At 42.2% G+C, this 60,948-nt stretch overlaps 5 non-coding genes and 4 pseudogenes across 5 annotated transcripts; all 9 read right to left on the reverse strand.

Moving 5' to 3' along the window:
- Positions 1-1,346: 1,346 nt before the first annotated feature.
- Positions 1,347-1,518, reverse strand: LOC142695693 (U2 spliceosomal RNA; annotated as a pseudogene).
- Positions 1,519-8,132: 6,614 nt separating this feature from the next.
- Positions 8,133-8,323, reverse strand: LOC142695630 (U2 spliceosomal RNA). Its single transcript, XR_012863724.1, has one exon. It is a non-coding gene; the product is annotated as a U2 spliceosomal RNA (small nuclear RNA).
- Positions 8,324-14,467: 6,144 nt separating this feature from the next.
- LOC142695649 (U2 spliceosomal RNA) lies at positions 14,468-14,654 on the reverse strand. Its single transcript, XR_012863736.1, has one exon. It is a non-coding gene; the product is annotated as a U2 spliceosomal RNA (small nuclear RNA).
- An 11,902-nt stretch (positions 14,655-26,556) lies between these two features.
- LOC142695659 (U2 spliceosomal RNA) lies at positions 26,557-26,727 on the reverse strand (annotated as a pseudogene).
- Positions 26,728-33,196: 6,469 nt separating this feature from the next.
- Positions 33,197-33,399, reverse strand: LOC142695690 (U2 spliceosomal RNA; annotated as a pseudogene).
- A 6,276-nt stretch (positions 33,400-39,675) lies between these two features.
- On the reverse strand, positions 39,676-39,844 carry LOC142695691 (U2 spliceosomal RNA; annotated as a pseudogene).
- A 6,630-nt stretch (positions 39,845-46,474) lies between these two features.
- LOC142695674 (U2 spliceosomal RNA) lies at positions 46,475-46,665 on the reverse strand. Its single transcript, XR_012863752.1, has one exon. It is a non-coding gene; the product is annotated as a U2 spliceosomal RNA (small nuclear RNA).
- A 6,297-nt stretch (positions 46,666-52,962) lies between these two features.
- Positions 52,963-53,145, reverse strand: LOC142695684 (U2 spliceosomal RNA). The gene has a single exon (XR_012863759.1). It is a non-coding gene; the product is annotated as a U2 spliceosomal RNA (small nuclear RNA).
- A 6,588-nt stretch (positions 53,146-59,733) lies between these two features.
- On the reverse strand, positions 59,734-59,920 carry LOC142695671 (U2 spliceosomal RNA). Its single transcript, XR_012863749.1, has one exon. It is a non-coding gene; the product is annotated as a U2 spliceosomal RNA (small nuclear RNA).
- Between the last annotated feature and the right edge of the window lie 1,028 nt (positions 59,921-60,948).

Consider the following 60,948-nt stretch of genomic DNA (forward strand, 5'->3'; position numbering starts at 1 on the left):
ACTACAAGTAACCAGCACTACACTTGATCTCAGCCAGAAGGCCGAGAAGCGATAACCCGAGCGGCCCTTGCCTTGCCCGAGCCTGTCCCATACTGCTGTTCACCCCTTGCAGCGATTGATTCAGCCTACTCCTAGGCAATTCCATGGGGCCCTGCAGGCTCACACACATTTACAGCTACTAAGCGGGAGGGAGGTGAATAAAGGCCGGAGAGGAAGCTACACAGGATTTGCTTCTTTTGCTTGCACCACAATGCAGTGCTGAAAGAGGAGGAATCTACATAAAAACGCCTTCCTGGCAACGCCCAAATGCCCTCCTGCCATGCAGATAAACACTGGCAGTGGCAGCAAGTGCATGCCCACAGCCACCCCTTGTTCCTTCACACCTTGTATCAGCTTTAATCCAGTCCAGTCCGGTGCTGCCTGCTGAGCAGCACTGACCAACACTGCCTGGGCCCAGGCTTTTATCTCTGAGGCAGGCCCCATTATGATGTCAGAAAGCTGGCTCTGGAATCCTGAGGGCTCCACTATGACACGTGCAAAGTTCCGTCTGAACTTTATATAAGACGGTGCGGCTCAGTCAGTCACTCAGTGTTGCCTGAGAGGGCAACACTGCAACAGCCGGCCGCCAGGCTGTCTTTTTTTTGCACAGCTAGTTGCCTCCAGGAGGCCACAAGAGGGAGACAAGGGACTGCAAAATGGAAAATAGGCATCCACCAACTTTACAGACAACTTCTCTTTGCTCCTACAACCTCCATCCTTGCACAGTTTGTTATTCTTCCAGGTAACATAGTAACAAATCCAAATTGCTGCTCTCTTTGTAGGCAAGCAAGGGTTTGTTGCAACTGCAATTCTTACTTCTTCTTGGAAATGTAGGGACGACAGTACATTCCATCACATCCATCTAGTGTACACAGGTAGGTCCATTGTGGCGGGCGGGCGGGCGGGCGGGCTGCTTTAATGGCTGTTTGCTGTTCCCCCTACTCCACTCCACTATTTGACTGTGGTGCTGCATCAATCAATCAGTGGCTGGCTCAGGTGCAGCTCTTTAACCTACCTAAAAGGGAGGGCGGAGAGAAGACAAGGAAGGTGAATGAGCTGTTCCAATGTGAAATGCCGGAAACACAGAAACACAGAAGACACACACACACACACACACAACAAGAGGTGGCAATGTATTAATTAATTGCATTTAATAAATTAGCTCATTATCACACATGACTGTACAAATGCATTGTCCAACAGGTGTTGAAATAATGGGATTAAAAGGGGAGATCCCATCAGAAAGACAAAAACAATAGCAAACACAAATAGCACTTTTGGAATCTGATTTTAGTCAACACATAAGGGAAGGGTGCACCGGTCCTGGAAATACTGCAATACCAGGTCAATGCGTGGAGTGGACAGAGCAAGCTCTATTTCCATCTCCCTGTTCTAAAAATCCATTTAATATATGGTCCCCAGATAGGGGACGTATCAGATATTAAACTGATAAGAACAGATTTTTTTTTTTTAAGTTGACTACCCCAACTTTGGGGGTAACCGTTTATTTAAATTTTTTCAGGTTTTACAATAAATTAACATTTTTCAACATTTTTACAGGGATTCAAATTTTACAACAATGGTTAAAAAATAAATACAAATTGTCAGATTAAAATCATACAATTTATAAAAGGGCACTTGGTGGCATCATATTATAGAATTCCATTCGCTAAAAAACCATTTTCTACTTAAAACAGGAGAGAATTTTTTGTCTAAAAGATAATACTTGTGCATTTCATAAAAACAAATTCCTAAAATATCATTCACAGATAAAATTTCATGTTTGAATAAAAGAATATTCCTGGCCGCCCACAAAGCTGCTTTAACGCAGTTAGTAATCTTCCATGCCATAATTTTCTGAGTCCTTGTTGGGCACTCCAGACATCCGTAAAAAACGCCTTCACTTGTAATTCTCTTTATTCCGGTTATCTTCTTCATCAAGGGGAGGATTTTTGTCCATATGAGTTGTGAAAAATAACATTGCCAAAAGAGATGTAAGACTGTCTCATCATCGCGGCATCCTCCCCTTGGACACGCAGCCGAGTTGGTCAGTCCCCTTCGATGCTGGAATGCCCGGCATGGAAGACACTCGTGGGCGCAGCTCCAGGCCAGATCCTTCTGTGAATTAAAAATGAATTTAGCATTAACCATGCTCCAGATAATTTTGCATTTGTTTTCATTAAAATTGCTAATGGGGGCTATTAAAACATTTTCTTTTATTTCCTTTAAAACATATTTACTATTTTTTACATCTTCTATTCTTTTGTCTTTTAGGTTAAAAAGGTTCACTATTTTTTCTAAAATCTTATACTGGTCTGGCAGGTTAAAAGCATATGGCGAGCTTAAAACCGTAGAGAACCATCCGTACCTCCTCATAAAATAGCCAGTGTTAAAACGGATAAAATAAGACCAGTAGTGTTCCTTAAAAACAGTATTAAGACACAGTGTAAAAAAATGGATTAAAAGAAATGCTTTTATATTTGGAAAATCTTTACCACCCATTAGCTTTGGTAACATCACTTTTTCTCTCCTGAGCTTCTCCATCCTAGAATTCCATAAAAATGTAAAACATGCCTTGGTAATCTTTTTTAATAAAATATCAGGGGGAGGGAAAACCATACTTAGATATAATAAAATTGGTAAAATCACCATTTTTGTGATTAAAATTTTTCCCTCCATTGTCAGTTTTCTAAGATTCCATAAACAAATTTTCTTATTAACTTTTTGTGCCACCAAGTCCCAACTGATAAAACCATTGTTTGACTCATTGAAGGAGACTCCTAAAATCTGTACAGACTCCGACACAGGGACTGGAATGTCCTGTAAAATCATGTTGCCAATATTTAAAATATTACTTTTATTAAAATTGACTTTAAAACCGGAGGAGCAGCAAAATTGGTATATCTGTTGTAATGCATTTTGCAGTGACGGGGCGTCCCTGCACAGGACCGCGACATCATCCATGTACCCCACTACTTTTGCCTCTAGTCCCCCCCCGCCCGGCAGGGGGACTCCACATATCTGCTTGTCATTCCTCAATCTGCAGAGTAGAGGCTCGATCGCACATATAAAAAGTAGTGGGGACAAGGGACACCCCTGCTTCACTCCGGAGTTTAAAAGGACATCCTGTGTCTTAAAACCCTTTACTAAAATCTTGCTTGTACAATTTTCATAAAAGGCCTTCAGAGACTGTAAAAAGCCTTCTGGTATACCCATCTTTTCTAAAACCTTAAAAAGATAAAAATGTGATACTCTATCAAAGGCTTTCTCGAAATCTATGGATAAAACCGCCAATCTGCCTTTTCTCTCCTTCGTATCACCAATAGCATCTTTTAAAAGGTTTAAATTGTCCCATATGCTCCTCCCAGGTATCCCACAGACTTGGTTGGAGTGGACGATTTTCTCTATAACAGCCTTTAGCCTATTCGCGCAAATCTTGGCCATTATTTTGTAGTCTGTGTTTAGTAAGGTGATAGGCCTCCAGTTTTTAATATCTGTTTTGTCCCCCTTTTTATAAAGCAGGGACACCTCACCTTTCTTCCAGGACCCCGGGAGGGCTTTTGTTCTAAAAACTTGAGTAAAAAGGGAATAGAGATCCTCTTTTAAAACTCCATAAAATGTGACATAAAACTCTATGGGTATACCATCAGGGCCAGGGACTTTACCTGTTTTAAAACTCTTGATGGTATCTAAAATCTCCTGTTCCGTAATATCCTGTAATAAAAAATCTTTGGAGACAGGATTTAAAACAGCGTCAACCTCCTTCAATGAGTCGTTCATCAAATCAACATTAACAAGCTTTATATTAAAAAGATCCGCATAAAATCTGTGTACCTTTTTTAAAATATTGTCAGTGTTTGTATCTCCATCAACATTGTCTAACAGGGTATGCTTATCGTTAATTTTCTTAAAAAAGTACCTGGAGCAGGTCTCATTTTCCTCGAGGTGTTTCATTTTTGAACGAAAGACAATTTCCTTACCTCTCTGCTCCAGGCACTGGGAGATCTCCTTCCTAATCTCCATAATCTCCTCCTCCACCTGCATACCCTGTTCTCTGAACTTGTATGGGGTCTGCAGACGGGTATTCAAATTAGCAAAAAAATCCTGTTTTTCTTTTGCTTTTCTCCTTCCGATTTTTATGAAAAAGTCTCTTATTTTTATTTTTATTTTCTCCCACCATGAGACTACGGACATATTTGGATGTCTTACCCGTCTGCAGCCCTTATAAAAGGTAATAAAATCAGATAAAATTTGCGGATCATCTAAAAGGGAAACGTTCATTTTCCAGGCTTTTTTGACAGTATTTTTCCCAATATCATTTTTAACTTTAAAATACAATAATTTATGATCAGATAAAACATTGGGATTAAGATCACATTTAAAAGGCAGTACTTGATAAGAGCAGAATATAAAATCGATCCTGGAGCTACAGTTCACATTGCTCCAGGTGACGCCGGCCTCTGCAGATAAATTGCTGTTACATTTCTTAAAAACATCAGTAAGTTTAAAATCAGTAACTATATCTTTTAATAATGAGGAGGTTTTGTCATAATTCCTGCTTACTGAGTTAGAGAACCGGCGTTCCCCCTTTAAAATACAATTAAAATCACCCGCTAAAACAAGTGGCTCTGAATCGTTTAAAAAAAGGGGTAAAATCTCTAGCATTCTAGCTCTTTCATTCTTGTCCGAGGACCCATAAAAATTTAAAAACTGCCATCTAATACCGTCTATAAAAGCTTTGACCAATAAAATTCTACCTGGTAAAATTTCATTAAAACTGTCAATTAAAACGTTCCCTTTAAATAAAATGGCGACACCTGCGGCTCTGGAATCGTTAGACCCGGACCACACTGAAGGTCCGAGTCTCCAGTCTTCCTTATATTTGTTGTAGTTCGTGCGATGTGGGATACAGCATTCCTGTAGGAAAAAAACGGTGGCGGAAAAAATAGAAAGATAGTCAAACAGGGCAGCTCTTCTCGTCTTAGAATGCACGCTCCTAACATTTAAGGAAATGCCACCTAACTCTGCCATGAGGAAAAGGGAAAAGAGACAGTCTTATGTAATCTTACCCAAGGTGGCCTCAGCAGTCCTCGGCGTTACCAGAGACCTCACTCGAACTCTCATCGCCCTCCGACTTCAAACCGACTGTATAACTTGAGGAGATTGGAGAGGAACTCATGTCAGACAGCTGACCCCCCGCCATACCTGAGGCACTTATCGCAAATGGGTCCCAGATGGACTCCACGGGCAAGGTTTCTGGAGCATATTGTATGGCAGCCTCCTCCCCTACGATAGGGGCAGGAAACGCACTCGCGGCCGTTTCCGGGACTTCTGTCACCTCAGAGGTAGCTATGCTTGTCTCCCCCAACTGGCGAGAAGGGGGGAGACCTTCAGCTGGTGCTTCCGGGGGCGCGTCAACTGGTTTCCCTGCTTTCGCTCTAGCAGGTACTCCCATCGGCACCCCCGCTGCCACCTCTGAGTACGCCCTACGCCTCTTAGACCTAGCTGCCGCTCCACCCGGGTCCTCTGCCTCAGGTACAGGCTGACCCAGCATCTCCTGCGGCCCAGGCGGATCAGCTTCATCCGAACTACCCATCTCCTCCGTTTCCTGAGGGGGCTTTTTCGTCCGCTGATCACTGGCTCTTCTCTTAAACCGCCTTTGCTCCTTTGGGTCACCTGTTTGGGGGGGTCTGCTGGAGGTGTCCATGTTATCTGCCTCTTCACCTCTTGGTTCCTCTCCTTGTGCGGGGGCGATCTGGCCTGCTGGCTGCTCTGGACGCCTCGGCCGGACCTCGGGTTGTTCCGATCTGTGGGGACAAGTAGCATATAGATGACCAACTCGGCTGCAAAAACGACACCTTTTCCCCAGAGGGCAAGTTTTGGCCTCGTGCTCAGAGCTGCCACAGTTCCTACAGGTGCTTTCGCAGAACTCTTTGGTGTGACCGTACTTTTGACACTTTCTACAGAATGGAGGCATTCCTGTATAAAAAAGATCTCCTGCCATATCACCTAATTTAAAGCGTGCTGGCGGCAACATTATCCCCCCTGCTGTATTGGCATCTCTATAACAAGTTACTAAAAATCTCCACTTTGACGTCCAAACTCCAACTTCGTTCATTATTTTGCCAATACATTTAACACTTTTGAAATAGGGGGATAAAAAGGACATCACATCTTTTAAATCAGCAAACGGGCAGTACATTTTTATCACAATCATCTTAGTGATGTCCAACACATGTTCGTAAAATTCAATACCGTCCAGTCTCGGATCGTTTTTTACCATGTATGCCGCCAGCAGATCTTGGAACACTCCATTCTGTACAAACGTTATGTCATATGTTCTTCTCCTTGGATAGTCTTGCACCGCCAATATCTCCCGCTTCTGAATGTTGAAAATGCCAACAAGCACGGTCTCCACCAAGAACTTCAGGCCGCAGGTTGTCGCCTTCTCTTCTGATACAATAACACGGATTGTATTTTTTATCCGGGCATACGCCGGTATCTCACCAGGACTTTCGTCCATGGTGAGGGGATTTCGGGAAAGTTACGCCACCCGTTGGTGACGCAACGTCTACGCAGCTTTCCCCTTTTCGGCCGAAGCCTACACGGGGGATATGTGGATCGCAACTCGTTGCTCAGGACTAAGCCTCTCTCCCAAATAGCAGCACGGGGGTGAAGTCCAGGCGAACCTGGACGATCCCCCGAGGCCGAGAGAGAGGGTACCTGAGCACCTCCTAACCAAGACCAGGCAGCACTGACTACAAGTAATCAGAACTACACTTGATCTCAGCCAGAAGGCCGAGAAGCGATAACCCGAGCGGCCCTTGCCTTGCCCGAGCCTGTCCCATACTGCTGTTCACCCCTTGCAGCGATTGATTCAGCCTACTCCTAGGCAATTCCATGGGGCCCTGCAGGCTCACACACATTTACAGCTACTAAGCGGGAGGGAGGTGAATAAAGGCCGGAGAGGAAGCTACACAGGATTTGCTTCTTTTGCTTGCACCACAATGCAGTGCTGAAAGAGGAGGAATCTACATAAAAACGCCTTCCTGGCAACGCCCAAATGCCCTCCTGCCATGCAGATAAACACTGGCAGCGGCAGCAAGTGCATGCCCACAGCCACCCCTTGTTCCTTCACACCTTGTATCAGCTTTAATCCAGTCCAGTCCGGTGCTGCCTGCTGAGCAGCACTGACCAACACTGCCTGGGCCCAGGCTTTTATCTCTGAGGCAGGCCCCATTATGATGTCAGAAAGCTGGCTCTGGAATCCTGAGGGCTCCACTATGACACGTGCAAAGTTCCGTCTGAACTTTATATAAGACGGTGCGGCTCAGTCAGTCACTCAGTGTTGCCTGAGAGGGCAACACTGCAACAGCCGGCCGCCAGGCTGTCTTTTTTTTGCACAGCTAGTTGCCTCCAGGAGGCCACAAGAGGGAGACAAGGGACTGCAAAATGGAAAATAGGCATCCACCAACTTTACAGACAACTTCTCTTTGCTCCTACAACCTCCATCCTTGCACAGTTTGTTATTCTTCCAGGTAACATAGTAACAAATCCAAATTGCTGCTCTCTTTGTAGGCAAGCAAGGGTTTGTTGCAACTGCAATTCTTACTTCTTCTTGGAAATGTAGGGACGACAGTACATTCCATCACATCCATCTAGTGTACACAGGTAGGTCCATTGTGGCGGGCGGGCGGGCTGCTTTAATGGCTGTTTGCTGTTCCCCCTACTCCACTCCACTATTTGACTGTGGTGCTGCATCAATCAATCAGTGGCTGGCTCAGGTGCAGCTCTTTAACCTACCTAAAAGGGAGGGCGGAGAGAAGACAAGGAAGGTGAATGAGCTGTTCCAATGTGAAATGCCGGAAACACAGAAACACAGAAGACACACACACACACACACAACAAGAGGTGGCAATGTATTAATTAATTGCATTTAATAAATTAGCTCATTATCACACATGACTGTACAAATGCATTGTCCAACAGGTGTTGAAATAATGGGATTAAAAGGGGAGATCCCATCAGAAAGACAAAAACAATAGCAAACACAAATAGCACTTTTGGAATCTGATTTTAGTCAACACATAAGGGAAGGGTGCACCGGTCCTGGAAATACTGCAATACCAGGTCAATGCGTGGAGTGGACAGAGCAAGCTCTATTTCCATCTCCCTGTTCTAAAAATCCATTTAATATATGGTCCCCAGATAGGGGACGTATCAGATATTAAACTGATAAGAACAGATTTTTTACTTTTTTATTGAATTATTCAGAAAATACAATACATTATATCAGAAGAATTTTGCAAAACATGAACAACAGATAAGAACAAAGAACATCAAAGTCCTGACATCAGAAAGGCAACTTAATCTTGCAGAAACATATTCCATAGATGAATATTCCAAAGGCTCTTTGCTTTCCTCAGTCCCAACCTTTTTTTGTCCAGGAGATAAAAAACGTACATCTCACTAAGAGCCAACTTAATACAGTCCTTCTCTGTAATGGAATCACGTTTAAAAAGCAAGATGTTTCTAACTTTCCACAATGCCATCTTTATACAATTTACAGTAATCCATAGAACTCGACTCTTTTCACTTGTCGGGACATTAAAAACACCATATAGTATTACTTCATGATTCAAAACATTAAGATCAGATACAAATTTCAACAGAGAACCAATATAACGCCAAACATTTTGAGCATAAAAACAATTCCAAAATAAATGTAGAACTGTCTCATCATTAAAACATCCTGCTCTCGTACATTTTGCAGTTCTAACTAGCCTTCTCTTATGTTGAAAATCTCGGGTAGGTAAACATTGGTGTACAATTTGCCATGCTAAGTCCTTGAGTTCATTTGATAGGAAAGCCATATTGGTCATTCTCCATATTTTTTGAGTCTTTTCAACAGAATAATTTAAAACCATTGATAGTTGTTCGTTCTTCCTAACTTCCAAATTTAATTTTCTTGTATTACTTAAAACATTTGCATCAAAACCACTAATATCATACATACGAATAATTCTTTCTAAAATATCATAATGAATTTGGGGAACATATAGAACAGGGGATGTTAAAGACAAGGTTATCCATTTTCTTTTCCTAAAAATATGACCAGCAGCATATCTTAGAAAATACGACCAATAACTATGACCGTGTAGGCCATTAAAACACATAGAAAAGAATTTCACATATAAAAACCTCTTAATGTTTGGTACATCTTTACCTCCCAATTTCTTTGCTGTAAACATAACCTCTCTTTTAATTTTATCCATTTTTGAACTCCATATAAAATGAAAACAAATCTTATTTAAAAACTTTAAAGTGCATTCTTTCGGTGGGAAAACCATGCTTAGATATAACATTATAGGTAAAAGCAGAGATTTCATAATAAGTATCTTCCCCTCAATAGTTAATTTTCTCATTTTCCAAAAACTAATCTTCTTTTGTACTTTGTCTTTCACTATAGACCAACTTTCTTCTCCATTATTTCCACTATCAAAGATAATCCCTAAAATCTTGATCTTATTATATTGCACTTGTACTTCCGTATTGCACCATTCCCCTATTGCAAAGCAATCACATTTCTCTTTGTTTAATCTAAAGGCAGAACCCTCACAAAAGTATTCAGTTTGCCTTATTGCACGTTTCAAGGATGATTCATTTGTGCAAAAAATGTTAACATCGTCCATATAGGCTATAGTTTTGACACTTTGTCCTCCACTCCCAGGAATTGGCACACCTTTAATAATCTTATCTTTCCTTAAAAGGGTTAAAAGTGGCTCTATTGTACATATAAAAAGTATCGGGGACAGCGGGCATCCTTGTTTAACTCCCGATTGCAAAAACACTTCTTGAGACAGAAAACCATTTACTAAAATACGACTAACACAATTTTTATATAAAAGCGCAATTCTTTCAATAATAAAATCAGGAAAGCACATTCTTTTTAAGACCATCAATAAAAATTCATGCGAGACCCTATCATAGGCCTTTTGAAAATCTAAAGATAAAATCGCCACTCTCTGTTTGCATTGTTTCTGATACCATAAAACGTCTCTGATAAGATTAAGATGATCACTTACTTTCCTCCCTGGCACTCCACATACCTGGTCACTGTGAATTACTTTGGAGATCACTTTTTTCATCCTATTTACTAAGACCTTTGCTAACACTTTGTAATCCACATTTAATAAGGTTATAGGTCTCCAGTTCTCCAATTTTGTCCTATCACCTTTCTTAAAAATCAGAGTAACTACTCCATCACGCCAGGAGGCCGGCAAAATTTTACATGAAAAAGCGTTTTTAAAAACACTTATAAGATCATCTTTTAAAATAGACCAGAAGCATAAGTAAAACTCCACGGGTAATCCGTCAGAGCCTGGTGTTTTCCCCTTAGAGAAACTTTTAAACACACTCAACAGTTCTGGTAAACTCACACTCTCACATAGACTTTCCTGATCAGAATTCTCGAGTTTTAAATCCATAGCATTTAAAAGGTCTTCAGTAAAAGAATGGTCAATTGTTTTTTTATTAAAAAGATCCTGATAAAACTTCTGCGCTTCTACTAAAATCTCGTCATTTGTCTTCTTACCTTCCATCTCGACAATCATTCCTTTATTTTCCACCACTTTTTTAAAGAAAAACCTTGAACATTTCTCATCATTTTCTAAACATTGCACTTTTGCATTAAAAATCACCTCCTTACCTTTTGCACTTATCGCATTCTTGATATCAGCTTTTGTCATTGCAATAACATCATCCATTTCTAGCCCCTCTTGTTTTAACCTGTAATACGTCTGCATTTTTGTGTTCAATACTTTAAACCACTGTTTTTTTTCCCTGGCCTTTTGCATCCCTTTCCTAATAAAAAACAGTTTTATCCATTTCTTTACCTCCTCCCACCATGCCAGAATACTCTCGTATCTAGACTGACCCAACCTCCATTTTTTATATACAAGGATAAACTCATTTTTAATTTGCATATCTTCCAGCAATGTAGTATTGAGTTTCCAGACTCCTCTTCCTTTCTCCAGGCCAGGTAAAGTGACATGTGCATACAAACATTTATGATCTGAGAATATATTAGATAAAAGAGAGATATTATTCAATTTAACACTATCTGATATTAAAACAAAATCTATTCTAGATTTACAGACATTATTCTCCCAAGTATATCCAGGGTCATTGGGATGTAAACTCTTCCACATATCAGAGAGATTAAAATCTATTGTAAAATTTTTAAGTTGTTTCTCTGTTTTATCCGTTCTCACATGTACACTTCTACTCTCACGCTGTTCACCACTCATATTACAATTAAAATCACCAGCCATTAGAATCGGTGTTGGGCCTGGGATAAAAACTTGCATATCATTAAGCAAATCAGCCCTTTCTTGTTTCTCAGGTGAAGCATACACATTTATCAACTTGATCTCTAACCCATTATACTTGACATTCACCTGTAGGGCTCTCCCAGGAACAATCTCAAAATATGACAATATTTGTATATCTGAACCTCTAAATAAAACCCCAACACCCGAATTTTTATTTATGTTATCTCCAGACCAGACTGATGGCCCAATAGTCCAGTCCTTCCGGATGTCACTGTAGTTTGGGCTGTGATCAATTGCACATTCCTGTAAAAAATAAATAGAACAGTCCACAGACTCCAAATACTTAAACAAAGCAGCCCTCCGAGTGGGGCTCTTCAAACTTCTCACATTAAGTGAGGCATATTTTAAAGATGCCATCTAATAGATGATTTTATCAGCTGGAGCTCGAACTTTCGGATATAAAACCCAATAGTGACTCTGGACTTACAAAATCCTCAATATTGAAAGGATCAGATGCTGACATTAGTGGTATTAGAGGCCTTGACATTAACTGACATGTATCAATTTCTTCTGCACTCATCTTTGAGGGTCTTTTAACTCCCAGGGGTTGCTCCTCCCCGTCTTTTTTGCCTTTCTTGCGTTTTATTTCCCTTGAGGCGACTTCCATGGCTTCCTCACTTGATCTGGGCTTTCCACCAGCTACAGCCTCAGCAGGGAGTGCCCTCCCCACCTCAGCTGCAGCAGCAGAGTGCCCCACAAGCTCCACCCCGGTCTTGATTTTTACTGTTGGCTTCTCAGCAAGTAGTTTTGGCTGCTCAGGTTGATTACTCCCCCCTGGGTCCGCAGCAGGAAGCCCAACCTGGACAGCGCCACTCCTTCCAACCACTCGATCAGCCCAAGATCTGGATGTACGCATACTGCAGTCCTTAAAAGCATGACCTTCTTCTCCACAAACATTGCAGACCATTGTGCTGCAGTCCTTAGACAGATGACCTTCTTTATTACAGCGACCACAAAAGACAGCCGGACTTTCACAACCATCTGCAGTGTGGCCAAATTTCTTGCACTTCCTGCAAAACAGAGGCATCTCTGGGTAAAAGAGATATCCCTTGTCACGCCCAATGGAAAAGTTTGATGGTGGATGACACAGTCCCCCAACACCACCTGGATCTCCAGCCAATTTAACAAAAAACTTGTGTTTGCCAGTCCACAAATCTTCCGAGTTCATGACCTTATGCGAATATTTTATGCTACTGCAGTATTTTCTCAGAAACAAAGCAATGTCCTCCACAGGCACAAAAGGGTTATACATACATACCACCAAAGGCACATCCCCACCAGAATAAAGGATGGTTACGGTCAGTCCATCGAGCTCCGGGTTCTCTTTGCAGGTCTTGAGTACCTCAAATAAATTTTGGCAGGCAGAAATAGAATCCAAGGTCAAAATGTAGGCTCTTTTCCTGGAATCCCTCAGGCAAACGATGGTCTCCTTCTTCACCAACAAGATCTTGTAAAGGATTTCTCTCACGAAGTAAGGTAACTGGAACCGATCCACCTTGCTCTCCTCCACTTCAAATCGAAAGGAAAAACGAATCCGCGCTTCGCCGGCTGAAATATAACGGATGATCACACCCATGATGATCGATCGCCTTTTCGGTCTTGTTCGTAGTCTTCCCCCTATAGCAGCAGGTGGCTTAAGACAGCAAGCTGCCGATGCCACAAGGCCGAAGGAAGAGCGTACTCCCAAGGTCCCCCTAGCTAAACCACTTGAGCTTAGCCAGAAGGCCGAGAAGCGATAACCCGAGCGGCCCTTGCCTTGCCCGAGCCTGTCCCATACTGCTGTTCACCCCTTGCAGCGATTCAGCCTACTCCTAGGCAATTCCATGGGGCCCTGCAGGCTCACACACATTTACAGCTACTAAGCGGGAGGTGAATAAAGGCCGGAGAGGAAGCTACACAGGATTTGCTTCTTTTGCTTGCACCACAATGCAGTGCTGAAAGAGGAGGAATCTACATAAAAACGCCTTCTTGGCAACGCCCAAATGCCCTCTTGCCGTGCAAATACTGGCGGCAGCAGCAGCAGCAGTAAGTGCATGCCCACAGCCACCCCTTGTTCCTTCACAACTTGTATTAGCTTTAATCCAGTCGGGTGCTGCCTGCTGAGCAGCACTGACCAACACTGCCTGGGCCCAGGCTTTTATCTCTGAGGCCCCATTATGATGTCAGAAAGCTGGCTCTGGAATCCTGAGGGCTCCACTATGACACGTGCAAAGTTCCATCTGAACTTTATATAAGACGGTGAGGCTCAGTCAGTCACTCAGTGTTGCCTGAGAGGGCAACACTGCAACAGCCGGCCGCCAGGCTGTCTTTTTTTTGCACATTTATTTGCCTCCAGGAGGCCACAAGAGGGAGACAAGGGACTGCAAAATGGAAAATAAGCATCCACCAACTTTACAGACAACTTCTCCTTGCTCCTACAACCTCCATCCTTGCACAGTTTGTTATTCTTCCAGGTAACATAGTAACAAATCCAAATTGCTGCTGTCTTTGTAGGCAAGCAAGGGTTTGTTGCAACTGCAATTCTTACTTCTTCTTGAAATGTAGGGACGACAGTACATTCCATCACATCCATCCAGTGTACACAGGTAGGTCCATTGTGGCGGGCAGGCGAGCGGGCGGGCTGCTTTATTGGCTGTTTGCTGTTCCCCTACTCCACTCCACTATTTGACTGTTGTGCTGCATCAATCAATCAATCAATCAATCAATCAATCAATCAATCAATCAATCAATCAATCAGTGGCTGGCTCAGGTGCAGCTCTTTAACTTACCTAAAAGGGAGGGCGGAGAGAAGACAAGGAAGGTGAATGAGCTGTTCCAATGTGAAATGCCGGAAACACAGAAAACACAGACGACACACAACAAGAGGTGGCAATCTATTCATTAATTGCATTTAATCAATGAGCTCATTATCACTCATGCATTGTCCAACAGGTGTTGAAATAATGGGATTAAAAGGGGAGATCCCTTCAGAAAGACAGAAACAATGGCAAAGAGAAAAAACACTTTTGGAATCTGATTTTAGTCAACACATAAGGAAAGGGTGCACCGGTCCTGGAAATACTGCAATACCAGGTCAATGCGTGGAGTGGACAGAGCAAGCTCTATTTCCATCTCCCTGTTCTAAAAATCCATTTAATATATGGTCCCCAGATAGGGGACGTATCAGATATTAAACTGATAAGAACAGATTTTTTAAGTTGACTACCCCAACTTTGGGGGTAACCGTTTATTTAAAATTTTTCAGGTTTTACAATAAATTAACATTTTTCAACATTTTTACAGGGATTCACATTTTACAACAATGGTTAAAAAATAAATACAAATTGTCAGATTAAAATCATACAATTTATAAAAGGGCACTTGGTGGCATCATATTATAGAATTCCATTCGCTAAAAAACCATTTTCTACTTAAAACAGGAGAGAATTTTTTGTCTAAAAGATAATATTTGTGCATTTCATAAAAACAAATTCCTAAAATATCGTTCACAGATAAAATTTCATGTTTGAATAAAAGAATATTCCTGGCCGCCCACAGAGCTGCTTTAACGCAGTTAGTAATCTTCCATGCCATAATTTTCTGAGTCCTTGTTGGGCACTCCAGACATCCGTAAAATACGCCTTCACTTGTAATTCTTTTTATTCCGGTTATCTTCTTCATCAAGGGGAGGATTTTTGTCCATATTAGTTGTGAAAAATAACATTGCCAAAAGAGATGTAAGACTGTCTCGTCATCGCGGCATCCTCCCCTTGGACACGCAGCCGAGTTGGTCAGTCCCCTTCGATGCTGGAATGCCCGGCATGGAAGACACTCGTGGGCGCAGCTCCAGGCCAGATCCTTCTGTGAATTAAAAATGAATTTAGCATTAACCATGCTCCAGATAATTTTGCATTTGTTTTCATTAAAATTGCTAATGGGGGCTATTAAAACATTTTCTTTTATTTCCTTTAAAACATATTTACTATTTTTTACATCTTCTATTCTTTTGTCTTTTAGGTTAAAAAGGTTCACTATTTTTTCTAAAATCTTATACTGGTCTGGCAGGTTAAAAGCATATGGCGAGCTTAAAACCGTAGAGAACCATCCGTACCTCCTCATAAAATAGCCAGTGTTAAAACGGATAAAATAAGACCAGTAGTGTTCCTTAAAAACAGTATTAAGACACAGTGTAAAAAAATGGATTAAAAGAAATGCTTTTATATTTGGAAAATCTTTACCACCCATTAGCTTTGGTAACATCACTTTTTCTCTCCTGAGCTTCTCCATCCTAGAATTCCATAAAAATGTAAAACATGCCTTGGTAATCTTTTTTAATAAAATATCAGGGGGAGGGAAAACCATACTTAGATATAATAAAATTGGTAAAATCACCATTTTTGTGATTAAAATTTTTCCCTCCATTGTCAGTTTTCTAAGATTCCATAAACAAATTTTCTTATTAACTTTTTGTGCCACCAAGTCCCAACTGATAAAACCATTGTTTGACTCATTGAAGGAGACCCCTAAAATCTGTACAGACTCCGACACAGGGACTGGAATGTCCTGTAAAATCATATTGCCAATATTTAAAATATTACTTTTATTAAAATTGACTTTAAAACCGGAGGAGCAGCAAAATTGGTATATCTGTTGTAATGCTTTTTGCAGTGACGGGGCGTCCCTGCACAGGACCGCGACATCATCCATGTACCCCACCACTTTTGCCTCTAGTCCCCCCCCGCCCGGCAGGGGGACTCCACATATCTGCCTGTCATTCCTCAATCTGCAGAGTAGAGGCTCGATCGCACATATAAAAAGTAGTGGGGACAAGGGACACCCCTGCTTCACTCCGGAGTTTAAAAGGACATCCTGTGTCTTAAAACCCTTTACTAAAATCTTGCTCGTACAATTTTCATAAAAGGCCTTCAGAGACTGTAAAAAACCTTCTGGTATACCCATCTTTTCTAAAACCTTAAAAAGATAAAAATGTGATACTCTATCAAAGGCTTTCTCGAAATCTATGGATAAAACCGCCAATCTGCCTTTTCTCTCCTTCGTATCACCAATAGCATCTTTTAAAAGGTTTAAATTGTCCCATATGCTCCTCCCAGGTATCCCACAGACTTGGTTGGAGTGGACGATTTTCTCTATAACAGCCTTTAGTCTATTCGCGCAAATCTTGGCCATTATTTTATAGTCTGCGTTTAGTAAGGTGATAGGCCTCCAGTTTTTAATATCTGTTTTGTCCCCCTTTTTATAAAGCAGGGACACCTCACCTTTCTTCCAGGACCCCGGGAGGGCTTTTGTTCTAAAAACTTGAGTAAAAAGGGAATAGAGATCCTCTTTTAAAACTCCATAAAATGTGACATAAAACTCTATGGGTATACCATCAGGGCCAGGGACTTTACCTGTTTTAAAACTCTTGATGGTATCTAAAATCTCCTGTTCCGTAATATCCTGTAATAAAAAATCTTTGGAGACAGGATTTAAAACAGCGTCAACCTCCTTCAATGAGTCGTTCATCAAATCAACATTAACAAGCTTTATATTAAAAAGATCCGCATAAAATCTGTGTACCTTTTTTAAAATATTGTCAGTGTTTGTATCTCCATCAACATTGTCTAACAGGGTATGCTTATCGTTAATTTTCTTAAAAAAGTACCTGGAGCAGGTCTCATTTTCCTCGAGGTGTTTCATTTTTGAGCGAAAGACAATTTCCTTACCTCTCTGCTCCAGGCACTGGGAGATCTCCTTCCTAATCTCCATAATCTCCTCCTCCACCTGCATACCCTGTTCTCTGAACTTGTATTGGGTCTGCAGCCGGGTATTCAAATTAGCAAAAAAATCCTGTTTTTCTTTTGCTTTTCTCCTTCCGATTTTTATGAAAAAATCTCTTATTTTTATTTTTATTTTCTCCCACCATGAGACTATGGACATATTTGGATGTCTTACCCGTCTGCAGCCCTTATAAAAGGTAATAAAATCAGATAAAATTTGCGGATCATCTAAAAGGGAAACGTTCATTTTCCAGGCTTTTTTGACAGTATTTTTCCCAATATCATTTTTAACTTTAAAATACAATAATTTATGATCAGATAAAACATTGGGATTAAGATCACATTTAAAAGGCAGTACTTGATAAGAGCAGAATATAAAATCGATCCTGGAGCTACAGTTCACATTGCTCCAGGTGACGCCGGCCTCTGCAGATAAATTGCTGTTACATTTCTTAAAAACATCAGTAAGTTTAAAATCAGTAACTATATCTTTTAATAATGAGGAGGTTTTGTCATAATTCCTGCTTACTGAGTTAGAGAACCGGCGTTCCCCCTTTAAAATACAATTAAAATCACCCGCTAAAACAAGTGGCTCTGAATCGTTTAAAAAAAGGGGTAAAATCTCTAGCATTCTAGCTCTTTCATTCTTGTCCGAGGACCCATAAAAATTTAAAAACTGCCATCTAATACCGTCTATAAAAGCTTTGACCAATAAAATTCTACCTGGTAAAATTTCATTAAAACTGTCAATTAAAACGTTCCCTTTAAATAAAATGGCGACACCTGCGGCTCTGGAATCGTTAGACCCGGACCACACTGAAGGTCCGAGTCTCCAGTCTTCCTTATATTTGTTGTAGTTCGTGCGATGTGGGATACAGCATTCCTGTAGGAAAAAAACGGTGGCGGAAAAAATAGAAAGATAATCAAACAGGGCAGCTCTTCTCGTCTTGGAATGCACGCTCCTAACATTTAAGGAAATGCCACCTAACTCTGCCATGAGGAAAAGGGAAAAGAGACAGTCTTATGTAATCTTACCCGAGGTGGCCTCAGCAGTCCTCGGCGTTACCAGAGACCTCACTCGAACTCTCATCGCCCTCCGACTTCAAACCGACTGTATAACTTGAGGAGATTGGAGAGGAACTCATGTCAGACAGCTGACCCCCCGCCATACCTGAGGCACTGATCGAAAATGGGTCCCATATGGACTCCACGGGCAAGGTTTCTGGAGCATCTCGTATGGCAGCCTCCTCCCCTACGATAGGGGCAGGAAACGCACTCGCGGCCGTTTCAGGGACTTCTGTCACCTCAGAGGTGGCTATGCTTGTCTCCCCCAACTGGCGAGAAGGGGGGAGACCTTCAGCTGGTGCTTCCGGGGGTGCGTCAACTGGTTTCCCTGCTTTCGCTCTAGCAGGTACTCCCATCGGCACCCCGGCTGCCACCTCCGAGTACGCCCTACGCCTCTTAGACCTTGCTGCCGCTCCGCCCGGGTCCTCTGCCTCAGGTACAGGCTGACCCAGCACCTCCTGCGGCCCAGGCGGATCAGCTTCATCCGAACTACCCATCTCCTCCGTTTCCTGAGGGGGCTTTTTCGTCCGCTGATCACTGGCTCTTCTCTTAAACCGCCTTTGCTCCTTTGGGTCACCTGTTTGGGGGGGTCTGCTGGAGGTGTCCATGTCATCAGCCTCTTCACCTCTTGGTTCCTCTCCTTGTGCGGGGGCGATCTGGCCTGCTGGCTGCTCTGGACGCCTCGGCCGGACCTCGGGTTGTTCCGATCTGTGGGGACAAGTAGCATATAGATGACCAACTCGGCTGCAAAAACGACACCTTTTCCCCAGAGGGCAAGTTTTGGCCTCGTGCTCAGAGCTGCCACAGTTCCTACAGGTGCTTTCGCAGAACTCTTTGGTGTGACCGTACTTTTGACATTTTCTACAGAATGGAGGCATTCCTGTGTAAAAAAGATCTCCTGCCATATCACCTAATTTAAAGCGTGCTGGCGGCAACATTATCCCCCCTGCTGTATTGGCATCTCTATAACAAGTTACTAAAAATCTCCACTTTGACGTCCAAACTCCAACTTCGTTCATTATTTTGCCAATACATTTTACACTTTTGAAATAGGGGGATAAAAAGGACATCACATCTTTTAAATCAGCAAACGGGCAGTACATTTTTATCACAATCATCTTAGTGATGTCCAACACATGTTCGTAAAATTCAATACCGTCCAGTCTCGGATCGTTTTTTACCATGTATGCCGCCAGCAGATCTTGGAACACTCCATTCTGTACAAAAGTTATGTCGTATGTTCTTCTCCTAGGATAGTCTTGTACCGCCAATATCTCCCGCTTCTGAATGTTGAAAATGCCAACAAGCACGGTCTCCACCAAGAACTTCAGGCCGCAGGTCGTCGCCTTCTCTTCTGATACAATAACACGGATTGTATTCTTTATCCGGGCATACGCCGGTATCTCACCAGGACTTTCGTCCATGGTGAGGGGTTTTCAGGGAAAGTTACGCCACCCGTTGGTGACGTAACGTCTACGCAGCTTTCCCCTTTTCGGCCGAAGCCTACACGGGGGATATGTGGATCGCAACTCGTTGCTCAGGACTAAGCCTCTCTCCCAAATAGCAGCACGGGGGTGAAGTCCAGGCGAACCTGGACGATCCCCCGAGGCCGAGAGAGAGGGTACCTGAGCACCTCCCAACTAAGACCAGGCAGCACTGACTACAAGTAACCAGCTAAGTTGACTACCCCAACAAAGGAGGTAATCGTTTTATTTAAAAATTATTTCAACGTTTTACAATAAATAAATACTTTTTACAATAGGATGACACAAATTTTACAATAGTTCATACAAAAATACAAATTGTCAGATAAAACCAAAACAATTTATAAAAGGGCACTTGGTGGCATCAAATTATGGAACTCCATTCACTTAAAAACCATTTCCTACATAAAACAGGAGAGAGTTTCCTGTCTAAAAGATAATATTTATGCATTTCGCTAAAACAAATTCCTAAAACATCATTCACAGATAAGACTTCATGTTTCAGTAATAAAATATTTCTGGCCGCCCACAGAGCTAATTTAACGCAGTTAGTGATCTTCCATGCCATCATTTTCTGCGTCCTTGTTGGGCATTCCAGACATCCATAAAAAACGCCGTCACTTGTGAGTCTCTTTAGTCCAGTTATCTTCTTCATTAAGGGGAGGATTTTTGTCCAAACTTGTTGTGTAAAAAAACAGTTCCAGAAAAGATGATAGACTGTCTCATCGTCATGACATCCTCCCCTTGGACACGCAGCCGAGTTGGTCAGTCCCCTCCGATGCTGGAATGCCCGGCATGGAAGACACTCGTGGGCGCAGCTCCAGGCCAGATCTTTCTGTGAATTAAAAATAAAATTAGCATTGACCATGCTCCAGATGTTCTTACATTTGTTTTCGCTAAAATGTCTAATAGGGGCAACTAAAACATTCTCTTTAATAGTTTTTAAAATATATTTATCATTTTTCACGTCTGCTAAAACTTTTCCTTTCAGGTTAAAAAGGTTCACAATTTTTTCTAAAATCTTGTACTGGTCAGGAAGGTTAAAAGCATATGGCGAGCTTAAAACTGTGGAAAACCATTTATTCCGTCTCATAAAAAATCCAGTGTAAAAACGAATAAAATATGACCAGTAGTGATCCTTAAAAACAGCGTTAAGACATGAGGTAAAAAACTTGATTAAGAGAAAGGCCTTAATATCTGGAAAATCCTTACCACCCATTAACTTTGGTAAAATCACCTTCTCTCTCCTGAGCTTTTCCATTTTGGAGTTCCATAAAAACGTAAAACATGCTTTGTTAATCTTTTTTAGTAAAATATCAGGGGGAGGGAATACCATGCTTAAATACAATAAAATCGGTAAAATCACCATTTTGGTAATTAAAACTTTTCCCTCCATTGTTAATTTCCTTACATTCCACATGCAAATTTTCTTATTTACCTTTTGTGCCACCAAGTCCCAACTGATAAAACCATTGTTTAACTCATTGAAGGAGACACCTAAAATCTGTACAGACTCCGACACAGGGACTGGAATGTCCTGTAAAATCATATTGCCAATATTTAAAATATTACTTTTATTAAAATTGACTTTAAAACCGGAGGAGCAACAAAATTGATAAATTTGTCTAAAGGACTTCTGTAGTGATAGGGTGTCCCTACATAGTACCGCCACATCATCCATGTACCCCACTACTTTCGCCTCTAGTCCCCCCCCGCCCGGCAGGGGGACTCCGCATATCTGCTTGTCTTTTCTTAGTCTGCAGAGTAGAGGCTCGATCGCACATATAAAAAGTAGTGGGGACAAGGGACACCCCTGCTTCACTCCGGAGTTTAAAAGGACATCCTGTGTCTTAAAACCCTTTACTAAAATCTTGCTCGTGCAATTCTCATAAAAGGCCTTCAGAGACTGTATAAAACCTTCTGGTATACCCATCTTTTCTAAAACCTTAAAAAGATAAAAATGTGACACTCTATCAAAGGCTTTTTCAAAGTCAATGGATAAAATCGCCAATTTTCCTTTTCTCTCTTTTGTGTCATTGATCACATCCTTTAAAAGGTTCAAGTTGTCCCATATTCTCCTCCCGGGTATCCCGCACACCTGGTTTGAATGTATAATTTGGCCTATCACTGCTTTCAATCTGTTTGCGCTTATTTTCGCCATGATTTTATAATCGCAATTCAGCAAAGTGATAGGCCTCCAGTTTTTTATATCAGTTTTGTCCCCCTTTTTATGTATTAGGGACACTTCGCCTTTCTTCCAGGACCCCGGGAGGGATTTTGATCTAAAAACTTGTGTAAAAAGGGAATAGAGATCCTCCTTTAAAACACCGTAAAATGTGACATAAAACTCTATGGGTATACCATCAGGACCAGGGACTTTACCTGTTTTAAAACTTTTGATGGTATCTAAAATCTCCTGTTCTGAGATCTCCTGCAATAAAAAATCTTGTGAAACAGGATCTAAAACAGTGTCAACCTCCTTCAATGAGTCATTCATAAAATCAATATTAATATTTTTTATATTAAAAAGATCCGCATAAAAACCATGCACCTTTTTTAAAATATTTTGTGTGTCTGTCTCACCATCAATATTTTCTAACCGGGTATGCTTATCGTTGATTTTCTTAAAAAAGTACCTGGAGCAGGTCTCATTTTCCTCGAGGTGTTTTATTTTGGAACGGAAGACAATTTCCTTACCTCTCTGCTCCAGGCACTGGGAGATCTCCTTCCTAATTTCCATAATCTCCTTCTCCACCTGCATACCCTGTTCTCTGAATTTGTATTGGGTCTGCAGACGGGTATTCAAATTAGCATAAAATTCATGTTTTTCTCTTGCTTTCATCCTCCCAATTTTAATAAAATAGTCTCTAATTTTTATTTTCATCTTCTCCCACCAAGAGACTATGGGCATGTTAGGATGTCTTACCCGTCTGCAGCCTTTATAAAAGGTGATAAAATCAGATAAAATTTGCGGATCTTCTAAAAGGGAAACGTTCATTTTCCAGGTCTTTTTACCGGTATTTTTGTGATTATTAACTTTAAAATACAATAATTTATGATCTGAAAACACATTAGAATTTATATCACATTTAAAAGGCAGTACTTGATAAGAGCAGAATATAAAATCGATCCTGGAGCTACAATTCACGCTGCTCCAGGTGACGCCGGCCTCTTCAGATAAGCCACTATTGCATTTTTTAAAAACATCAGTAAGTCTAAAATCGGCAACAATATTTTTTAATAATGTAGAGGTTTTATCGTAGTTTCTACTTACTGAGTTAGAGAACCGGCGTTCCCCCTTTAAAATACAATTAAAATCACCTGCTAAAACTAGTGGCTCTGAATCGTTAATAAAAAGGGGTAAAATTCCTAGCATTCTAGCTCTTTCGTTTTTGTCCGTAGACCCATAGAAATTTAAAAACTGCCATCTAATACCGTTTATAAAAGCTTTAACCATTAAAAGTCTGCCTGGTAAAATTTCATAAAAACTGTCAATTAAAACGTTCCCTTTGAATAAAATAGCGACACCTGCGGCTCTAGATTCGTTAGACCCGGACCACACTGAAGGTCCGAGTCTCCAGTCTTCCTTGTATTTTTTATAGTTCATGCGATGTGGGATGCAGCATTCCTGTAGGAAAAAAACAGTGGCGGTAAAAGCAGATAGATAATTAAAAAGGGCAGCTCTTCTCGTTTGTGAATGCACGCTTCTCACGTTCAAAGAAAGACCAGATAACTCAGCCATGAGGAAAAGGGAGAGACAGTCTTTATAATCTTACCCGAGGTGGCCTTAGCAGTCCTCAGCGTCGCCAGAAACCCCACTGGGACTCTCATATCCTTCTGCTTTTGAGTCCACCGAAAATATGGAGAAGGTAGGAGAGGAACTCCCATCACTCAGCTGACCCCCCGCCATACCTGAGGCACTTATTGTAAAGGGGTCCCATATGGACCCTACGGGCATAATCTCGTATTCTGGAGCATTTTGAGCAGCGTCCTCCCCTACGATAGGGGCAGGAAACGCACTCGCGGCCGTTTCAGGGACTTCTGTCACCTCAGAGGTGGCTATGCTTGTCTCCCCCAACTGGCGAGAAGGGGGGAGACCTTCAGCTGGTGCTTCCGGGGGTGCGTCAACTGGTTTCCCTGCTTTCGCTCTAGCAGGTACTCCCATCGGCACCCCGGCTGCCACCTCCGAGTACGCCCTACGCCTCTTAGACCTTGCTGCCGCTCCGCCCGGGTCCTCTGCCTCAGGTACAGGCTGACCCAGCACCTCCTGCGGCCCAGGCGGATCAGCTTCATCCGAACTACCCATCTCCTCCGTTTCCTGAGGGGGCTTTTTCGTCCGCTGATCACTGGCTCTTCTCTTAAACCGCCTTTGCTCCTTTGGGTCACCTGTTTGGGGGGGTCTGCTGGAGGTGTCCATGTCATCAGCCTCTTCACCTCTTGGTTCCTCTCCTTGTGCGGGGGCGATCTGGCCTGCTGGCTGCTCTGGACGCCTCGGCCGGACCTCGGGTTGTTCCGATCTGTGGGGACAAGTAGCATATAGATGACCAACTCGGCTGCAAAAACGACACCTTTTCCCCAGAGGGCAAGTTTTGGCCTCGTGCTCAGAGCTGCCACAGTTCCTACAGGTGCTTTCGCAGAACTCTTTGGTGTGACCGTACTTTTGACATTTTCTACAGAATGGAGGCATTCCTGTGTAAAAAAGATCTCCTGCCATATCACCTAATTTAAAGCGTGCTGGCGGCAACATTATCCCCCCTGCTGTATTGGCATCTCTATAACAAGTTACTAAAAATCTCCACTTTGACGTCCAAACTCCAACTTCGTTCATTATTTTGCCAATACATTTTACACTTTTGAAATAGGGGGATAAAAAGGACATCACATCTTTTAAATCAGCAAACGGGCAGTACATTTTTATCACAATCATCTTAGTGATGTCCAACACATGTTCGTAAAATTCAATACCGTCCAGTCTCGGATCGTTTTTTACCATGTATGCCGCCAGCAGATCTTGGAACACTCCATTCTGTACAAAAGTTATGTCGTATGTTCTTCTCCTAGGATAGTCTTGTACCGCCAATATCTCCCGCTTCTGAATGTTGAAAATGCCAACAAGCACGGTCTCCACCAAGAACTTCAGGCCGCAGGTCGTCGCCTTCTCTTCTGATACAATAACACGGATTGTATTCTTTATCCGGGCATACGCCGGTATCTCACCAGGACTTTCGTCCATGGTGAGGGGTTTTCAGGGAAAGTTACGCCACCCGTTGGTGACGTAACGTCTACGCAGCTTTCCCCTTTTCGGCCGAAGCCTACACGGGGGATATGTGGATCGCAACTCGTTGCTCAGGACTAAGCCTCTCTCCCAAATAGCAGCACGGGGGTGAAGTCCAGGCGAACCTGGACGATCCCCCGAGGCCGAGAGAGAGGGTACCTGAGCACCTCCCAACTAAGACCAGGCAGCACTGACTACAAGTAACCAGCACTACACTTGATCTCAGCCAGAAGGCCGAGAAGCGATAACCCGAGCGGCCCTTGCCTTGCCCGAGCCTGTCCCATACTGCTGTTCACCCCTTGCAGCGATTCAGCCTACTCCTAGGCAATTCCATGGGGCCCTGCAGGCTCACACACATTTACAGCTACTAAGCGGGAGGTGAATAAAGGCCGGAGAGGAAGCTACACAGGATTTGCTTCTTTTGCTTGCACCACAATGCAGTGCTGAAAGAGGAGGAATCTACATAAAAACGCCTTCTTGGCAACGCCCAAATGCCCTCTTGCCGTGCAAATACTGGCGGCAGCAGCAGCAGCAGTAAGTGCATGCCCACAGCCACCCCTTGTTCCTTCACAACTTGTATTAGCTTTAATCCAGTCGGGTGCTGCCTGCTGAGCAGCACTGACCAACACTGCCTGGGCCCAGGCTTTTATCTCTGAGGCCCCATTATGATGTCAGAAAGCTGGCTCTGGAATCCTGAGGGCTCCACTATGACACGTGCAAAGTTCCATCTGAACTTTATATAAGACGGTGAGGCTCAGTCAGTCACTCAGTGTTGCCTGAGAGGGCAACACTGCAACAGCCGGCCGCCAGGCTGTCTTTTTTTTGCACATTTATTTGCCTCCAGGAGGCCACAAGAGGGAGACAAGGGACTGCAAAATGGAAAATAAGCATCCACCAACTTTACAGACAACTTCTCCTTGCTCCTACAACCTCCATCCTTGCACAGTTTGTTATTCTTCCAGGTAACATAGTAACAAATCCAAATTGCTGCTGTCTTTGTAGGCAAGCAAGGGTTTGTTGCAACTGCAATTCTTACTTCTTCTTGAAATGTAGGGACGACAGTACATTCCATCACATCCATCCAGTGTACACAGGTAGGTCCATTGTGGCGGGCAGGCGAGCGGGCGGGCTGCTTTATTGGCTGTTTGCTGTTCCCCTACTCCACTCCACTATTTGACTGTTGTGCTGCATCAATCAATCAATCAATCAATCAATCAATCAATCAATCAATCAATCAATCAATCAGTGGCTGGCTCAGGTGCAGCTCTTTAACTTACCTAAAAGGGAGGGCGGAGAGAAGACAAGGAAGGTGAATGAGCTGTTCCAATGTGAAATGCCGGAAACACAGAAAACACAGACGACACACAACAAGAGGTGGCAATCTATTCATTAATTGCATTTAATCAATGAGCTCATTATCACTCATGCATTGTCCAACAGGTGTTGAAATAATGGGATTAAAAGGGGAGATCCCTTCAGAAAGACAGAAACAATGGCAAAGAGAAAAAACACTTTTGGAATCTGATTTTAGTCAACACATAAGGAAAGGGTGCACCGGTCCTGGAAATACTGCAATACCAGGTCAATGCGTGGAGTGGACAGAGCAAGCTCTATTTCCATCTCCCTGTTCTAAAAATCCATTTAATATATGGTCCCCAGATAGGGGACGTATCAGATATTAAACTGATAAGAACAGATAAGGTTTCAACAAAGATTTTATTGATTCACAAGTTCGTCATACAATAAAATACAATATGTACATTAATATAAAACTGTTTTCCATAATTGTACATTCCAAGCACTATTTGCATCTCTTGTACCATAGTTTTTCCTGTCCCTTAAAAAATATATGTACATTTCACTAAAAGCAAGTTTAATACATTCGTCCACAGAAATAAAATCACGTTTAAAAAGTAAAATATTTCTGACTTTCCAAATGGCGTTTTTAAGACAATTTATCATACTCCAACAAACCATGTACTGTTTAAAAGTTGGGCAATTAAATAGTCCGTAAATTATATATTCGTATGATAGATATTTTAATCCACAAGTCCATTTTAAAAGCACGCCGACTTTCCTCCAGACTTCTTGTGCGTAAGGACAGTTCCAAAATAAATGTAGCACAGATTCATCATTCACACAAGAGTCTCTTGGGCATTTTGCCCTTGCCACCAGGCCTCTCCTGTGCTGAAAGTCTCTTGTTGGGAGGCACTGGTGGACCATCATCCAGGCAAGGTCTATATGTCCATTTGCGAGAAATTTCCCAAAGACGTTCCGCCATACTTGTCTAGACCTCGTCTGGGAATAGTTTGCCACAGGGATAACCTCCTCATTCCCCCTTAGAATTGCAGACAGTTTCCTCTGGTCCTTTAAAACGTCGCTTTCTTGGTCCTTTAAATGAAATGTTCGTATAGTCTTTTCTAAAATCACATAATGCTTTGGGGGGCATAAAAGAACAGGGGAATTCAACGGAGGCATACACCATTTTTTAAAAACCATACCGGCAGCGTACTTTAAAAAACAACTAAAAACGCCATTGGAATTAAAACATTTAAAACAGAAGCAGAAAAATTTTACATAAAAGAAAATATGCAAATTAGGGACATCTTTTCCACCATTCAACTTGCTTTTGTACATATGATCTCTTTTTAATCTTTCCATCTTTGAACCCCATAAAAACATAAATATAATTCTGGTTAGTTTTTTTATCAAAACATCCGATGGAGGGAAAACCATTCCCACATATAACATTAGCGGCAGTAAGATCATTTTTATTATTAGTACCTTGCCCTCCATCGTCAATTCTCTAAGGTTCCAGAAAGAGATCTTTTTTTCCATTTTGCATAAAATCTCATCCCAATTGTCAATCCCATCATTTGTTTCTTTGAAAATGATACCAAGAATTTTTATTTTATCTTGTTTTATGCTAATTTCCGGAGTCTGGGAGGCGTCCCAAGCTCCAACGCTCAGACATTCACTTTTTGCAACGTTTAATTTAAAACCTGAAGCCTGGCTAAAAAACTCTGTGCACCTTAAGGTTCTTTTGAGCGAAGCAGGGTCTGTACATGCTACTGTCACATCATCCATATAGCTCAACACTTTTACCTGGTTGCCACCTCCTCCAGGGATAGGAACCCCTCTGATGACTTTGTCCTTGCGTATCTGACACAATAGGGGCTCCATTGCACATATAAATAAAATCGGGGAGAGCGGACACCCCTGCTTCACTCCAGATTTTAAAACCACATTTTCGGTTAAAAACCCATTAATAGAAATTTGGCTAAAACAAGACTTATATAGAACCTTAATACGACTTAAAATCATCTCAGGGATTGACATTTTCTTTAAAACATTAAAAAGGTACAAATGTGAAACTCTGTCAAAAGCCTTCTCAAAATCTAGCGCTAGGAGGGCTAAACCTTGACTCCGGTCTCTTGAATACCATATGACATCACGGATTATATTTAAAGTCTCAGTAATACTTCTCCCAGGAACCCCACAAACCTGGTCCGGATGTATAATTTTGCTGATCACTATTTTTAACCGGTTTGCAATTATCTTGGCCATTACTTTGTATTCCATATTTAGGAGGGTGATAGGTCTACAGTTCCCCAGCAGAGTCCGATCTCCTTTTTTAAAAATCAAAGACACTACCCCCCTCCTCCATGAAACCGGCAACATATTTACAGTAAAAGCATCTTTAAATAACACAAAAAGGTCGTCCTTTAAAATGTCCCAAAACGTTAGATAAAATTCGATGGGAAGTCCATCTGAACCAGGAGCTTTCCCATAAGAAAAACTTTTAAAAACAGTAAAAAGTTCTTCTAAGTTGATATCACGTGATAAAACCTCCTGGTCTAAAACATCTAACTTAAGATCAAGGACATTAAGAGCATCTGTTAAAAAGGACATATCAATACACTTTTCATTAAAAAGGAGCTGGTAAAAATCATGAGCAGACTTTAAAATACCTTCCCTAGAGGTTTGACCCTCCAAGTTTAAAATCACATCTCTTTTATCCATAACTTTTTTGAAGAAAAATCTGGAACATTTTTCTCCTTCCTCCAGATGTTGAACTCGGGATCTGAAAATAATTTGTTTACCTCTTTGCTCTAAACATTTCTTAATTTCTGCTTTCATACTTTCAATATCTTCTTTCACATCTATCCCCAGCTCCTTGAATTTAAAAAGTGTTTGCAACCTTGTGTTAAAATTATAAAACCATTGCTTCTTTTCTTTTGCTTTCCTCTTACCTGCTTTAATAAAAAATAACTTAATTTTTGTTTTTATTTCTTCCCACCAGGTCAGCATTGGTATGTCGGGGTTTTTCTGCTGCTGCCAACACTGGTAGGATTGGCCAAATTCCAGCTGAGTCAGAGGATCCTCCAGCAGGTGCGTGCTCAACCTCCAGAGGCCCTTATTTACCTTCAGTTCACCACTAAACTCTATCTTAGCCTGCAAGAGTTTGTGGTCAGAAAATATATTAGATATTAAAACAAATTTCACTGGGTTAAAATCCTCTGATAAAAATATAAAATCGATCCTAGAAGCCACTCTCCCATTGGACCATGTGTGGCCTAGGTCTGCCGGCAAGAGCAACTTCCAGGCATCCCTCAGCTTAAAATCGCATAAAAAATTCTTAAGCAGGTAAGAGGTCTTATCTAGTTTGCGGAGAGGGTCACCCCCCTGCCGGCATTCTCCTTCACATATACAATTGAAATCTCCTCCTACTAATAAGGGGGATGACCCAACACAAAACAATGGTAAAATTTGCATTAACTCCGCCCTCTCCTGCTTATCAGGAGAGGCATATACATTTAAAATACGAAACATAAAACCATTAAAATTCAGGTGGACTACTATTGCTCTGCCAGGTAAAATCTCAGTCACAGAATGTATAATAGTAGAAAAGCCACGGCAGAGCAGTCCTACCCCAGCAGATCTATTTTCATTGGAGCCGGACCACACGGAAGGACCCAGCTTCCAATCTTTTTTAATGTCCGAATAGTCTATTGCGTGTTGAAATCCACACTCCTGTAACAAGCAGAAATCAAAGTCCTCAGTCTCTAGGAAGGAAAACAAAGCAGCCCTACGAGCGGGGCTCTTTAATAGTCTCACGTTCAGTGAGACGACATTGACGAGAGGCATTACACATATTATGGTGGCGGATCGTCCATGCTCGAGCCACAACTAAACTCCTGGATGTCTAGCCCACCAAAGATCTCCTGCTCAGGAGACCCAGGCGACTGGATGTTCTGGGGGTTGGAAGCAGACAACTGATAGGTCATCGGCCAAGCAGATATCCGGGGAGTCAAGTTCCACTCCCCTCCGCCACTTCCTTACTGGTTCATTCTCCCTCTCATCGCTGTCATCTCCTCCCCGCTCACTGGAGGCTGCTCTCTTCTCACCCTCTGGAATGCTTGACTCCATCTCCTCCACGATGTTTTGGTGGTCCTCAGAGCGGTCGTCAAGGGTCTTCAGCGAAGTCTCCTTCCTAGGCTGGCTCTTCTCACGTTGGGACTTTGAGGTCATTTGCATAGCTCCTCCCTCTGGTGTTGAAAGGGATTTCTGCTCGGACTTGCGGCTGGTATTTGGGGTCGTCATTGCAGGGCTCTCCACTGAAGTTATGGAGACCCTCTGCTCTGACCCACTGATGGCAACACCACGGGACTTACAAGCAGAGGCCTGACCAGGAACTGTGTCAGGCTCCTGCTCTGTCCCAACCGCACTCCTGCTACAGGAGGCGCCCTTGACCTTCATCGCCTTGTCTACTGATAGAGATTCAGCAGACATTGGCTCCGGTCTTGAAATCACAGTCTCTTGTCTGGCGCCCTGGGTCATCATCACCCGATCCTCAGCAGACGCTACTGAAGATCGCTTTGGCTCTGACCCAGGTGTGGATTTCACAAAACTCTTCACCGTGTCAGCGTAGGTACGATTCCTGGCTCTGCTGGGGCAATCCCTGAACATGTGGCCCTTGCCCCCACATAAATTGCACAGTCTCTCTTTGGGGCAACTCTTCATTTGATGTCCGTATTGGCCACAATTATTGCACCTATCCAACTTCTCATCTTTGCAGGAAACCTGGGTATGTCCAAAGCGTCCACACTGCCGGCAATATGTGGGCATACCCGGGTAAAATATATAACCTCTGCTTTTCCCAATAACTACGGTAGAGGGTGGGTGCTGCATGCCTCCGATTCCCTCTGGGTCTTTTTTTAAGCGGACCAAAAATTTTCGCTTGCCTCCCCAAAATCCAACAGCATTATTAATTTTGTTCATAAATTTTACGTCATCACAATATCTCTGAAGGTAAGTGGTTATATCATCAGTCTCTACATGGGGATTGTAGAGATAGACTACCAGAGGGATCTCATCATAGGCAAAAAGTAATACGAACTCTAGTCCATCAAACTTTTCATCATACATTAGTTCGTTTACCTTCTTTACGACGTTCTGGCAGCACCCGAGATCCTGGAAGGTGATGGTGTGGGTTCCTTTGGCTTCGTTGTCCTGGAAGCAAAAAATATCCCTGTGATGTAGTCCAAGCGAACCCAAAAGCACTTCTCTGGCGATAAATTCCAAGTTCTTCTTTGGTCTGTGTCTTTCCTCCACTTCAATACGAATAGTATTCTTCATCCGGGCCTCACCCGATGCGTACGAAATCCTGGCTGGCATCTCTCCCGTCTGGCAGGAAACAGGCCGATTGCCTGGGGATCCCTTCCCGTTGCTCCCGGACTAGGCCCTTCTCCCAATAGCGACAGGGGGGTGAAGTCTGGGCTATGAACCCAGACGATCCCCCCAGGCCGAGAGAAAGGGTACCGGAAGCACCTCCTGACAAGTCTCCTGGATAAATCCAATTGATCTTAGCCAGAAGGCCGAGAAGCGATAACCCGAGCGGCCCTTGCCTTGCCCGAGCCTGTCCCATACTGCTGTTCACCCCTTGCAGCGATTCAGCCTACTCCTAGGCAATTCCATGGGGCCCTGCAGGCTCACACACATTTACAGCTACTAAGCGGGAGGTGAATAAAGGCCGGAGAGGAAGCTACACAGGATTTGCTTCTTTTGCTTGCACCACAATGCAGTGCTGAAAGAGGAGGAATCTACATAAAAACGCCTTCTTGGCAACGCCCAAATGCCCTCTTGCCGTGCAAATACTGGCGGCAGCAGCAGCAGCAGTAAGTGCATGCCCACAGCCACCCCTTGTTCCTTCACAACTTGTATTAGCTTTAATCCAGTCGGGTGCTGCCTGCTGAGCAGCACTGACCAACACTGCCTGGGCCCAGGCTTTTATCTCTGAGGCCCCATTATGATGTCAGAAAGCTGGCTCTGGAATCCTGAGGGCTCCACTATGACACGTGCAAAGTTCCATCTGAACTTTATATAAGACGGTGAGGCTCAGTCAGTCACTCAGTGTTGCCTGAGAGGGCAACACTGCAACAGCCGGCCGCCAGGCTGTCTTTTTTTTGCACATTTATTTGCCTCCAGGAGGCCACAAGAGGGAGACAAGGGACTGCAAAATGGAAAATAAGCATCCACCAACTTTACAGACAACTTCTCCTTGCTCCTACAACCTCCATCCTTGCACAGTTTGTTATTCTTCCAGGTAACATAGTAACAAATCCAAATTGCTGCTGTCTTTGTAGGCAAGCAAGGGTTTGTTGCAACTGCAATTCTTACTTCTTCTTGAAATGTAGGGACGACAGTACATTCCATCACATCCATCCAGTGTACACAGGTAGGTCCATTGTGGCGGGCAGGCGAGCGGGCGGGCTGCTTTATTGGCTGTTTGCTGTTCCCCTACTCCACTCCACTATTTGACTGTTGTGCTGCATCAATCAATCAATCAATCAATCAATCAATCAATCAATCAATCAATCAATCAGTGGCTGGCTCAGGTGCAGCTCTTTAACTTACCTAAAAGGGAGGGCGGAGAGAAGACAAGGAAGGTGAATGAGCTGTTCCAATGTGAAATGCCGGAAACACAGAAAACACAGACGACACACAACAAGAGGTGGCAATCTATTCATTAATTGCATTTAATCAATGAGCTCATTATCACTCATGCATTGTCCAACAGGTGTTGAAATAATGGGATTAAAAGGGGAGATCCCTTCAGAAAGACAGAAACAATGGCAAAGAGAAAAAACACTTTTGGAATCTGATTTTAGTCAACACATAAGGAAAGGGTGCACCGGTCCTGGAAATACTGCAATACCAGGTCAATGCGTGGAGTGGACAGAGCAAGCTCTATTTCCATCTCCCTGTTCTAAAAATCCATTTAATATATGGTCCCCAGATAGGGGACGTATCAGATATTAAACTGATAAGAACAGATTTTTTTTTTTTTTTTTTTTTTTACTCAGATCACAAGTCTCAAAACTTAAAATCACCATCTTTTTCTCTTCACAGATCTCAAGACTCACATCATCATCGTAAAAGGTAAGTATATTTATACATTATTTCCCCCTAAATATCTATTCTACACTCCCATTACAGAATTCCATTTCTTTTGCTTCCATTTTTCTTCTGCTTTCTCTATTCCTAGTTCTTTCTTTTCTTTCCAAAAATAGATAAATAAATAATTTAGGCTTAGACGTATGCAATCATCAACAGTTAAAGCATCCCTTTTAAATAGTAAAATATTCCTGGACCTCCATAGCGCCATTTTAACTGATGCTAAGATCAGCCAAACTATTTGAAACTCATTTTCCCCGATTCCAATTCCATAAAATATCAAGTTAAAATTAAAATAGTTAACTTTACTCACCATGCTCACCAACTTACTTATCTTTTTCCACACTTTTTGTGCAAAATCACAATTCCAGAAAACATGCATTGTGGTTTCATCATCAATACAACCACTTCTAGGACATTGGCTATTCCGATTCAGTCGTCTTTTATATTGGAAATCCTTTGTTGGTAAACAATCCTTTATCATACACCATAATAGATCTTTGTGATCATTAGACAAACAAAGATGGTTAACACATTTCCAAATGTTTTTAACTACCTGGGGAGTAAACCGTTCAATCGGGCTGCAAATGGTTCTACCCTCTAAGACTTTTAATATTTTTTTATGATTAATAAGAACCTCTTTTCCTTCTTCTGCCAGATTGAACTCTCTTATAATTTTCTCTAAGATTAAATAGTTCTCTGGAGGCAACCACCTATATGGTCTCTTTAGATCTATATTGATCCATTTATACTTCCTTATGAAAAAACCAAAATTATATATTACAAAGGCTCTCAACTTTGATTCAGGTCCACATAGGATACTAATACACTGTGATAAATACTTACAAAATAAAAACTGTCTAAGATCAGGGAAACCCTTACCACCATTTCCTTTTGATTTATATAACTCTACTCTCCTTACTCTCTCCATTTTTGAACCCCAAAAGAAGTTAAAACATACCTTAATAATTCTTTTCATCATAATGTTTGAGGGCATAAAAACAGCAGATACATATAAAATCAGAGGCAATAGAACTTGTTTAATCACTAAGATTTTCCCTTCCATTGATAGGCACCTTAGTTTCCAAAAATCCACCTTCTTTTTAACCCTTTCCAAGAGAGATTCCCAATTTTTTATACTTCCACAGTTTTGTGAGAAATGAATACCTAGAATTTTCATATCTACTACACTTAATAATTTACATTCCCTTTCCAACTTAAGATTCCCTATCAATAAAACCCCTGATTTTTCCCAGTTTATTTTAAAACCAGATGCACCATTAAACCATTCAACTACTCGTAATACCCTATTAAACCCTCTCAAACTTCTAACTAAAACCGTAATGTCATCCATATATGCCACAATTTTAACTCGCTCATTTTTATTCCCTGGTATAAAAACACCATCAATAACTTTATCCCTTCTTATTGCACATAAAAGTGGTTCCACGGCACAAATAAAGAGTATTGGCGACAAAGGACACCCTTGCTTCACTCCACAATTCCTTTTAACCTTTTCCGATAAAAAGCCATTCACTGAAATTTTACTGAAACAACTAGAATATAAACTCTTAATACACTTAATAAACATATCAGGACAACCAAGCTTTTTTAAAACCTGAAATAAAGACAAATGGGAAATTCTATCATATGCTTTTTCGAAATCTAATGAGATCAATGCCAAATCCTGATCACGATCTTTAAAATCCCATAATACATCTCTAATCAAGAGTAATGAATCTGTAATTTTTCTCCCTGGCACAGCACATGTCTGATCCTCCTCAATTACCGATGAGATTACTTTTTTCAAACGATTAGCAAATAATTTTGCATAAATTTTATAATCCATGTTTAGTAACGTTATAGGCCTCCAATTCTTTATCATTTCTTTATCCCCTTTCTTAAAAAGTAAAACAATTAACCCTTCAGACCATGATATTGGCATTTTAAAAGAGGATAGCACCCTAAAAATGATATCACAAAAATCCACACCCACCAACTTCCAAAAGACCCTATAGAACTCTATCGGTAAACCATCCAAACCAGGTGTTTTCCCATTTGAAAAGCTATTAACAGTATTATAAATTTCATTTTCAGTAAAATCTTCAGATAAAAGACCTATTTCTTCTTTATTAAAATGTTTATCTAGTTGACTGATAAAGTGGTCCCTTAAAGAACCATCACTTTTTTTTTCAGAAAATAAGTTATCATAAAACTCATGTGCCTTTTTCAATTTACCTTCCAAAACCACCTCTCCCTCCAACTTGTCAATATAATCTCTCTTATTGATGATTTTTTTAAAGAAGAACTTTGAGCATTTTTCATCACATTCCAAAATTTTTACTCTCGAATTAAATATGATTTCCCTTCCTTTTTCATACAAACTTCTATTAATTTGGCTTTTAATGCCTTCAATCTCATCATCCATCATTACACCACTCTTTTTCAAGACATAAAAACACTGGAGTTTCGTATTTAGAGATTCATATAATTCCACTCTCTCTCTCGCCTTTCTTTTACTAATACGAATGAAAAATGTTTTGATCTGAGATTTTACGAACTCCCACCATTCAAAAACATCCTTAAAACTGCTTTTCCTACACTGCAACTTTTTATAGAATGAACCAAATTCCGATTTTACGTTCTCATCTTCTAATAGTTTTGTATTCAATTTCCAATGTGAAGATTTTTTGCTTTCCATTCTCTCACATTCTAACGTACATTTGATCAATCTATGATCGGAAAAACAGTTAAAATCAGTTTTAAAAGATGACCCTTTAAAATGCTCTGATACAAAAAAATAGTCTATTCTAGACCTAGAGTTTTTCCTACTCCATGTAAATTCATCTTCTTTCTTTTTGCCACATATTTCCCACATATCTTTTAAATTACTTGATGAGAGAATTCCTTTTAGGCATGATACTGAACCATCTTTCTTATTTTCCAGATGGCAGTTAAAGTCTCCTCCAATTATAATAGGGTCCGAACCTGTAAGGAACAACTGCAGAATTTCAAAGAGCTGGATTCTCTTACTCTTCTCTGTGTATCCATACACACAGAAACATTTGATTTTTTTATTAGTCTTCTTCACTTCTATCATCATTATCCTCCCCGGATAAATCTCTTGAATTTTCTCCACTTTCCACTCCTTACTACATAAAAAACCTACTCCATCGCTCTTTTGCTCATTACCTCCTGAAAAAAAGGCTTTTCCTTTCCAATATTTTTTATAGAACTCATAACACATACTTTTCTCTATATTACATTCTTGTAAAAAAATGAAATCATAAGCTTCATTATTAAAAAAGTCATATAAAGCAACTCTCTTTTTTGAATTTTTTAACCCCTGAACATTCAGGGAAGCTATACTGATCATCTTTTAATGACAATTCCAGGGCTATCTCCCCCGCCCTCATCAGTGGTAGAAGGATACTCGTTTATCCTCAAAGCCTCCGAACTAACAGAGCTTAAGGGTGACACGACTTCCAAAATTTCTATCACTCTTCTTTTTTCACCACTAATATTTCCACGTTTCGCCTCTGCTTCATCATCTAAAGATCTTTTCAAATTACCTAATGTCGTTTCCATTACCTCTTCAGTAAGGCCCTCCTTTTCCACAGGACTATCTGAAGGGGTTTCCCTCACTACAGTGATACCTTCTGTTTGTCCAGATCCCCCAGCTTCAGATCCCTGGGTTACCACTACTGCAGGTATTTTTTCCACTTTTTCTTTTACTTTTTTCTTTTCCTCTTTTTCCTTCCTAGTTTCTTTTTTCTCTTGCCTCTTTTCTTTTCCCTCTCGTCTCTTCTCCTTTCTCTCCTTCTCCTTCCTCTCTTTCTCCGTACACTCTCTTTCCTCCTCCTGAACCTCCTCCTGAACCTCCTCCTGAACCTCCTCCATTACCTCTTCAACTTGCTGTGGTTCAGGTATTTCTTCCATACGTTTTGGACAATCTGCCTCTTGATGAATACTCATCGGGCAGTCCATACAGCGTTTACAGTTATCATCACTGTGGCCGTATTTCTTGCAACTTCTGCAATAGGGAGGCATCCCTGAAAAAAATAAATATCCTCTACTACGATTTATAAACACCACAGGCGGGGGCCTACAGACTCCTCCTTCTTCCTGTGGATCTTTTTTAAACGTAGCATAATATACTCGCTTTCCATTCCACACTCCGAAATCCGTCATCCCATGTTGCTTTAGGGAGAGTTTTTCACAAAAATTCCAGAGGTATGATTCCACCTCTTGGTCCGTTATAAATGGACTATACATTTGTATGGTTAACAATTTTGCCTGAAATTGAAACAATGGGGCAATTTTTATCCCCTTAAAAACATCTCGCCCCTTATTAGCTTCATAAAGGGTGTATGCCTTTTCGCATAATGCATTTGTTTCCAAAGTCACATCATAAATTCCCCTAGAGAAGAAGGTTTGTATACAAAAGAAGTTCTTCTTCTCCAATTCCATAACCGGTATTAGTATTTTGTCATAAAGGTACCTTAGATTTTTTTCTTGTCGGACTTCTGGGGACACGAAGAACCGAATAGTATCCTTTAAGCCATACTTATCATCAAAGAAGTCAGGCCGATTATCCTGAAATCCTCGCCATTCTCCTGGTGTTCTCCTTCCATAAGCCATATTCCAACGAATTTTTTCTTCCTCCACAGCACGAAAAAAAGCCCTTGAAAAGAGCTCGATCGCCTCCTGATTCCAATGGAAAACACGAAATCCACACGTCCAGCGAAAGAATCCCTCCACGAATAGGTTCCAGATCCTCCAAAGAAAAAGGCACACCAGCTTTCAGCCACCCCTCAATAGCAGCAGTTCGGTCCGAAAACCGAAAAGGCCGAGCAGGTAGGTTTCCACCAGTGCACCTTGCCCTCTGACTTCAACCCACTACAGATCGAAGCCAAAAGGCCGAGAAGCGATAACCCGAGCGGCCCTTGCCTTGCCCGAGCCTGTCCCATACTGCTGTTCACCCCTTGCAGCGATTCAGCCTACTCCTAGGCAATTCCATGGGGCCCTGCAGGCTCACACACATTTACAGCTACTAAGCGGGAGGTGAATAAAGGCCGGAGAGGAAGCTACACAGGATTTGCTTCTTTTGCTTGCACCACAATGCAGTGCTGAAAGAGGAGGAATCTACATAAAAACGCCTTCTTGGCAACGCCCAAATGCCCTCTTGCCGTGCAAATACTGGCGGCAGCAGCAGCAGCAGTAAGTGCATGCCCACAGCCACCCCTTGTTCCTTCACAACTTGTATTAGCTTTAATCCAGTCGGGTGCTGCCTGCTGAGCAGCACTGACCAACACTGCCTGGGCCCAGGCTTTTATCTCTGAGGCCCCATTATGATGTCAGAAAGCTGGCTCTGGAATCCTGAGGGCTCCACTATGACACGTGCAAAGTTCCATCTGAACTTTATATAAGACGGTGAGGCTCAGTCAGTCACTCAGTGTTGCCTGAGAGGGCAACACTGCAACAGCCGGCCGCCAGGCTGTCTTTTTTTTGCACATTTATTTGCCTCCAGGAGGCCACAAGAGGGAGACAAGGGACTGCAAAATGGAAAATAAGCATCCACCAACTTTACAGACAACTTCTCCTTGCTCCTACAACCTCCATCCTTGCACAGTTTGTTATTCTTCCAGGTAACATAGTAACAAATCCAAATTGCTGCTGTCTTTGTAGGCAAGCAAGGGTTTGTTGCAACTGCAATTCTTACTTCTTCTTGAAATGTAGGGACGACAGTACATTCCATCACATCCATCCAGTGTACACAGGTAGGTCCATTGTGGCGGGCAGGCGAGCGGGCGGGCTGCTTTATTGGCTGTTTGCTGTTCCCCTACTCCACTCCACTATTTGACTGTTGTGCTGCATCAATCAATCAATCAATCAATCAATCAATCAGTGGCTGGCTCAGGTGCAGCTCTTTAACTTACCTAAAAGGGAGGGCGGAGAGAAGACAAGGAAGGTGAATGAGCTGTTCCAATGTGAAATGCCGGAAACACAGAAAACACAGACGACACACAACAAGAGGTGGCAATCTATTCATTAATTGCATTTAATCAATGAGCTCATTATCACTCATGCATTGTCCAACAGGTGTTGAAATAATGGGATTAAAAGGGGAGATCCCTTCAGAAAGACAGAAACAATGGCAAAGAGAAAAAACACTTTTGGAATCTGATTTTAGTCAACACATAAGGAAAGGGTGCACCGGTCCTGGAAATACTGCAATACCAGGTCAATGCGTGGAGTGGACAGAGCAAGCTCTATTTCCATCTCCCTGTTCTAAAAATCCATTTAATATATGGTCCCCAGATAGGGGACGTATCAGATATTAAACTGATAAGAACAGATTTTTTTTTAAGTTGACTACCCCAACTTTGGGGGTAACCGTTTATTTAAAATTTTTCAGGTTTTACAATAAATTAACATTTTTCAACATTTTTACAAGGATTCACATTTTACAACAATGGTTAAAAAATAAATACAAATTGTCAGATTAAAATCATACAATTTATAAAAGGGCACTTGGTGGCATCATATTATAGAATTCCATTCGCTAAAAAACCATTTTCTACTTAAAACAGGAGAGAATTTTTTGTCTAAAAGATAATATTTGTGCATTTCATAAAAACAAATTCCTAAAATATCATTCACAGATAAAATTTCATGTTTGAATAAAAGAATATTCCTGGCCGCCCACAGAGCTGCTTTAACGCAGTTAGTAATCTTCCATGCCATAATTTTCTGAGTCCTTGTTGGGCACTCCAGACATCCGTAAAATACGCCTTCACTTGTAATTCTTTTTATTCCGGTTATCTTCTTCATCAAGGGGAGGATTTTTGTCCATATTAGTTGTGAAAAATAACATTGCCAAAAGAGATGTAAGACTGTCTCGTCATCGCGGCATCCTCCCCTTGGACACGCAGCCGAGTTGGTCAGTCCCCTTCGATGCTGGAATGCCCGGCATGGAAGACACTCGTGGGCGCAGCTCCAGGCCAGATCCTTCTGTGAATTAAAAATGAATTTAGCATTAACCATGCTCCAGATAATTTTGCATTTGTTTTCATTAAAATTGCTAATGGGGGCTATTAAAACATTTTCTTTTATTTCCTTTAAAACATATTTACTATTTTTTACATCTTCTATTCTTTTGTCTTTTAGGTTAAAAAGGTTCACTATTTTTTCTAAAATCTTATACTGGTCTGGCAGGTTAAAAGCATATGGCGAGCTTAAAACCGTAGAGAACCATCCGTACCTCCTCATAAAATAGCCAGTGTTAAAACGGATAAAATAAGACCAGTAGTGTTCCTTAAAAACAGTATTAAGACACAGTGTAAAAAAATGGATTAAAAGAAATGCTTTTATATTTGGAAAATCTTTACCACCCATTAGCTTTGGTAACATCACTTTTTCTCTCCTGAGCTTCTCCATCCTAGAATTCCATAAAAATGTAAAACATGCCTTGGTAATCTTTTTTAATAAAATATCAGGGGGAGGGAAAACCATACTTAGATATAATAAAATTGGTAAAATCACCATTTTTGTGATTAAAATTTTTCCCTCCATTGTCAGTTTTCTAAGATTCCATAAACAAATTTTCTTATTAACTTTTTGTGCCACCAAGTCCCAACTGATAAAACCATTGTTTGACTCATTGAAGGAGACCCCTAAAATCTGTACAGACTCCGACACAGGGACTGGAATGTCCTGTAAAATCATATTGCCAATATTTAAAATATTACTTTTATTAAAATTGACTTTAAAACCGGAGGAGCAGCAAAATTGGTATATCTGTTGTAATGCTTTTTGCAGTGACGGGGCGTCCCTGCACAGGACCGCGACATCATCCATGTACCCCACCACTTTTGCCTCTAGTCCCCCCCCGCCCGGCAGGGGGACTCCACATATCTGTCTGTCATTCCTCAATCTGCAGAGTAGAGGCTCGATCGCACATATAAAAAGTAGTGGGGACAAGGGACACCCCTGCTTCACTCCGGAGTTTAAAAGGACATCCTGTGTCTTAAAACCCTTTACTAAAATCTTGCTCGTACAATTTTCATAAAAGGCCTTCAGAGACTGTAAAAAACCTTCTGGTATACCCATCTTTTCTAAAACCTTAAAAAGATAAAAATGTGATACTCTATCAAAGGCTTTCTCGAAATCTATGGATAAAACCGCCAATCTGCCTTTTCTCTCCTTCGTATCACCAATAGCATCTTTTAAAAGGTTTAAATTGTCCCATATGCTCCTCCCAGGTATCCCACAGACTTGGTTGGAGTGGACGATTTTCTCTATAACAGCCTTTAGCCTATTCGCGCAAATCTTGGCCATTATTTTGTAGTCTGTGTTCAGTAAGGTGATAGGCCTCCAGTTTTTAATATCTGTTTTGTCCCCCTTTTTATAAAGCAGGGACACCTCACCTTTCTTCCAGGACCCCGGGAGGGCTTTTGTTCTAAAAACTTGAGTAAAAAGGGAATAGAGATCCTCTTTTAAAACTCCATAAAATGTGACATAAAACTCTATGGGTATACCATCAGGGCCAGGGACTTTACCTGTTTTAAAACTCTTGATGGTATCTAAAATCTCCTGTTCCGTAATATCCTGTAATAAAAAATCTTTGGAGACAGGATTTAAAACAGCGTCAACCTCCTTCAATGAGTCGTTCATCAAATCAACATTAACAAGCTTTATATTAAAAAGATCCGCATAAAATCTGTGTACCTTTTTTAAAATATTGTCAGTGTTTGTATCTCCATCAACATTGTCTAACAGGGTATGCTTATCGTTAATTTTCTTAAAAAAGTACCTGGAGCAGGTCTCATTTTCCTCGAGGTGTTTCATTTTTGAACGAAAGACAATTTCCTTACCTCTCTGCTCCAGGCACTGGGAGATCTCCTTCCTAATCTCCATAATCTCCTCCTCCACCTGCATACCCTGTTCTCTGAACTTGTATTGGGTCTGCAGACGGGTATTCAAATTAGCAAAAAAATCCTGTTTTTCTTTTGCTTTTCTCCTTCCGATTTTTATGAAAAAGTCTCTTATTTTTATTTTTATTTTCTCCCACCATGAGACTATGGACATATTTGGATGTCTTACCCGTCTGCAGCCCTTATAAAAGGTAATAAAATCAGATAAAATTTGCGGATCATCTAAAAGGGAAACGTTCATTTTCCAGGCTTTTTTGACAGTATTTTTCCCAATATCATTTTTAACTTTAAAATACAATAATTTATGATCAGATAAAACATTGGGATTAAGATCACATTTAAAAGGCAGTACTTGATAAGAGCAGAATATAAAATCGATCCTGGAGCTACAGTTCACATTGCTCCAGGTGACGCCGGCCTCTGCAGATAAATTGCTGTTACATTTCTTAAAAACATCAGTAAGTTTAAAATCAGTAACTATATCTTTTAATAATGAGGAGGTTTTGTCATAATTCCTGCTTACTGAGTTAGAGAACCGGCGTTCCCCCTTTAAAATACAATTAAAATCACCCGCTAAAACAAGTGGCTCTGAATCGTTTAAAAAAAGGGGTAAAATCTCTAGCATTCTAGCTCTTTCATTCTTGTCCGAGGACCCATAAAAATTAAAAAACTGCCATCTAATACCGTCTATAAAAGCTTTGACCAATAAAATTCTACCTGGTAAAATTTCATTAAAACTGTCAATTAAAACGTTCCCTTTAAATAAAATGGCGACACCTGCGGCTCTGGAATCGTTAGACCCGGACCACACTGAAGGTCCGAGTCTCCAGTCTTCCTTATATTTGTTGTAGTTCGTGCGATGTGGGATACAGCATTCCTGTAGGAAAAAAACGGTGGCGGAAAAAATAGAAAGATAATCAAACAGGGCAGCTCTTCTCGTCTTGGAATGCACGCTCCTAACATTTAAGGAAATGCCACCTAACTCTGCCATGAGGAAAAGGGAAAAGAGACAGTCTTATGTAATCTTACCCGAGGTGGCCTCAGCAGTCCTCGGCGTTACCAGAGACCTCACTCGAACTCTCATCGCCCTCCGACTTCAAACCGACTGTATAACTTGAGGAGATTGGAGAGGAACTCATGTCAGACAGCTGACCCCCCGCCATACCTGAGGCACTGATCGAAAATGGGTCCCATATGGACTCCACGGGCAAGGTTTCTGGAGCATCTCGTATGGCAGCCTCCTCCCCTACGATAGGGGCAGGAAACGCACTCGCGGCCGTTTCAGGGACTTCTGTCACCTCAGAGGTGGCTATGCTTGTCTCCCCCAACTGGCGAGAAGGGGGGAGACCTTCAGCTGGTGCTTCCGGGGGTGCGTCAACTGGTTTCCCTGCTTTCGCTCTAGCAGGTACTCCCATCGGCACCCCCGCTGCCACCTCCGAGTACGCCCTACGCCTCTTAGACCTTGCTGCCGCTCCGCCCGGGTCCTCTGCCTCAGGTACAGGCTGACCCAGCACCTCCTGCGGCCCAGGCGGATCAGCTTCATCCGAACTACCCATCTCCTCCGTTTCCTGAGGGGGCTTTTTCGTCCGCTGATCACTGGCTCTTCTCTTAAACCGCCTTTGCTCCTTTGGGTCACCTGTTTGGGGGGGTCTGCTGGAGGTGTCCATGTCATCAGCCTCTTCACCTCTTGGTTCCTCTCCTTGTGCGGGGGCGATCTGGCCTGCTGGCTGCTCTGGACGCCTCGGCCGGACCTCGGGTTGTTCCGATCTGTGGGGACAAGTAGCATATAGATGACCAACTCGGCTGCAAAAACGACACCTTTTCCCCAGAGGGCAAGTTTTGGCCTCGTGCTCAGAGCTGCCACAGTTCCTACAGGTGCTTTCGCAGAACTCTTTGGTGTGACCGTACTTTTGACATTTTCTACAGAATGGAGGCATTCCTGTGTAAAAAAGATCTCCTGCCATATCACCTAATTTAAAGCGTGCTGGCGGCAACATTATCCCCCCTGCTGTATTGGCATCTCTATAACAAGTTACTAAAAATCTCCACTTTGACGTCCAAACTCCAACTTCGTTCATTATTTTGCCAATACATTTTACACTTTTGAAATAGGGGGATAAAAAGGACATCACATCTTTTAAATCAGCAAACGGGCAGTACATTTTTATCACAATCATCTTAGTGATGTCCAACACATGTTCGTAAAATTCAATACCGTCCAGTCTCGGATCGTTTTTTACCATGTATGCCGCCAGCAGATCTTGGAACACTCCATTCTGTACAAAAGTTATGTCGTATGTTCTTCTCCTAGGATAGTCTTGTACCGCCAATATCTCCCGCTTCTGAATGTTGAAAATGCCAACAAGCACGGTCTCCACCAAGAACTTCAGGCCGCAGGTCGTCGCCTTCTCTTCTGATACAATAACACGGATTGTATTCTTTATCCGGGCATACGCCGGTATCTCACCAGGACTTTCGTCCATGGTGAGGGGTTTTCAGGGAAAGTTACGCCACCCGTTGGTGACGTAACGTCTACGCAGCTTTCCCCTTTTCGGCCGAAGCCTACACGGGGGATATGTGGATCGCAACTCGTTGCTCAGGACTAAGCCTCTCTCCCAAATAGCAGCACGGGGGTGAAGTCCAGGCGAACCTGGACGATCCCCCGAGGCCGAGAGAGAGGGTACCTGAGCACCTCCCAACTAAGACCAGGCAGCACTGACTACAAGTAATCAGAACTACACTTGATCTCAGCCAAAAGGCCGAGAAGCGATAACCCGAGCGGCCCTTGCCTTGCCCGAGCCTGTCCCATACTGCTGTTCACCCCTTGCAGCGATTCAGCCTACTCCTAGGCAATTCCATGGGGCCCTGCAGGCTCACACACATTTACAGCTACTAAGCGGGAGGTGAATAAAGGCCGGAGAGGAAGCTACACAGGATTTGCTTCTTTTGCTTGCACCACAATGCAGTGCTGAAAGAGGAGGAATCTACATAAAAACGCCTTCTTGGCAACGCCCAAATGCCCTCTTGCCGTGCAAATACTGGCGGCAGCAGCAGCAGCAGTAAGTGCATGCCCACAGCCACCCCTTGTTCCTTCACAACTTGTATTAGCTTTAATCCAGTCGGGTGCTGCCTGCTGAGCAGCACTGACCAACACTGCCTGGGCCCAGGCTTTTATCTCTGAGGCCCCATTATGATGTCAGAAAGCTGGCTCTGGAATCCTGAGGGCTCCACTATGACACGTGCAAAGTTCCATCTGAACTTTATATAAGACGGTGAGGCTCAGTCAGTCACTCAGTGTTGCCTGAGAGGGCAACACTGCAACAGCCGGCCGCCAGGCTGTCTTTTTTTTGCACATTTATTTGCCTCCAGGAGGCCACAAGAGGGAGACAAGGGACTGCAAAATGGAAAATAAGCATCCACCAACTTTACAGACAACTTCTCCTTGCTCCTACAACCTCCATCCTTGCACAGTTTGTTATTCTTCCAGGTAACATAGTAACAAATCCAAATTGCTGCTGTCTTTGTAGGCAAGCAAGGGTTTGTTGCAACTGCAATTCTTACTTCTTCTTGAAATGTAGGGACGACAGTACATTCCATCACATCCATCCAGTGTACACAGGTAGGTCCATTGTGGCGAGCGGGCGGGCTGCTTTATTGGCTGTTTGCTGTTCCCCTACTCCACTCCACTATTTGACTGTTGTGCTGCATCAATCAATCAATCAATCAATCAATCAATCAATCAATCAATCAATCAATCAATCAATCAATCAGTGGCTGGCTCAGGTGCAGCTCTTTAACTTACCTAAAAGGGAGGGCGGAGAGAAGACAAGGAAGGTGAATGAGCTGTTCCAATGTGAAATGCCGGAAACACAGAAAACACAGACGACACACAACAAGAGGTGGCAATCTATTCATTAATTGCATTTAATCAATGAGCTCATTATCACTCATGCATTGTCCAACAGGTGTTGAAATAATGGGATTAAAAGGGGAGATCCCTTCAGAAAGACAGAAACAATGGCAAAGAGAAAAAACACTTTTGGAATCTGATTTTAGTCAACACATAAGGAAAGGGTGCACCGGTCCTGGAAATACTGCAATACCAGGTCAATGCGTGGAGTGGACAGAGCAAGCTCTATTTCCATCTCCCTGTTCTAAAAATCCATTTAATATATGGTCCCCAGATAGGGGACGTATCAGATATTAAACTGATAAGAACAGATTTTTTTTTTTTTTTTTTTTTTTTTTTTTTAAAACCATTCAGTTTAACTTAAAGCAACAGTACACAAACCATTTTGCATTTTAAGGCATAAGTTGCCTTAGTCGTACATCATCATGGCTATTTTATTCCAAACAATAATAATCAAGACACAGAAAGGATTGTGAAGAACAAAAATAAAACAGGAATAAATCTTATCAATTAGCTATATTTCACCAACCTTCTCCACTTCTTAAATTTCCATATCCCCTCTGCGTCTATACCACCACCGCACTGACTATCCCAACGATAGACTACGTATAGTCTTGACAAAACCATCCTCACACACTCACCAATGGGTACCCACTTATGTTTGAAAACACCTAAATTACGTACATCCCATAAGCTTTCCATTATACACACCATAATCAACCATAAGATCCTATCACTTACTCTGTTACAAGCCCCTATAGCAAACATCGCAACCTTCCAATCCACAAACTTCACCCCAGCTAACTCCTTACAGACGCCACCCATCCTCCTCCATACCTCATACGAATAATTGCAGTCCCAAAAAAGATGCCTAACAGTCTCCCGTGAATTACACCCAACCCTTGGACACACCTCAAATCTAACTAGCATTCTCCTCCTCTGCACATCTCTAACAGGCAATATATCATGCAACGCCATCCACACTATGTCCTTTTGTCTATTGGACATACCTCTCACGCCTAACTTCTTCCAAGTATCCACAACATCCTCTCCTCGCAAACCCACAATGTTACACACAACCTCATTCACACACAATCTTTTTAGCACAGCCTTCTTATCCAGAAACCCACCCATAGGCACTGCAATCAAATCATATTTCCTAATGAACCTTTCAATCACAACATACCATACCGGACATACATAAGCAACAGGCACAGTAGCGTCTCTCTTAAACCAATTTAACCCATAAAGCATCCAACCGGCCATATACCTTACCATATACGCACTCTTATTTCCTTTCCCCAAGAGCCCCACCACTGTTTTAATATAATTTAACCCAAGAAAGACCTCCACATTCGGAAAATCCAAACCTCCATTCTCACAAGACTTATAAACATACTCACGCTTCAACTTTTCCATTTGACTTCCCCACAGAAAGGTAAACACCATTTTCTCTGACTTTTTGATTTTCCTACTAGCGGAGGGAAAAATACTAGCCACAAAAACCAAAATAGGCAAAATCACTGTCTTAATTATCAACACCTTCCCTGATAAAGTCAGGTCTCTAAGTCTCCAAAAATTCAATTTCTTCTCAATCCTCTTGCCACATTCATCCCAACTCTCATTCCCTCTCAAGTCCTCATTAAACTGTATCCCCAACACTTTTACTGCACCCACTTCATTCCTCACTCCCTCCATACTTACCCTCCTATCCCCAAAGCACTTAAAGACACACTTATCCCAATTCACCTTAAAAGCTGATGCCCCACAAAAAAAATCCAACCATAATTTTGCTCTATTCAACCCAGCCATACAATCACTCATAACCACAACATCATCCATATAACCCAGAATTTTAACGTATTTACCTCCACTCCCTGGGATCAAAAAACCTTTCACCACTTTATCTTTTCTTACCAAACACATCAAACTTTCGATCACACAAATAAACAAAACTGGGGACATAGGGCACCCCTGTCTTACCCCAGATCTCACACATACTTTTGAACTTAAATTACCATTCACCAACACTTCACTTGACACATCCCTATACAAACACTTCACACCTTCCAAAAACCTCACTGGGAAGCCCATCCTAACAAGTACAGCAAACATAAACACATGCGACACTCTATCAAACGCCTTTTCGAAATCTAACGCAAGCATCATACACTTCTGTTTCCTACTCATACAGTCCCCAATCAAATCTCTCAGCAAAACCAAATTATCAGACATACTCCTACCTGGCACAGCACAGACTTGGTCTTCACCCACAACCTTTCCTACCACCTCACGCATACGATTAGCCAAAATTTTACTAAAACATTTATAATCCACATTCAGCAGTGAAATCGGTCTCCAATTACCCAAACACTTCTTATCCCCTTTCTTATAAATCAAAACAATCACACCCTCTTTCATAGACTCACACAAAACCCCCTTATCCCATATAAACTTACATACTTCCACCAAATCCAACCCTATTATCTCCCAGGCCTTCACATAAAATTCCACAGGAATGCCATCTTTACCAGGTGTTTTATTTTTCCCCGCACTCATTATCACTTTCTTTACTTCTTCAGACGTTACATCCTCATTCAACCCCACACAATCCTCCTCTCTAAGAACATTTTCCAAACCATTCAAAACTTCATCCATCAACCCGATATCAATCCACTTTTTGCCATAAAGTTCTGAATAAAACGATTCCACCACTTTTAACACATCCATACCCACTATACGCTCCCCCTTCGCATTAACAATTTCATCCATATCATCTTTCTTACCACACATTTTCTTGAAAAAAAACCTTGTGCATTTTTCATTTTTATCTAAGAACTCCACTTTAGACCTAAAAATAATCTCCTTTCCCTTTCTTTCCAAAACTTGCTTTAACTCGTTCCTTGCCTCCTCTAGCAAATCACTCAAATCAATTCCCTTCTCACCCATCTTCCGCAACCATTCTATCCTAATATTCAATTCCTTATACTGGTTACGTTTCCTAGCAGCCTGCTTGTATCCCCATCTCACAAAAAAATTTTTAATCTGCCCTTTCATCCAATCCCACCATTTAAGCACATCCACAAAACTATCTTTTTCTCCCTTCCACACATCATACTTTCGTTTGAACTCATCCATCACTTCAACATCCTCCAATAATCTAGTATTCAACTTCCACACCCCTTTCCCAAAACAAAATTTACTACTTACCTCCACCCATACCCGTAAACATACATGGTCTGAAAAAGGTACCTCATTCTGAACCATCTTATTACACACTAAACCCTTAGATATGCAAATACGATCAATTCTTGACTCAATACCCCCTCTATCTGATTTATATGTTGGCGGTGGTGGTTTACCCAATGACAATTCGGCTGCATCTATAAAAGAAAAATCAGATATAAGTTGGTTAAGCTTTTTCCCAGTTACATCCAGACCATCCCCATCAAAAGAACAATTAAAGTCTCCCAAAAAAAAGGTAGGAATCCTTCCAGGTAAGAACAAACTTAGCTTTTCCAACAACGCCAGCCTTTTTGCTCTATCTATAGGACAATAAGTATTCACCACCCTAACCCTAACTCCCCTGCAACATACCACTGCAATTACACATCTACCTGTTTCCACCACTGTATAACTCTCCAGATCCATACCCATATTTCCTAATAGGATCCCCACCCCATCATTCTTATTGGAAGTAGATCCTGACCAGACATACTGCCCATATGGCCAATCCCCCTCCCCCAGTGACTCAGATATACCACACTCTTGCAGGCATATGATCTCTGCCCCAAGATTCCTAACATAGTCCAGCACAACAGCACGTCTAGGCTTTGATGTAATTTGCCTGACATTCAAGGATAAGACATTAAGTGTAATTTTGGGGTCCATATTTTGATCTTTTTCCGTAGATATCCACCAATACCCCACTGTTTAATCAGCCTACACCTCCTGGTGGCTGACAACCGGACACAAAGATAGCTTTGTCCACGTCTTCTCCTAAAAAAGGAAAGTCCTCAGGAAAGTGAGAAATGGGGTAGACTCCCTATCCGGGCTCACTCCATCTTCACTCAGAGGAGACAACATGGTGCGAAGTCTCTTAGAAGATGAACCTCCTTCCTCCTCCTCAGAAGGCCTCACAAGTGCAGTTGAAAAGTCCCCTTGACCACCTTCACCTTGTTGTTCCACCAGAATTCCTTCCCAGGAAAAGACAGGCGATTTGGATATAGAACCATCCACTTCCCCATCACCTCTCAACCCAGTCAGGTCATCAGAGGGGTGAGGCAGGTCTTTCTCAACAGGTGCTACCTCCATTTCATCAGCCAGCGTATTTCCAGACCGATTTAACTCAAGGAGAGTCCCATCAGACACCAGGGCAGGCACCGACTCCTCAGTTCCCTGGGCAGCTGGGCCCTGAATCACATTAGACCTCATACTGCCAGGTTCACCTGCAACTACTTCCGCCAGAGTCCTAACCCTTCTGTTTTTAGCACGCTCTGGACAGTCTTTAAAGGCATGACCCACAATGCTGCACATGTTACACACAATTGGGTTTTTGCAATCCTTGGCCAGGTGACCGTCCTGATTACATTTGTTACAGGTAACACCTTCTTGCGTACAATCTTCGTGAACATGGCCATACCTTTTACATTTCCTGCAAAACACAGGAGGCTGGGGAAAAAATAAGTAGCCTTTGTCCCGGCCGATGGCAAAATTCCTAGGAGGGTATTTCACACCCAGAGGCCCTGAAGGATCCTCCTCAAATCTCACAAAAAATTTATGCTTCCCTGTCCAGAGGGACTCAGCATTTAACACCTGGTGAGAATAGCTGACGTAAGAGCAGTACTTCTTTAAGAAGGAAGTAATATCATCCACCATCACATAAGGATTGTACATCAAAACAACCAGTGGAACATCGTTGTTATATAAAACGGTGAAGATAAGTCCATCCAACCCAGGGTTTTGCAAGTTAGCATTAATCGCGGCATACAAGTTGTAACAAGCATTCAAACTTTTAAGAACCAAAGTGAAGCGATTACCTCTGGGATCTTGAAGACAAAGGATGTCGTTCCTACTCACGTTGAGGGTCTTGAAAATGACTTCATTCACCAGGTGTTTCAATGAAAAAAGGTCCTTCTTGTTCAAGGGTACGTCAATGCCAAATCCATTCTTGATCCGGGTTTCCCCGATCCCAGCGTATCGAAGCCTAGCTCCCATGATCGCTCGACAGTTGATCACCCAGCCTACCCCCTTATAGCAGCAGTTGGCTTAAGCCACCGAAGTGGCGATGCCAAAAGGCCAAGGGCATGACATGCTGACCTCCTCTTGACACGGGATCGTGCCAAAAGGCCGAGAAGCGATAACCCGAGCGGCCCTTGCCTTGCCCGAGCCTGTCCCATACTGCTGTTCACCCCTTGCAGCGATTCAGCCTACTCCTAGGCAATTCCATGGGGCCCTGCAGGCTCACACACATTTACAGCTACTAAGCGGGAGGTGAATAAAGGCCGGAGAGGAAGCTACACAGGATTTGCTTCTTTTGCTTGCACCACAATGCAGTGCTGAAAGAGGAGGAATCTACATAAAAACGCCTTCTTGGCAACGCCCAAATGCCCTCTTGCCGTGCAAATACTGGCGGCAGCAGCAGCAGCAGTAAGTGCATGCCCACAGCCACCCCTTGTTCCTTCACAACTTGTATTAGCTTTAATCCAGTCGGGTGCTGCCTGCTGAGCAGCACTGACCAACACTGCCTGGGCCCAGGCTTTTATCTCTGAGGCCCCATTATGATGTCAGAAAGCTGGCTCTGGAATCCTGAGGGCTCCACTATGACACGTGCAAAGTTCCATCTGAACTTTATATAAGACGGTGAGGCTCAGTCAGTCACTCAGTGTTGCCTGAGAGGGCAACACTGCAACAGCCGGCCGCCAGGCTGTCTTTTTTTTGCACATTTATTTGCCTCCAGGAGGCCACAAGAGGGAGACAAGGGACTGCAAAATGGAAAATAAGCATCCACCAACTTTACAGACAACTTCTCCTTGCTCCTACAACCTCCATCCTTGCACAGTTTGTTATTCTTCCAGGTAACATAGTAACAAATCCAAATTGCTGCTGTCTTTGTAGGCAAGCAAGGGTTTGTTGCAACTGCAATTCTTACTTCTTCTTGAAATGTAGGGACGACAGTACATTCCATCACATCCATCCAGTGTACACAGGTAGGTCCATTGTGGCGGGCAGGCGAGCGGGCGGGCTGCTTTATTGGCTGTTTGCTGTTCCCCTACTCCACTCCACTATTTGACTGTTGTGCTGCATCAATCAATCAATCAATCAATCAATCAATCAATCAATCAATCAGTGGCTGGCTCAGGTGCAGCTCTTTAACTTACCTAAAAGGGAGGGCGGAGAGAAGACAAGGAAGGTGAATGAGCTGTTCCAATGTGAAATGCCGGAAACACAGAAAACACAGACGACACACAACAAGAGGTGGCAATCTATTCATTAATTGCATTTAATCAATGAGCTCATTATCACTCATGCATTGTCCAACAGGTGTTGAAATAATGGGATTAAAAGGGGAGATCCCTTCAGAAAGACAGAAACAATGGCAAAGAGAAAAAACACTTTTGGAATCTGATTTTAGTCAACACATAAGGAAAGGGTGCACCGGTCCTGGAAATACTGCAATACCAGGTCAATGCGTGGAGTGGACAGAGCAAGCTCTATTTCCATCTCCCTGTTCTAAAAATCCATTTAATATATGGTCCCCAGATAGGGGACGTATCAGATATTAAACTGATAAGAACAGATTTTTTTTTTAAGTTGACTACCCCAACTTTGGGGGTAACCGTTTATTTAAAATTTTTCAGGTTTTACAATAAATTAACATTTTTCAACATTTTTACAGGGATTCACATTTTACAACAATGGTTAAAAAATAAATACAAATTGTCAGATTAAAATCATACAATTTATAAAAGGGCACTTGGTGGCATCATATTATAGAATTCCATTCGCTAAAAAACCATTTTCTACTTAAAACAGGAGAGAATTTTTTGTCTAAAAGATAATATTTGTGCATTTCATAAAAACAAATTCCTAAAATATCATTCACAGATAAAATTTCATGTTTGAATAAAAGAATATTCCTGGCCGCCCACAGAGCTGCTTTAACGCAGTTAGTAATCTTCCATGCCATAATTTTCTGAGTCCTTGTTGGGCACTCCAGACATCCGTAAAATACGCCTTCACTTGTAATTCTTTTTATTCCGGTTATCTTCTTCATCAAGGGGAGGATTTTTGTCCATATTAGTTGTGAAAAATAACATTGCCAAAAGAGATGTAAGACTGTCTCGTCATCGCGGCATCCTCCCCTTGGACACGCAGCCGAGTTGGTCAGTCCCCTTCGATGCTGGAATGCCCGGCATGGAAGACACTCGTGGGCGCAGCTCCAGGCCAGATCCTTCTGTGAATTAAAAATTAATTTAGCATTAACCATGCTCCAGATAATTTTGCATTTGTTTTCATTAAAATTGCTAATGGGGGCTATTAAAACATTTTCTTTTATTTCCTTTAAAACATATTTACTATTTTTTACATCTTCTATTCTTTTGTCTTTTAGGTTAAAAAGGTTCACTATTTTTTCTAAAATCTTATACTGGTCTGGCAGGTTAAAAGCATATGGCGAGCTTAAAACCGTAGAGAACCATCCGTACCTCCTCATAAAATAGCCAGTGTTAAAACGGATAAAATAAGACCAGTAGTGTTCCTTAAAAACAGTATTAAGACACAGTGTAAAAAAATGGATTAAAAGAAATGCTTTTATATTTGGAAAATCTTTACCACCCATTAGCTTTGGTAACATCACTTTTTCTCTCCTGAGCTTCTCCATCCTAGAATTCCATAAAAATGTAAAACATGCCTTGGTAATCTTTTTTAATAAAATATCAGGGGGAGGGAAAACCATACTTAGATATAATAAAATTGGTAAAATCACCATTTTTGTGATTAAAATTTTTCCCTCCATTGTCAGTTTTCTAAGATTCCATAAACAAATTTTCTTATTAACTTTTTGTGCCACCAAGTCCCAACTGATAAAACCATTGTTTGACTCATTGAAGGAGACCCCTAAAATCTGTACAGACTCCGACACAGGGACTGGAATGTCCTGTAAAATCATATTGCCAATATTTAAAATATTACTTTTATTAAAATTGACTTTAAAACCGGAGGAGCAGCAAAATTGGTATATCTGTTGTAATGCTTTTTGCAGTGACGGGGCGTCCCTGCACAGGACCGCGACATCATCCATGTACCCCACCACTTTTGCCTCTAGTCCCCCCCCGCCCGGCAGGGGGACTCCACATATCTGCCTGTCATTCCTCAATCTGCAGAGTAGAGGCTCGATCGCACATATAAAAAGTAGTGGGGACAAGGGACACCCCTGCTTCACTCCGGAGTTTAAAAGGACATCCTGTGTCTTAAAACCCTTTACTAAAATCTTGCTCGTACAATTTTCATAAAAGGCCTTCAGAGACTGTAAAAAACCTTCTGGTATACCCATCTTTTCTAAAACCTTAAAAAGATAAAAATGTGATACTCTATCAAAGGCTTTCTCGAAATCTATGGATAAAACCGCCAATCTGCCTTTTCTCTCCTTCGTATCACCAATAGCATCTTTTAAAAGGTTTAAATTGTCCCATATGCTCCTCCCAGGTATCCCACAGACTTGGTTGGAGTGGACGATTTTCTCTATAACAGCCTTTAGTCTATTCGCGCAAATCTTGGCCATTATTTTATAGTCTGCGTTTAGTAAGGTGATAGGCCTCCAGTTTTTAATATCTGTTTTGTCCCCCTTTTTATAAAGCAGGGACACCTCACCTTTCTTCCAGGACCCCGGGAGGGCTTTTGTTCTAAAAACTTGAGTAAAAAGGGAATAGAGATCCTCTTTTAAAACTCCATAAAATGTGACATAAAACTCTATGGGTATACCATCAGGGCCAGGGACTTTACCTGTTTTAAAACTCTTGATGGTATCTAAAATCTCCTGTTCCGTAATATCCTGTAATAAAAAATCTTTGGAGACAGGATTTAAAACAGCGTCAACCTCCTTCAATGAGTCGTTCATCAAATCAACATTAACAAGCTTTATATTAAAAAGATCCGCATAAAATCTGTGTACCTTTTTTAAAATATTGTCAGTGTTTGTATCTCCATCAACATTGTCTAACAGGGTATGCTTATCGTTAATTTTCTTAAAAAAGTACCTGGAGCAGGTCTCATTTTCCTCGAGGTGTTTCATTTTTGAGCGAAAGACAATTTCCTTACCTCTCTGCTCCAGGCACTGGGAGATCTCCTTCCTAATCTCCATAATCTCCTCCTCCACCTGCATACCCTGTTCTCTGAACTTGTATTGGGTCTGCAGCCGGGTATTCAAATTAGCAAAAAAATCCTGTTTTTCTTTTGCTTTTCTCCTTCCGATTTTTATGAAAAAATCTCTTATTTTTATTTTTATTTTCTCCCACCATGAGACTATGGACATATTTGGATGTCTTACCCGTCTGCAGCCCTTATAAAAGGTAATAAAATCAGATAAAATTTGCGGATCATCTAAAAGGGAAACGTTCATTTTCCAGGCTTTTTTGACAGTATTTTTCCCAATATCATTTTTAACTTTAAAATACAATAATTTATGATCAGATAAAACATTGGGATTAAGATCACATTTAAAAGGCAGTACTTGATAAGAGCAGAATATAAAATCGATCCTGGAGCTACAGTTCACATTGCTCCAGGTGACGCCGGCCTCTGCAGATAAATTGCTGTTACATTTCTTAAAAACATCAGTAAGTTTAAAATCAGTAACTATATCTTTTAATAATGAGGAGGTTTTGTCATAATTCCTGCTTACTGAGTTAGAGAACCGGCGTTCCCCCTTTAAAATACAATTAAAATCACCCGCTAAAACAAGTGGCTCTGAATCGTTTAAAAAAAGGGGTAAAATCTCTAGCATTCTAGCTCTTTCATTCTTGTCCGAGGACCCATAAAAATTTAAAAACTGCCATCTAATACCGTCTATAAAAGCTTTGACCAATAAAATTCTACCTGGTAAAATTTCATTAAAACTGTCAATTAAAACGTTCCCTTTAAATAAAATGGCGACACCTGCGGCTCTGGAATCGTTAGACCCGGACCACACTGAAGGTCCGAGTCTCCAGTCTTCCTTATATTTGTTGTAGTTCGTGCGATGTGGGATACAGCATTCCTGTAGGAAAAAAACGGTGGCGGAAAAAATAGAAAGATAATCAAACAGGGCAGCTCTTCTCGTCTTGGAATGCACGCTCCTAACATTTAAGGAAATGCCACCTAACTCTGCCATGAGGAAAAGGGAAAAGAGACAGTCTTATGTAATCTTACCCGAGGTGGCCTCAGCAGTCCTCGGCGTTACCAGAGACCTCACTCGAACTCTCATCGCCCTCCGACTTCAAACCGACTGTATAACTTGAGGAGATTGGAGAGGAACTCATGTCAGACAGCTGACCCCCCGCCATACCTGAGGCACTGATCGAAAATGGGTCCCATATGGACTCCACGGGCAAGGTTTCTGGAGCATCTCGTATGGCAGCCTCCTCCCCTACGATAGGGGCAGGAAACGCACTCGCGGCCGTTTCAGGGACTTCTGTCACCTCAGAGGTGGCTATGCTTGTCTCCCCCAACTGGCGAGAAGGGGGGAGACCTTCAGCTGGTGCTTCCGGGGGTGCGTCAACTGGTTTCCCTGCTTTCGCTCTAGCAGGTACTCCCATCGGCACCCCCGCTGCCACCTCCGAGTACGCCCTACGCCTCTTAGACCTTGCTGCCGCTCCGCCCGGGTCCTCTGCCTCAGGTACAGGCTGACCCAGCACCTCCTGCGGCCCAGGCGGATCAGCTTCATCCGAACTACCCATCTCCTCCGTTTCCTGAGGGGGCTTTTTCGTCCGCTGATCACTGGCTCTTCTCTTAAACCGCCTTTGCTCCTTTGGGTCACCTGTTTGGGGGGGTCTGCTGGAGGTGTCCATGTCATCAGCCTCTTCACCTCTTGGTTCCTCTCCTTGTGCGGGGGCGATCTGGCCTGCTGGCTGCTCTGGACGCCTCGGCCGGACCTCGGGTTGTTCCGATCTGTGGGGACAAGTAGCATATAGATGACCAACTCGGCTGCAAAAACGACACCTTTTCCCCAGAAGGCAAGTTTTGGCCTCGTGCTCAGAGCTGCCACAGTTCCTACAGGTGCTTTCGCAGAACTCTTTGGTGTGACCGTACTTTTGACATTTTCTACAGAATGGAGGCATTCCTGTGTAAAAAAGATCTCCTGCCATATCACCTAATTTAAAGCGTGCTGGCGGCAACATTATCCCCCCTGCTGTATTGGCATCTCTATAACAAGTTACTAAAAATCTCCACTTTGACGTCCAAACTCCAACTTCGTTCATTATTTTGCCAATACATTTTACACTTTTGAAATAGGGGGATAAAAAGGACATCACATCTTTTAAATCAGCAAACGGGCAGTACATTTTTATCACAATCATCTTAGTGATGTCCAACACATGTTCGTAAAATTCAATACCGTCCAGTCTCGGATCGTTTTTTACCATGTATGCCGCCAGCAGATCTTGGAACACTCCATTCTGTACAAAAGTTATGTCGTATGTTCTTCTCCTAGGATAGTCTTGTACCGCCAATATCTCCCGCTTCTGAATGTTGAAAATGCCAACAAGCACGGTCTCCACCAAGAACTTCAGGCCGCAGGTCGTCGCCTTCTCTTCTGATACAATAACACGGATTGTATTCTTTATCCGGGCATACGCCGGTATCTCACCAGGACTTTCGTCCATGGTGAGGGGTTTTCAGGGAAAGTTACGCCACCCGTTGGTGACGTAACGTCTACGCAGCTTTCCCCTTTTCGGCCGAAGCCTACACGGGGGATATGTGGATCGCAACTCGTTGCTCAGGACTAAGCCTCTCTCCCAAATAGCAGCACGGGGGTGAAGTCCAGGCGAACCTGGACGATCCCCCGAGGCCGAGAGAGAGGGTACCTGAGCACCTCCCAACTAAGACCAGGCAGCACTGACTACAAGTAACCAGCACTACACTTGATCTCAGCCAGAAGGCCGAGAAGCGATAACCCGAGCGGCCCTTGCCTTGCCCGAGCCTGTCCCATACTGCTGTTCACCCCTTGCAGCGATTCAGCCTACTCCTAGGCAATTCCATGGGGCCCTGCAGGCTCACACACATTTACAGCTACTAAGCGGGAGGTGAATAAAGGCCGGAGAGGAAGCTACACAGGATTTGCTTCTTTTGCTTGCACCACAATGCAGTGCTGAAAGAGGAGGAATCTACATAAAAACGCCTTCTTGGCAACGCCCAAATGCCCTCTTGCCGTGCAAATACTGGCGGCGGCAGCAGCAGCAGCAGTAAGTGCATGCCCACAGCCACCCCTTGTTCCTTCACAACTTGTATTAGCTTTAATCCAGTCGGGTGCTGCCTGCTGAGCAGCACTGACCAACACTGCCTGGGCCCAGGCTTTTATCTCTGAGGCCCCATTATGATGTCAGAAAGCTGGCTCTGGAATCCTGAGGGCTCCACTATGACACGTGCAAAGTTCCATCTGAACTTTATATAAGACGGTGAGGCTCAGTCAGTCACTCAGTGTTGCCTGAGAGGGCAACACTGCAACAGCCGGCCGCCAGGCTGTCTTTTTTTTGCACATTTATTTGCCTCCAGGAGGCCACAAGAGGGAGACAAGGGACTGCAAAATGGAAAATAAGCATCCACCAACTTTACAGACAACTTCTCCTTGCTCCTACAACCTCCATCCTTGCACAGTTTGTTATTCTTCCAGGTAACATAGTAACAAATCCAAATTGCTGCTGTCTTTGTAGGCAAGCAAGGGTTTGTTGCAACTGCAATTCTTACTTCTTCTTGAAATGTAGGGACGACAGTACATTCCATCACATCCATCTAGTGTACACAGGTAGGTCCATTGTGGCGGGTAGGCGGCTGGCTGCTTTAATGGCTGTTTGCTGTTCCCCTACTCCACTCCACTCCACTATTTGACTGTGGTGCTGCATCAATCAGTGGCTGGCTCCGGTGCAGCTCTTTAACTTACCTAGGAGGGAGGGCGGAGAGAAGACAAGGAAGGTGAATGAGCTGTTCCAATGTGAAATGCCGGAAACACAGAAACACAGAAGACACACACACAACAAGAGGTGGCAATGTATTAATTAATTGCATTTAATAAATTAGCTCATTATCACACATGACTGTACAAATGCATTGTCCAACAGGTGTTGAAATAATGGGATTAAAAGGGGAGATCCCATCAGAAAGACAGAAACAATGGCAAACACAAAAAAACACTTTTGGAATCTGATTTTAGTCAACACATAAGGAAAGGGTGCACCGGTCCTGGAAATACTGCAATACCAGGTCAATGCGTGGAGTGGACAGAGCAAGCTCTATTTCCATCTCCCTGTTCTAAAAATCCATTTAATATATGGTCCCCAGATAGGGGACGTATCAGATATTAAACTGATAAGAACAGATTTTTTTTTTTTTTTTTTTTTTTTTTAAAACCATTTCAGTTAGTTATAAGCAACTTATAATGTTTCTCAAAACTTGAAAATCAAAACCACGTTGCTTCAAACTTAGCATCATTCTGGTTTGTTCTTTATTCATAATCAATTCACATAAACAATCACAAAAAAAACAGAACAATATTACCTACATCGTATCAGGAATTTCCATTTTTTGAACTTCCATATCCCCTCTGAATCTAAGCCACCACCATGCTGTCTATCCCACAAATATATGACGTAAAGTCTAGACAAAATCATCCTAATACACTCATTTACAGGCACTAATTTCCTTTTAAACACTAACAAGTTTCTCACATCCCACAAACTTTCCATCACACATGCCATAATTAACCACATAATTCTATCTTTCATACGACTACTTGCACCCATTCCAAACATTGCTACTTTCCAATTAACGAATTTTACCCCCGCCAGTTCTTTACACAAACCACCCACCCCTTTCCATACTTCATACGAATAGTCACAATCCCACAACATATGTCTCACACTCTCACTTGCTCCACATCCATCCCTCGGGCAAACCTCAGACCTAATAAGATCCCTTCTTTTCTGCACTTGCCTAACAGGTAGGATATTATGCAGCGACATCCACACAATATCACGCTGTCTGTTTGACAGACCACTCACCTTCAATTTACTCCATACACTCTGCACTTCATTAGACCTCAAACCTGCAATTTCACATGGAATTTCATTCGCACGTATTCTCTTCATCACCGCATTCTTATTTTTAAAACCACTCATTGGCACAGCAAGCAAGTCATTTTTCCTCACAAAAACCTCAATCCTCATATACCACACTGGACACTTGAAAGCCACAGGCACACTTGCATCTCTCTTTACCCAATTCAGACCATACAACATCCAACCAGCCAAGTATCTAATCATGAAACCAGTCTTGTTATTCCTCTGCACTAACACAGACACCACTTTGATATAATGCAAACCCAAAAATAACTCAACATTTGGGAAATCTAAACCACCATTCACACACATCTTATACACATA

The sequence above is a fragment of the Rhinoderma darwinii genome (assembly GCF_050947455.1).
Source record: "Rhinoderma darwinii isolate aRhiDar2 chromosome 5 unlocalized genomic scaffold, aRhiDar2.hap1 SUPER_5_unloc_48, whole genome shotgun sequence".
NCBI classification, from domain to species: domain Eukaryota; kingdom Metazoa; phylum Chordata; class Amphibia; order Anura; family Rhinodermatidae; genus Rhinoderma; species Rhinoderma darwinii.